Genomic DNA, 66,033 nt, shown 5'->3' on the forward strand with positions numbered 1-66,033 from the left:
TCAGAGCATCATCAAAATGGGCTCAGACTTGACTTTCATAACCTAAAGAGAAAAGAACTCATGTGGAGGAAGGGCAGATTGTGGAGTTATAAAGTGCCAACTCTGACCCCTTTCTGGGAACATTCCAGGCCCCATTCTGGCCTTGTCTCTGGTATTGGTAGAAAGAGAACACATTCCAGGTCCCAGCCAAAGACTGTAATTGGAAGGCACAATTTCCAAAAATTCTACTATATGCAAAAAAGAAGGCCACAGCATCACCAAATGAGGAGACATTAACATCTGCTAAACTCTTAAACTTAAGACTCTTTCTTGGCAAGGAACAAATTTGTTAATTGCTATGATTTGGATGTGCTTTGAGGGTGACCCCAAAGAGTTCAGGTGTTAGAAGTATGGTCCCTAAAGTGGCAATGTTGAAAGTATATTGGACCTTTAATAGGTGAAGCCTAGCAATTGGGTCAGTGGGACACCGCCTGTCTCACCATTTGATCTCTTCTTATACATGCTACTGCCATGATGCCACCTGCCATGATGTGACACAGCTGGGGGATCTTTATAAGAGCCAAGAAGATGACAGGACAATGCTCTTGAACCTCCAAAACTGTGAACTACATAAATCTCTTTATGATGATTGCCCTTCTTGTTTTACACATGATGTGTGGGCCATACATTGACAATATGATCATTGGGGTATGTTGGGGTATGATGGGTAGGGATTAAATACATACGCCAAAGTATATTACAGTGTCTGGGATGCGCTGCCAAACTTTTCATAATAGATGCCTTCCCGTGGTGGCATTTTATTTTCAGTTATATTAACAGTCCCTACAATGCAGGTGTCTTATTTCTCTTGGCATGTGAAGGTAAGGGCCCCGAATATGGTATTCTGTTGCATAAGACATTCACCAAGTATTTGTTGGCTCGTGACTGATATAAAATAGCAAAGGGGAAAAAAAAAAACAAAGATAACCTATTATATGTCCATTTTCAAGACTGCAAGTAGTACAAGATGCTGTCATAGAGAGGCTTAGTAGAAAAGCTTTACCATAAAGTTTACATATATGGCTAATCTGGGAGCTATAAACAGGAAGAAAAATTATGAAATGTAAAAAATGTTCTTAACAGTTATTTGCTTAGAAAAGTGGAGAAATTGAGATTTGGAAGGTATTGGTAGTGTCTGCTAAAATGTCTGTTATTAAATATATTATCAAGGGAACAGACCCTTTTGTTGAATATTGTAAGAAAATAGCTTTAAACATAATATCAAGAGTAGGGAAAGACAGAAGAAAAGTTATTTGTTAAAATATCTTTGTTAAAACTGTAGTTGCCATTTCCCTTTTATTTCTATAGCTACTGAAATACAATGACGGCAACAAAAACAAATAGTCTCTAACTATTTCAAGCTACATTTTTTTTAATTCAAGGATACAATATTATCTTATTCAGTATTTTTTACAACAGCTATATGAAATAATTTACTGTATTGCCTCAAATGATATGTTTTAGTAAAAACCTAGAAAATAATTTAACTCTTCTACAAGAACATTTCCAGTTAGTCAATTATGATAAATCATAACCTGGCTGAGCAGAGGACAACAGCCTCCTGCCACACCTGATTTAAGGAAATATTGATGTGACGCTGCAAGCCATGGGAAACAAGTTGGGACTGTGTGTGTGTGTGTGTGTGTGTGTGTGTGTGTCTCCAAGAACCCACAAGAAGCACAAACAAGAGCTGCAGTGCAACATTACAACCTTTGTCTTTAGGCCAGACTATGAAGAATGCAGCTAGAGGTGACTGGCTCTCAATATCCTCCTGCCTCAGCCTCCTGAGTCATTGGGATTACAGGCATGCACCACTGTGCCAGGCCCATAGTATTTTATAAATTCTGAATTTTTCTTGTCCAGTCACCTCAATCTTCTCCCATCCCACACATGTCTATTATATCTGCTCTGCCAGCTGCCATCCCTCTCCATAGTCCAGACTTGCATCATTACTCCCTTAACTAAGGCAGCTGTCTCCTATCTGGAAATCCTAGTGACTGCTACAAGAGTAAACTTTTCAACAATTGATATGCTTAAATTACCTCATTCTATTACAGACTCCTTAAAGCCTGTAGCTCCAGATCAGTAACACTGCCTTTCTCACTCCTGCATCCTCAGTGCCCAGCACAGAATACTAGCACACAATAGATTCTCAATAAATGTTGTAGAATAAATATAGAGCAAAGCATGGCATGCACACCCCTTCACAATCTGGCCCCACCTACTCTTTGTAGCCTCATTTCCTGCTGTCCCTTCAAATGATTCAGAAGTTCTGAATTACTGTGAGTTCCAAACACATGACACACTTTTACATTTCTGATCTTTGATGAGGATACTCTCTGTTTAAAATACTCTTCACCTGAGCAGGGGGTGTAGCTCAGTGGTAGAGTGCCTGCGTAGCATGTGTGAGGCCCTGGGTTCAAACCTCAGCACCACATAAAGGTAAATAAATAAGATAGATATTGTATCCATCTACAACAACAACAACAATTAAAAAAAAAATACTCCTCACCCATGATGAAAGGGATAGGGATATGGCCCAGTGGTAGTTCTTGTCTAAGCATGCACAAGGTCCAGGCTCGGTTCCTAGCACTGCAAAAAATAATAATAATAAATTAAAATATTCCTCATCCATTTTTATTCTGTCACCTCCCAAATCATCTTGTGAAGTTCAGACTCATACACATTTCAAGAATGAATGTGGCTGGGCACGGTGGCGCATGCTCAGAAGGCTGAGGCAGGAGGATCATGAGTTCAAAGCCAGCCTCAGCAAAAAGTAATGCCTACGCAACTCAGTGAGACTCTGTCTCTAAATAAAGTACAAAATAGGGCTGGTGTTATGACTCAGTGGTTAAGTGCCCCCAAATTCAATCCTTGTACCCAAAAAAAGAATGAATGATGAATGAACAAATGAACTAACAATTCTCCTGAAGTACTTCCTCTGTTCCTACAACTCACTGGCATGAATTCCCCTTCCCACAATTCTAGTCTCTTTCTTTCTGTTTGAGATTTATATTACATCACATGCTAATAATAATTATAACTGATAGTAAATTAAAAAAACTAAGTTTTCTTGTTTGCTTTAAAAATTATAGTTGGTGGACAGATTCTAGGGTATTAACCTGTGTCTACTCTTTTAATACTCTTGTTCTGATTTCTTCCACTTTCTGATAGAAAATACAGAAATGAGATAATATATCATGTGTTCAGGAAACAAGAAAAATTCAGAATTTATAAAATACTATGGGCCAGGCACAGTGGTGCATGCCTGTAATCCCAATGACTCAGGAGGCTGAGGCAGGAGGATATTGAGAGTTGATTTTAAAAGCAAAAAAATAAATAAACACACACACACACACACACACACACACACACACGTATATGTATGTGTGTATATATTGTTTTTTCCAGGAAAATACAGAGATCTAAGTGAAAATCAAAATACCAAATTAATATATTTGAGAAGTCTTAAAAGAGGTAAGGAATTCTTATATATTAAAAAAACAAAGTCAGAAAATTAGTGAACTTAGGTTGAGCTTGTATACATTCTTTAAAAAAGAATTTAAAAATTTAAGTTGAAAGAAAAATTAATAAGAACATAAATTAATAAGTTAGAAATTTATTTTCAAAAGGGTACCAATTAAACCAGAAGAATAGATCTTTGCAAAAACTAATAAGATAGAATATCCTTTGATAAAATTGATCAAGAAATAAATAGAAATGTCTAATGATATTAGCACTGAAATAACAGACATAACTACAGTTGAAGAGGAGAATTGATAAAAATTTTATGCCAATAAACTTGAAAATTAGAAGAAATAGAATTTGTAGAAATTATAGGAAACAGAATTGTAAAATTTTGTAGGGAAAAATCTTATCAAGAATTATTAAAATTGAATTATTAAAATGAAGTCAAAGACATCATTTTTTAAAATAAGAACAAAACTGTAATCTCTTCACAAAGTAAATATCAAGCCCAAAAGATTTTACAGGTGAATCCTACCAAATTTTCAATCAGATATTCCAATCTTATGAATACTCCACCAGAGATCAGAAGAAAAGGAACACTCCCCTATTTACCCAATGATATTACTGCAGTATTGAAATCCAAACTGTACAAGGATAGTACAAAAAAAGAAAAATTATAAACCCACATACCCATGAACAGGAAATGCAAAAATACAAACAAAATGTAAGCAAGCCAAATCAAATACTTCATGAGCAAGCTGGATTTATCCCAGAATGCATACTCTATGAAATGTTTAATTTATCATATCAACAGATTTTAAAAGAACTATATAATAATTATAATTTATGTGGAACCGATTTAATAGTATTTTACCCTAACATATTATTTTTTAAATCTCTGAAAATTAGGACTTGAGTAGCCTTTTCTCACCTTATACAGGGCATCTACCACAAACCTACAGAAAACATTATTTTCTATGGTAAAGCATTATAGAAGATTTCCTCTGGGACTTAGGATGTAATTCAGTGATAGAGCACTTTCCTAGTATGATCAAGGCCCTGGATTCAATCCCCAGAAACACAAAACAAACCAAGCCCCAAAAAATGATTCCTCTAAATGTCGGAAACAAGACAAGGACACTTACAAGTATCCATCCATTCAACATTATACGAAAGGCCTAACAAGTGCAGTAAAATAAGAAAATTAAAAGGTATTAAGTTTCGAAAGGAAGAAACAAAAAGAAAACATTATTATAGTTATTTTATTTGCCATGTATAATCATTTTATACATGGCAAATAAAAAATTTTAAATAAAATTATGCACAAACACATATATGTACTATATATGTACATAAACACACATACCTACATATTCATAAAAACTTCCTATAAATGAATAGGAAAAAGAAGGAAACATAGAGTCAATATAGACAGAAAGATAAAGGACGTTGATTTCACTAGTGAACAAAAAAAAAAAGTAAAAACAAATGAGATTTGAGATTGCTTTTTTTTTTTTTTTTTTTGCCACAGCACTGGTAAGAAATAAAAAGATTGATATTATTGATACAATTCTTTGGGATAAATAATTTTGGAATGTGCATCAAAACTAAATATACAAGTACCCTTTTATCCAGGTGTTTTATTACTCAGAATCTATCCCACATGTGTACAAAGAAATATATGTAAATATGCTCATTGCAACTGTGTAAGGATGAGAATGACTCTAATGTCCATCTATAGGAATGCATTCACATTATGAAATGCTATGCAGTTATTGAAAAACTTGATAGATTTTTATCTACTTATACTGAACTAGCTATAAGACATTATCAGAGATTGTAATACTCACCTTATATTATATATACTCCTATTTCTAATATCCCTTACAGTTAAGTGAGGCCATGTGATTAGTTCTGGCCAATGGACTTGAAGTGAAAGTGACGTGTCATGTTTGGGCTGGGAGAGCAAAAAGCTCATGTTCTTCTCTCTTCTTGCATTTCTATGAAAACAACAAAGGATGGTGCAGTTGTAAGATGTGAAACCTCCAAATGCATTCATTTTTGGAGAAGCTGATTATTCCCACTGATCCTTTTAACAAGTCCCTGCATAAGAGATTCTACCAACATGAAATAAATATGAAAAATACACTTTTGTATATGTAAGCCACTGGAATTATGGCATCAATTTGTTACTCTGGTACAACCTAGCCAATCCTAATTAATATGTATCATCATAATAGGAAAACAGCCATGCACAGTGGTAGAAACGTATAATCCCAGCGGCTCAGAAGGCTGAAATAGGAGGATTGCAATGTAGTGACATCACCTCCCTCCACTACAATAATTGTTCTTAGACTCTCGGCAAAAATTCTGCAAAAGAATTTTCAGGCAGGGGATATGCCTGCAGAAGCAGACTAACCCAAGGTCTTCACAGAGATGTTTACATTTCAAAGTTAGGCCCTTGAAAGCCAGCTGGTGGAAAGGGGAGGAAAAATCTCTCTTTCCCAGGCACTGATTTTTACAGAGAGCTTCCTTGGAGGTTATTTTTGTAAAACCTGGCCTGAGTTGGGAACTGAAAAGAGTAAAAGAAAACCTACTGTTATATGGACTTCTGCAGATTGTGAACCTCTGAGCCCCTCCCACTATACACTTGGTATAAAGAACTTGGTGTTCAGGGGGACTGATTGATTGTAATGAAAGCTTTTCCCTTCTGAACCTGGCTACAGCCAATAAATCTGCTTTCTGCTACTTCCTTGGTGCCTAGGCTCATCTGTCTTACAAAAGTAAGTTCAAAGCCAGCCTCAGCAAAAAGTAAGGTGCTAAGCAACTCAGTGAGATCCAGTGTCTAAATAAAATACAAAATAGGGCTGGGGATCTGGCTCAGTAGTAGTCAAGTGCCCCTGAGTTCAATCCCCAGTACCCTCTCCCCCCAAAAAAAGAAATAGGAAAACAAAGGCAAATCAAAACTTCAGAGTATTCTCCTATAAAAGTTTTTTAAATTATGTGTGTGTGCTTATATATAGAATGTAAAATTATCAAGAGTAAATTTTTATCTTGAGAAGGAGACGTAAGAATCTCAGGAAGAGGAGAGGAAGATGAGGGATCCTAATGAGTTTTTCAAAGGCATATATTCATGTATCACTTGTGCAATTAAATGTTTTAAGGAAAAAATCAGATTGTTTCTTAAACATAATCTAGGATTTATTACAAATCTTCTAGCATTTCACATGTATCAACCCCACTGACACCTCCTTTCTACTTCTCCTCCCTTCCTCAAAATAGAGTGGAAGGGCTCCTGATTAAGAGGAAAGCTCTTTAGTATAAACAACTTTAGAAAGGGAAACAACACATTAGTATTGTTACCTTACAGCAAGTTTATGGTTTGTATCACTCTTCTGACAATGCCTGAGATCAACAAATTAATTAGACTGAGAGAATCCAATTTTGTTGTGTTAAGAATTCACTATCAGAACACTACCAGAAACGAGTCATCTAGTCTAACCTCCAACTTTCATGATTAAAAAAAAGTCTAATAAGACCTCTACTGAAGGATATCTGACACAGTTAGAATAAACTGGGGAAAGAAGAATGTGATTCTCTCCAAATGCATTCATTTTTGGAGAAGCTGATTATTCCCACTGATCCTTTTAACAATTTATTCTAAAATACTTTTTCATGGGGCTGGGGATGTGGCTCAAGCGGTAGCGCGCTCGCCTGGCATGCGTGCGACCCGGGTTCCATCCTCAGCACCACATACCAACAAAGATGTTGTGTCCGCCGAGAACTAAAAAATAAATATTAAAAATTCTCTCTCTCTCTCTCTCCTCTCACTCTCTCTTAAAAAAAATAAAAATAAAATAAAATACTTTTTCACTAGGTTTTTCTACTATATTTTGCTACACTTTTATAGATTAAAAAGTCTATGACATTATCGACTACTTCAAAGAAAGCTTTGTACAAAGTAAATGGAGATGACTTTTTATCTCTAAAAGGTATATGACTAAGTAAGTTCAATATTTTGCCTTAAAATTAATATAGTACATGAGATTTGCAATTTACTTATGTATTACATGTGAATCATTTACAACCACTTTTGCCTCTTTTAAGTTCCTTCTTTAATATTTAGAATATAAGGGCTGGGGATGTGGCTCAAGCAGTAGCGCTCTCACCTGGCATGCGTGCGGCCTGGGTTTGATCCTCAGCACCACATACAAACAAAGATGTTGTGTCTGTCGAAAACTAAAAAATAAATAAATAAATATTTAAAAATTCTCTCTCTCTCTCTCTCTCTCTCTCTCTCTCTCTCTCTCTCAAAAAAATTATTTAGAATATAAGTCACATTTGACTTCAGATCTTCTTCTGTATGTGGACTTCCATGGAGCTAAGATAATAATCTTTTACTATTTTTAAAAACCACACTGTTGTTGTAATCACTGACATATATTTTTAGAGAATAATTTGAACCATAATAAGAAAGAAAAAAAAAACAACTCTGGTTCTATTAAGCTCAGATTTGGGTATCTTCAAATGAAAGGAAATGTGAATGCCTGAAGACACTTCCAAAATAGTAAAAAATAAACCAATCTTCTATTTAAAAGATGTAGCAAACACAATGAATACTGTGTTCAATACTAGTAATAAACATGCACCAAATATGTTCTAGTCAGCAGACACTGTACATACACTATCATACTTAATCTTCATATAATGATGAGAAAGATGCTGTAATTTTCCTTCATTTTACATGTGAGAAAATTAAAGTCTATAGAAGTTAAGGATAAGGATAGGAAAAGAAAAGAACAGTGGAAGGGATCTGACCTAACTTTCCAAGGAACACATATGAATGTCCCACCGTGAATCTCACCTTCATATACATCTACAAGGTACTATTTTTCTTTTAGAGAGTGAGAGAGAGAGAGAATTTTTTAATATTTATTTTTTAGTTATTGGCAGACACAACATCTTTGTTTGTATGTGGTGCTGAGGATCGAACCCGGGCCGCACGCATGCCAGGCGAGTGTGCTACCACTTGAGCCACATCCCCAGCCCAATACTATTTCTTTTAAAACAAAACTATAGATAGAAAAAAGATCAGTAAAGTAGAGGTAAGAAAACAGGAGAGAGAAGAAAGGAAGGAAAGAGAAGTACTGAGGACTGAATTAAGCAAATTATATGCTATGCTTGTATAATTATGTCATAATGAACACTAATATTATTTTATAACTAAAATGAAGTAATAAAAATTTTTAATAAATAAAAAAAGAATTTAAGTATGGAGAGTCAGTGTAAGTAGTTTTCTAGGGCTACCACAACAAAGTACCACAAACTGGATGGCTCAAACAACAGAAATTTATTTTCTCATAATTCTGAAATCTAAATTCCCCAAATCAAGGTGTCAATAGGGTTGGTTCTTTATGAGGACTGTGAGGGAAGGATCAGGCTTCTCTCCTTGGCTTATAGATGAAGTCTTCTCTGTGCCTTCATAACATCTTTCCTCCTCTGCGTGTATGTGTAAAGTTCCTCTTACAACAGCACCAGTCAAATTGGGTTAGGGATCACATCAATGACCCTATAAAGGAATTATCTTCATAACAACCCTATACAAATAGTAACATTCTAATATACTGGGGAATAGGACTTCAACATATGAGTGGAAGGATGGGGAGACACAATACAGCCCATAAAAGTTAGTTCAAAATGAAGACTTGAACCAAAGTCTGCAACTTCAGAGCCTAAACTCATAACCACTCTACTCTACTGCTTTATGGTAGTTGGTTGCTCATATTTTTTCCTGAATGCTATGTACTTCATTTGATTTCTCGACTAGACCAAAAATTCCTTGAGGGTAAGGACTGTATCTTATTCACTCAAAAGGCCATTTATTGAGCATCAGTCAACAACCATTCTGACACTATTCTAAAATGTTCTAGGCACTACAGTAACTGCATGAACATGAAAAAGTTGGTATTCTCAAAGAGTTTACTTTCAAAAAGTGTCCAGAGGACAAAAAAATAAAATAAATAAAATAAAAAAGTGTCAGAGGACAGACAATGAAAAATAAATAAATCTTGTAAAGACAATAAAATAATGTGATGAGGTTGGTAGCTTCTTCAGACAGTGTGCTAACACACAAGAGCTAACTTTCAAATTAAATTTCCATTAACCAGGAATCTTATACAGTATCAGGCTTCATTAATAATTTGAAGGATACAGGCAATGAGGAAGCTCATAAGAAAAAGTCTGAAACATTCAGTGAAGTTCCTCAGGTTCTTCCATGTCAGACATGCACTCTCTAGCCTAGAAAAATAACCAAGGTTTCTAAATGGAATTCACAGATCACCTCACACCTCAGGAGAAATGTTTGTATGACAACTTAAGAAGAGGTTCATTAAAAAAGGAATACTCATCAAAAACTTTAATGCAGAAAGAACACACTCTGTTAAAAAAATAATATTGGGGTACTTGAAGAACATAGGCTTTTCACAAATGGAATTCTAAAAGGTATCTATGGAAAACAAAACCCTTCATTTTTCAGATGAATAAGCTAAAGTCTGAGACATAAAATATTTCCATTGAAATCCACAGGCTCTCCAGAGAAGGAAAGGCAGGACCTATCACAAGGAGTCAGTTTTCTGAGCTGAAAATTTATACTACCTTAAATAATGAGGCAAGAGAAATAAATATTGAGAAATGCCAAGATCATTATTTATACATTCCAGATAAAAAGTCCTATTCAGGTCTTGGGGGAAAGGACACACTCTATAGTCACCAGGTCTTCTGTATCACCAAGTGGGCTCAGTGAGCTGGATAAGATTTGCAGTGCATTCTCAGATGCTGACATGGATACAGTGACACCTACTTGCCACTAAGGTAACATAATTTTTACTATGTAAAATTCCAAAGTTCTTCATAGGCAAAGGTACAGTGTTTGGTAGTTATCTTATCCACTTCTACACTAATTATACAAAATCTTTATTTTCTTTGTTCCTTTTGAATATCAAATAATGAATTTTTAGAATAGATTTCTGACTAAAACTGAGGCACTTGAACACAAATTTTCTCCATGATTAAGAATTTTTCTAAATTAAATTTTTCTTTAAAGTACTTCCAAAATAAAATTACAAATCAGTAAAATTGAACAATGCGAAGATCAGTAAGAGTTTTAAGGGCCCTTTTCTGCTATTTTATCAAATTACTGGCACATTGAATTTCCTAGACAAAAATACTCCAAAAAATAAAAGAAAATCCTGCAGGATTAAAGAACGGCTGACTCATCCTTAACAATTTCCATTGTCACAAGGAGACAACTAAGAAACATCTAGAAAATAAATCCAAGTTAATATGCTAACAAAGAATGAAGAAACTGCTTAAGAAAAAGAAGAAGAAGAAGAAGAAGTTTCACTGACCAAAGTAACTACATACTAAAGGAAAATTAAAGGTATGTCTTTAAACTTTCATACCCTTGTTGTGGAGGAAAAGGGGAACTCTCTCTACTGGTTCACTTTTGTTAATGAAAAATTTCACAATATTTGCTACCAAAATATAATTTGCTCTGCATCTCAAGTTTTTATTTCTGATGAAAAACACCTTAAAGCTGTGGAGAAACAGCTAAAATGAAAAATAAGAGTGGGATTAGAAATACTGGGAAAACAAGCAGAAGAAGGATTATTATGACATGTATTTAAAAGAAAAAAAAAAGTTATTTGGGGCCAGATCATGAACATCCAAAGCCAAAAATAATTTTACTCTGTTAAGTAGAGAGGAGAGTTCGATTTGGACAGATGAATAAAAGATAAATCTTCAGGAATGTCCATAAAAGATGCAGGAAACTGTTAATATGCTCCTAGGATCGTTCCCAAGATATCAATCAAGGACCTGGCAGCAAACAGGTAAAAATCAAGCTAGATATTTCAAGAAAGACAAACCAAGGAAATATTTACAAAGATGCAAGCCCAATATAAGGAAACCCATAAAGAACAGTAGCAAAGACAGTGATGCTACAATGACAGAGAACCAAAATCACCCTAGGTTACCTGATAGGAACTGCAGCCTATTGATGCCACAAAAGCTTTTTGATGGCCTTCTGATGGCAATCTGCAGAGGACTGAGGGCATATGTGTACTGACCTAGCTCTCTGTGTACCTTCTGATCTGTCATTGCTTCCAGCTGGTCAAACTCAACTGGAAGCCAAGCACAGCAAGCAGAGTGAAAAGAGGATCTGGAGAAGCAGATGGAAGAGATACAGTATAGGACACTGGTAAGGTCACTATTATGGCTTGGATACTAAATATTCCCCAAAGACTCATGTTGAAGACGTGGTCCCCAATGCAGCAATGTTCAAAGGTAGGCTTTGAGGAAGTGATTGGATCATGAGGGCTTTAACCTGATCAATTAATTAATCCACTGAGGAATTCATAGCTGAATAAATTATTGAAAGGTGGCATAAAATGTAGGAGGATCATTATATATTCCAAATAACTGTTGGAATTACTACAGGAAGTTGAAGGGAATGGGTCCTTGGTAGTATGCTCTTGGGACTTATCTATCTTGTTCCCAGCCTCTGTCTTTCTCTTTGCTTCCTGAGTGTCTTAAGGTGAATAGCATTTTTCTAGCATGCCTTTTTTTTCCCCCTTTAGCAATACTGGAATTGAACCTAGGGCCTCATATAGGCTAGTCAAGCTTTCTATTGGTCTACCACTGAGCTGTATCCCCAGCCCTCTAACAAGATCTTCTTTCTTAATGTTCTGCCTCACCTCAGACCCAAAGAAGCCTCCAACTATGGACTAAAATGTCTAAACCATGAAGCCAAAGTAAATCTTTCCTCCTTTAAGTTGTTTATGTCAGGTATTTTGGTGACAATGACAAAATGCTAACCAATTTAGTCATGGCAGTGGGGCTGGAAAGGGTACAATATAGAGACAAACAGGATTTTTGAACAGATTGAATTTGGAAACAGGAGATGTCAAGGCTGACTTCACCATTTCAAGCCCAAATTAGTTGACCAGAATGATGATAATATCAACCGGAACTGCTTTTACTAACAATCATTCTCATTGTATTCCTCAGGCATCAAAGGCCTTCTATCAACATTTGCTGGGGGTGGAAATGATGAATGGATAGATGATAGAAGAAGTTAATTTGAGGGTAAATTATATGTTATATAGTTTTATACCTACTGAGATTAGAGTATGGTGAAACAGTCGAGCAAGTGTTAGAAATTTCAGCCTAAACCTTTGAAAAAGAAAGCAATAAAAATATACTTTTAAGAACTATGTGCACACACACACACACACACACACACACCAAAAAAAACTGTATGCACAAAAGTGGCAGCTGAGACCATATGAATGGATGAAATGGCATAGAGAGTAAGTATACAGAGAAAAGAAGTAAGATCTGATGACCACACTTGGGGTCTCTCTGAATTTATAGGAGTAAATGAAGAAGAGAAATAAAGAGAAAAGACAATGTGTACCACCATTTGCCATACTATTAAAATATATTTACACATATTTATACATTTCTAGTAGGCTTTCTTTTTCTTGACACTGTATAGTCTTGCCTAAAATAAGTATGACAAGAAATGCAAGCTAAAGACCACCACCCACCCACTTGTCTCAGTAAGAGATTTTTGAGACTTCCACATCTCAGTCTTACTACTTTTACTCCACTCAAATCTAACAGAATGAAAATTAATATTATTTTAATTAGAAAGCCTATAATATTTAGTTTTTCAATAGTAATATATTGAATACTGTTTTATGCCCAGTGCTATATGGAAGTGAAAGTTAAGTCTCCAGCCTTCAAGGAAATTAAAATCTATTTGGGCTCTAAAAAACTAGTGAACAAAAAACTATTAAAATTCAATTAAGAGGTGAACTGTATGATCCAGACCAAACAGCATTGCATCCATTGAGAAAGAAACAATCCCTGCTCTTTTTCCCTAATTCAGAAAACTGAAAGTGGAGCTAATCCTAACAGCTGTACTTTCTATTAAAAGTTCAATCACACTATATAGTAAATTTCTCTATACCTATATTTCTTTTCCCATGTTTCAAAAGGTCTCAATTACTTTTATATCTAGTGCCTGGCACATGATAGCCATTCAATTAAATGTTCACTGGGTGAAATAATAAATCAGAGGCAAAGCAAAGCCCAAAGTAGCAATATCTTTACTGTCTCCTAGGCAAATTCCCAAAGTTTTAAGGTTGAAATTAGTTAACGTAATAACTGCTACGGTTCTCCAACATAATCCCCTCTTAAAAGGAAAATGAACCTTGCAAACCACACAATCTGTAGTGTCTCCAAAACTTGAAATTACATACTAATCACCTAGATTGATGAAGGTTCTGATAAATTACAGTTAGGAGGAGGCTTGAGATTCCACATTCAAACAAGCGCCCAGGTAATGCTATTTTTCCAGTCACAGGACCGCACTTTTTTTGTTTTGTTTTGTTAGTATTAAAAGCTTGGATGGCATTGCAGAAGATATGTATGTAGTCTTAAAGCCAGAGTGAAGATCCTGCTCCCACATGTCCTAGTTGTATTACATAAGTCGACTCACTCTGTAAGCCTTCCTTTTTCATCAGTGGAAATAACAAAGAGTTAGTAACAATATATAGTTAATGTTTATTGAGTTCTCACCATGTACCAAGAACTAACATTTCATTCTTATGAATAGGGCTTAGGTTAAACAAACTGTCCAAGGAAAACTAGTAAATGGTAAACTGAGATGGATTAACCCAAGAAACCTAATTTTTAAACACTATATAACACTGCATTGTTCACTGGCCATGATGAAGATTAAATAATAATTAATATTTAGCTAACTTTTATTGAGTATTTATATTCCAGACCCTAGTCTAAGCCTCCCTTGGGGTGTATTTACCTATTTATCTTCATAATAGCCCTAGGATGTGATTACCATTAGTAGCCTCATCCTTTTTTGTTGTTGTTTTAATTAGTTATATATGACAGTAGAATACATTTGACACATCATACATAAATGAAGTATAACTTCTCATTCTTCTGGTTGTACATGATGTAGAATTACACCAGCCATGTAATCATATATGCACAAAGGGTAATAATGTCCAGATCATTCTACTATCCTCCCTACCTCTGTACCCATCTCCTCCCTCTGTCTAAGCCAAAGTATCTCTATTCTTTCCTAGCTCTCCTCCCTTATTGTGAATTAGCATCTCCATATCAGAGAAAACATTCAGCCTTTGGATCTTTGGGATTGGCTTATTTCCCTTAACATGATGTTCTCCAGCTCCATCCATTTACCTGCAAATGCCATAATTTTGTTCTTCTTTAAGGCTGAGTAATATTCTATTGTGTACCTAGGTTGAGTCCATAGTTTAGCTATTATGAGGTAAGCTGCTATAAAAATTTATGTGGCTAATATTCCTATATTAAAGGTTTTTTTTAAAGGCCTAACCAAGTTAAATAGCCTAGCCCAAGGTCAAACATTCTCACAGCCAGGAACTGGAACCAAGCAGTGTAACTGCAGAGCTGGGTGCTCTTTTGCCAGGAAAGCAACAGACCCTCCCGGAGCTCTGAGTCAACTCTGGGGTCTTGTGAGGATGGCCTTAGGCCTGAGCCTAACCAACTCCATTTTAAAACTCCAGTTTGAAACCTGCAGTCTCACCAGGCACACCCACAGAGCCCTCCAGTATGGCCTCAAACAAGTTATTTTCCTTCACCCTGATAAACAGAGTGAAGCCCCTGGCAGGCTGTCCTCACCTGAGCGGGAAAGGCAATAAGATCAGGGTGGAGACCACCAGACCAGATGTTTCTGACCCCGCAGTAAATGATGTCACTGAGAAATCCAGTGGTAGCTGATAAGGATTAAAAGGGGGGGTCAAAAGCTCCAAATTTTAGTATAAATAATAGAGCCAATGAACAGGGATTCAGCCAGCTGAAACAAGGATGCACTGGAGCTGGAGAGCCTGATGAGGACCTGACATCCCATCACTTGTCATCGTTTCCTGAGCCTCTGCATGATCCTCACCACTCTCAAACTCTACCATCTCATCTGGACCTTGGTGAGAACCGCAACTTCTCCCTAAGACCCTCTCCTCAATCAGTAGTCCACTCCTCACCAGGAAAAGCCTGCCTTGGTTCCAGACCTGATCACCGTGGTCTGAGTGAGTGTGCATCTGCTGGACTTAAAGCCTAAGGCTTAAGAATTAAACTTAGCATGCAGAGGGAGTGTCTGTCATTAGCCTGTCATGATTAAGTGTGTTTTGCAGCGCTGAGAATTAATTAATCTAGACTTGTTTGCTGTGGATTATGTCTATTGCAGTGCCTAGCATTAAGGATTGTGTTTTCTTGATTAAGAACCTATAGAGTGAAATTGTATTGAGTAATTTGAGTGAATAAAGCATTGAAAGGGGCAGAAGCAGGTGGACATTCTTTATTTCTCCCCTCCACTGCATACAATTGCAATTTTGCCCCCTCGTCTACCGCTGGGGTCCTGGGGTCCGTGCACACCTGCACCACCAGTTCAGGGCGGTGTAACTGCCAGCCCCACTCCCTGGCAAAACAACCTTTATGTATATCTGTGGGATGTGTCTCTGCTCACATCCAGGACCCCCAAAGTGGGTTATAACTATGGTGCAATGATTTGTCCCGCCCAAGAAGGGGTGATTAACTACACATCTTTGATTGAAATGGTAGATTTACACGGAAACTTTAACACCCAGCGGACCAGTAACACACCTGACGCAGCCCCAGAAATTTGACCGGCCCGCGTCCGTCCCCGGGGACCGCCTCCTGCCTCTGCATCCTGGGAGCCGCAGCCCCAACCAGTTCCGGGAACTTGTAGTCCAGGATCGAGCCTGTAGTCACTCTTCTAATCCTATCAGCTCTCCAACACCGCCCTCTGCCGGCCTTTCCTTGGGTCGCCGGGATCACAAGCCCCTAACCCGGAAGCGAACCTTCGTCTTCCGGGTTGAGCGACCGGGCTTCCGCACGTGGTTGAGTTGCCGGGACCCTGGGCCCTGCTCTTGAGAGGTGACTTCAACAATTAACCTCAAAGCTAGGAGACCGATCCGGAGCCATGGAGGGCCAGAGCGTGGAGGCACTGCTGGCAAAGGCGGAGCAGGAAGAGGCAGAGAAGTTGCAACGCATCACAGTGCACAAGGAGCTGGAGCTGGAATTTGACCTGGGTAACCTGCTGGCTTCCGACCGCAACCCCCCGACTGTGCTGCGGCAGGCGGGACCCACGCCGGAGGCCGAGCTGCGGGCCTTGGCACGGGACAATACGCAGCTGCTCATCAACCAGCTGTGGCAGCTGCCCACGGAGCGCGTGGAAGAGGCGCTGGTGGCCCGGCTGCCGGAGCCCACCACGCGCCTGCCGCGTGAGAAGCCAATCCCACGGCCGCGGCCGCTTACACGCTGGCAGCAGTTCGCGCGCCTTAAGGGCATCCGTCCCAAGAAGAAAACCAATCTAGTGTGGGACGAGGTGAGCGGCCAGTGGCGGCGGCGCTGGGGCTACAAGCGCGCCCGGGATGACACCAAGGAATGGCTGATCGAGGTTCCCGGTAGCGCCGACCCCCTAGAAGACCAGTTCGCCAAACGGATTCAGGCCAAGAAGGAACGCGTAGCCAAGAACGAGCTGAACAGGCTGCGTAATCTGGCCCGAGCGCACAAGATGCAGCTGCCCAGCGCGGCCGGTTTGCACCCTACCGGACACCAGAGTAAGGAGGAGCTGGGCCGCGCTATGCAAGTGGCCAAGATCTCCACCGCCTCAGTGGGGCGCTTCCAGGAGCGCCTCCCCAAGGAGAAGGCTCCTCAGGGTTCAGGCAAGAAGAGGAAGTTTCAGCCCCTTTTTGGGGACTTCGCAGCCGAGAAAAAGAACCAGTTGGAGCTACTTCGAGTCATGAACAGCAAAAAGCCTCAGCTGGATGTGACGAGAGCCACCAACAAGCAGATGAGAGAAGAGGACCAGGAGGAGGCCGCCAAGAGGAGAAAAATGAGCCAGAAGGGCAAGAGAAAAGGGAACCGGCAGGGTCCAGGAGGCAAGAGGAAAGGCGGCCCGCCCAGCCAGAAGGGGAAGAGAAAAGGAAATTTGGGAGGCAAGATGCATTCCGGGCCACCTGGCTTGGGTGGCAAGAGAAAAGGCGGACAGCACCAAGGAGGAAAGAGGAGGAAGTAACACTTCATTCACCCTTGGACCTGTTCTGTAAAGAACGAACTGTATGCTAAATGTTAAGTTTTTGGTACTGTCGCAGGGCGGGACCACTGTCTTCATTGAGTTTGAGGTTGAAAGGACAAAATTGTCCTCTCCTCAAGAAAGTATGTAAGTGTTGTTCGACTGTACAGATCAAAGTCTTTCCTACAAACGAGACCTTAGCTAGTGATGAAGGGTATATTTGAGGACACAAGGGTTAGAAAAATAATTTGGGCATTTTACTTTGGGGTTAAGGGGTGAAGGAGAGTTGGTGACATTTCAGAGACTTATGGTAGATTAATTTATATATTTTAGCATTTGTTATTTTTGTAACAAGGTTTTGTTATGCTCATCAGATCTGGGAGGGGAGAGGAAAGATGACATTTTCCTAAGTTGATTTAAAGAAACTGTTGTGGGGCTGGGGCTGTAGCTCAGTGGTAGAGCACTCACCTAGCATACATGAGGCACTGGGTTCAATCCTCAGCACCTAAATAAATAAACTGTTGTGAGGTTATTTAATAAATGTGTCTGTATCTAGCATTGCTTTTTACTTTTTGATTATTGGTGGAAGTTGTACTTGAAAACAGTGATCTGGATGTCCAGTACAGATTATTGTTTACTTTCTATTTAAATACAAAAGCAGTTATATTATACTAGTTTCAGCAAGCTACTTTTATCAGAAAAACTCAAAACTTATTTTGGTATAACATATAGTATTAAAAGTACAATAACTGATGGATGTCTCTTTGTAAGGAATGCTTGACATTTGTCAACCAGAACATATTGACATCTATAAATGATAAACTTGGGGTACTCTGCAAATAATGGTGATTAACCTTGTTAATCCAGAAAATACCTGCCTTCCTCAACACTGATAACCCCATTTTTTTTTTTTTAAGCTTGAAGTCAAGTAGAGTCTGGGAAAGAGAAAGTGACCCACAAAATCCATATTTGGAACATTACTATCTTTTGATTCACTTGTGAAATTGGCCTGTGCTGGTTTGATCTTAGTAAAATCTCTGAAAATGACAGTAGATCCAGCATGAGGGGCATTTTTGCTGCTAGAGCTAAAAGCTACACTGCTCTTTTTAGTTTTAACTTTAAAATTATGGGATTTTGTTGCTTATTTGGGAATTTGTTTTTAAAGCTTTCTTGATTTAGCAGTAGGGTGTGGCACTGGCCCCTGTAATTTAAGGGGGGGAAAAGACCCCTCGGGCTTATTTGCAAGGTTCAAACTTGAAGTCCAGATAATTTTAAAGAATTCAGAGTGGAAAAAGACCCAGTCCTCTCCCTTTCTCCAAGTCTCCAACATGTGAGAAAGCCTTTGGAGAGGAGAGGTTTAAAGTGGGACTCCAGCCCCTGGCGAGAAGTTGTGGTGGACAGTTTCAAAGGTGAATGGTGAGACCTAGGGCTGGAGCTTTCACAGCCAGATTCTGACAACCCGCAGGAAAATGGTCCCAGGCCACTGCAGACTGAATCTTGGCCAGGTGACCTGGCACGGCCGGTGGGCCGAGTGGGCGGGAGGAGGGCCACGACTCGATTGGCAGGCAGCTGGGGCGGAGCGGCGCCGGGGAACCAAGAAGACATTCTAGCAGCCATGGCCGCCGCCGCCCGGGCCCGGGTCGCGCACTTGCTGAGGCAACTGCAGCGCGCAGCGTGAGTGCAGGCCGCCGAGCGGGTGGGCAGGGGCCGGAGGATACCGCAGCGCCCATGCAGTTCCCGGCATAAGATCTGCCTGGGCTCTCGCAGTGTTTTTCCAGTTGCTTTCAAGAATGTAGGGAAGCAGGTACCGCGGTGCTCCGGGGCACAACTGCATTGCCACAGAATAGCACATGCAATCTTGCACCATGCAATGTGGCAGGCTTTACTCACTTTATCTACCATTAAGAAAACTGAGGCTCAGGGAAGATAAGGCCTCGTCCCACATTGTGGCAGGCAGTGCATAGTGGCAGGGGTCACAGTGACCACGGTAAATTCATATACCCAATTGATAACTTATTAATTGGGTGTATGTTACATCTATGTATATTTAGGTTCTAGGAATAGACAATGGGGCAGTTTAAAGTCTAGTGGGGCCCATAAGGGTACAGATAATGGGAGAGGGGACAGACTGAGAACTGGCCTACCACAGATCGCACAGAAAGGGTGTACAAGGGAAGAAACCACATGGAGTTACACTTCCTAGCATATACAGGGAGTCTGGGTGATAAATGTTATGACAAGTCTGACTCCCAGTCCAGAAATGCCAGGTATATAGTAGTTGCTTGACAAATAGTGTTGAACATACAGGTGCACCTCTGGGCCTGGGAGAACATGGGAAGTTTGAACTAACAAGTAGAGATAAATGGAGGGGAAAGGAGACGGACTAGAGGGGAATTTCAGGCAGATGGAAGGGCAACACCAGAGACCAAGAGATGCAGTTCCAGGATCCAGAAGTAAAGTCTGGTCATACCCTTGTAGGAAGAAGTGAGAATGAAGAAAACAGATGGTGAAATACCACACACAAAAAAAAATAGCTGACACTGGGCCCTTACCATTGGGGCAAGGCACTGTCCACAAACTTTGCATGTACTATTAATAGCAGTAACTAACCCTTAAAACAACACTATGGCATACTATTATTATATATAATAATAGTATATATTATTAGCCTCTACTGTGGACAAAGAAAGAAAGGCATGAAGACTAATAATTTGTCCAGTGTCACAGAGCTAATTTGAATCCAGATGTTGTGGTTTCATAGGGCCTTGTTCTCAGGCCTATGCAAAAGAATACAAATTGTGTTCTGTAGATAACAGCTACTAAAACAATATTTCTAACCCTGAAACATTAATACCTTGAGATGCCCCATGGTAAAAGAATTCCATGACCAAGTAAGATTGGGAAACCACTGACTGCTGTTTGCCCTCTTGGAAACTCAGAATATACAATAGTATATAAAGGGCTCTGAGAAGTCCTGTAAGAAGCAGGGGAGGTAGTGTTCAGCTGTGTTAAAATTCTTTGTTCTAAATCTATATCATCATGCAACTCTTTTTTATCACATACCGATCATACCCCTTGGAACCAGTGTCATGCAGAATATGTTTTTGGAGTGGTTGCATGAGAAAGGAGTGTGGCATGAGTAGAATCATGTCAGCATATTCTGGTGGCAGTGTGCAGTGGAAAGGGAAGACAAGGTGTGTACTGAGATTTGACAAGAACTCTAATAGGGAAGAAGGCTCAGTACTGCAGCTCACATAGAAAAGGAGTTTACCTGAAACTGGGGCCTTACAGAAAGATGAGAACTGATGAGAAAGAACAAAAGTTATCCAGAAAGAGGAAAGCATGTTCCTGGCAGGGAAATAAGAAGGGCAATGTTCTGGAAGGGGAACAGAGAAAGAGAGAAAGAGATGTGGCTCATTCAAGGAAAAGAATGAAGTTAATTTTCCAGAAGCTAAAACCCAGAGATAGAGAAAGATGAGGTTCTAAGCTGAAGAGGTCAAGGGGGCCATTCAAGTAGACCAGGTCTGAACTTCACCTGCCATGGAAGTAGCTTTAAACAAGAGAGTGACGTTAAAAATGTGTCCCTGACTGACCACATCGTGGGAAACAAAGGTGACAAAGATGCAGTTATGAGAAGCCAGTTAGGAAGTTAGTAGAAATATGGATGAGACATGACAACCCAACCAGAATGGTGAGGACCCTGAGAAAAGTGGGTGGATTCAGGTGGAGATATTAATATGGGTGAGACCTTGATGTGTGACAGGTAGTCTATATAGATAGAGTAAGGGAGAAGGAAGGGTCAGAAAGGCTGAAGGCAGCCTAGGATCCAACCCAGCATTGAAGAAATGGGTAGAGTGGAGAAGGAGCCAGAGAAAGAACAATGAGAAGAAACCTAGGTGAGAAGGGGGTCCTGGAAGCCAAGGAAAGAGTTTCACCTATCCAAGGGGAGCTGGGGGTGGCTCACAGCATTCAGTGATGCTAGTGCAAATGCTAGGAGGTCTGAGGATCTAGTCTGAAAGCCAGGACTTGTTCCTGCAGCAGCCTGATTGCTGGAACCAAGGAATGTGCTAGAGCTAAGAAAATGGAGCCAGCAAATGTAAGCCAGTCGGGGAGAGCCAGAGGGTGAGCAAGCCTGAGAGTTTCAGGCATGAAGAGGATGAGAAGGACCCAGTGAGGCCGGGAGCACAGGGAAATACAATACATAACAGATGGAGGTTCTCAGAAGGAAAGAGGGGACAGGACAGGAACCTCAAGTAAGGAGTAGAAACAGTAAATTGAGATATTGTCAGAGCTTGAAAGAAAAGGGGATAGGAGAGAGGAAGCGCGTGGTCCCAGGAGCTGTCGCGTTGGAAAGCTCTGGGTGTGGATATTTTTCTTCCCTTTCCTTTGCTGTTCTTGTCTTTGAAGGGTTTAACGCATGACATGTTCTGAAAAGTAAAACCCAACTGTCAGAGCGGTCCTCGGCCTGGCCTGCTCTTCTATCCCCCGCTAGGTGGCAGCCTTGACTTAAGATGTCTAACTCGCGTCCAGTGTCTATTTTGACTTCACAATTCTCAGGAAGTTTTGAGAGCCCGAGGACCACTGAAATCCAACCTTTCCTTCCTCCATCGTTTTTCCTCTCGGATGTTTTAATTCCAAATTTGAATTTTGGCGGGGTGGGAGGAGGAGGAGGAGGTCATGCACTCAAGTATCTACTGGGAGCTCACTATAACACTGTCCCATGGGCTATAAAAATAAACAAAACTCAGCAGGAGAAAGAAGCCAGAGAAGGAACCGTGCAGGACAGGGAAGGGAGGGAAAGTTTCCAAAAAGGAGGACATGGAAAATCTGCAGAGAAGCCGACTAAGGAGTGAGAAGAGATGATGGGTTTAGGGGAGCACAACACACCCAAGACCCGGACAAATGCATAGAAACTAAAGCTGCAACTGGCAAAGAGTGGGGACACCCAGAGGTGACAAGACGCCTGTGGGTCCTGGGAAAGCGAAGAGTTGGCATGGGTCCAGGGCCTGTTTGAAGAAAAACTTTAAACAGCTTGAAGACAGAGGAAAGTTCCATCGTGGCGGGTGGGTGGTGGGGGGAGCAAGAAGAGGAACACATGAACCCTAGATGGATTTGATCAAAGCTCCAAACTTATATGAGCTGAGAGCTTGAAGGGAAACCGAGAACCCCACCTTAGATCTCGCATACTCCTGGAATGCTTATCTCAGCTGCTTGTAGGCTGCTAAAAAAAAAAAAAAAAAAAATCTTTTATATATATATATCTTTATTTTATTTTTATGTGGTGCTGAGGATCTTACAACTCTAGATTGACTGTGCATCCTGATCACTGGATTGTTTGTTTCCTATTGTAAAATGCCTGCCAATAATTACCAACCTGATTATCTCTTAGGATTATAATGCAATGTGAGAATTACTTTAAGTATTCTTATTTGTTGGTTTTCAAGTTACTGTTTTTCTTTTCCCTAGATGCAAGTGTCCAGCACATTCTCATACTTACTCCCAAGGTAATACATTTTACACTAGCCACAACTTTGGTTTCTGCAGTTGGCATTTATAGTACATCTGGGCTATATATAAAGACAGAAAATCAAGGAGTGTGTGAGAGAGAAGGCTGATAAAAACAACCATTTCTCTATGTAATATATATCTCCAGCTATGGAGAGGAGCTGATTGTATGCTACTAATGATGATATTGGCCTGAATAGATGTTTGATGATGTTTAAATAGATAAAATATTTGTCAGTGCTAAAAATTCACTGATAGGATTTTAAGAATGACTACATTTGGGCTGGGGATTAGGCACAGTGGTGGAGTTGCTTGCCTAGCATACACTAGACCCTGGATTGGATCCCTAACACTGAAAATTTTGAAAATTTCGAGTCATCAAACAGAATAAATCAAGATGAAGCCTTGGTAAGGTTGTAAGACATCGCTAAAAGAAGAAGGCTAAAAAATAAGGTGGTTCCTAGAAGGAAAAATCTTATTTATATCCATTTTTAAATGACATTCTACTTCTTAAAAATTAAAAATAATGACAAAAGTTTTCAGTTCCCACCAATGTCTTAATCCTTACCAAACTCCATTGTCCACAGAGCAGCAGGAAGCTGACCAAAGTTTCAGCGTGTCCTCAGAGTGTCACATGAATCACTGACACAAAAACTGATTTTGCCTCTTGGAAGAAAAGGTCAAATCTAAACAACTGAGGGTGGGATGGGGAGGTTAGAACAGACCATGGCCTTTTTTCCTGCCTGAGGCGTGGCTCACCTTTCAGCCACCAGGCCTTCTAGTACCATGAGGCCCCTGTGAGGCAGAGGCATACTATGCCTCTATGAGGCCTTTGGGAGTTTAAGCAGACTTTGGCTTCAAGCTGTTTGCTCTAATCCTTGGTTTTAACAAAGAATTAATCATTTGCTATTTTAGTAATAAAATCAATAACTTGGAGAAAAATAATCTCAACAGTTATCTAGGACCCAAATTACTGTTTTACCTGAACTTTAGTAACAGGAATAATAATAATAATAATAATTTCTTTAAAGTGTATAGGGAACAAAGAAATTTAAATTTTGATAAGAGTGTCTTTGCCCTAAAGGAGCCAATATTAAGATTATTATCTGGTTCTGGGGTCTTTAAAAAAAAAAGTGAAAATTATTCTGTAGACTTTTATTTATTGACCAGGACATATAAACAAATAAAGATAAAACTCATTGATGAGGCTTGATGGGACTCTCCTGTTGTTCTAGTATCACAGAAAAATTTGTATTTGCTTTAATGAAAACTTGATGCTAGCAAATAAATATCAATTTATAATTTTTTAATTAAATTTTATCAAGGAAACTAGAAATTTTTAATATAAATAAGCTAGAGACAAATATTATTGTGATGTTATATTTGTGAAAACAATTGTAATTCAAACAAATTATTACAATGGCTGTAATAGACTTACTAATAGTTGTTCTCAGAGAATTTTTTTTATATATGCTGTTTTCAAATATTTTTTAAATTTCAGTGGAGGAAATTTTAACTCTCTTTATTTTCACACAATCAGCATCAAGTTAACATTAAATTCTATCTTAATATATAGATATTAATTTAATTTGATATGCAAACATGAAACCTGATATATTGTAGGCAAGACTTCAAGGAAGATGCTAATGTTCACTGCTAGGTTATTCTGTCAAAAAAATATTTATGCTTTATTTTTGAGGCCTACTCTGATACCTATTTCTACATTTTCAGCTCCTGGATTTTCATCTTCTGAGAAAACAACAGATTATGCCTTTGAGGTAGATTTTATCAACCCATTCTTTCTTTTATGAATGACCTGGAAAAAAATACAACTATAGTGTTTTGTTAACATATTAGCATTTCATTTGAAATCTCTTATTAATTGATGTTCCATAATCACTATTTGATCAATCCTTATTTAGCAAAGCACCTTGTGAGGATAACAGAATATAATTCTTCTGAGACATAAGTAATGTCTGAAATTCTGTCTTCTATATAGCCATTAAAATAGAATAAGGGTTGGGAATTAGCTCAGTGGTAGAGCACTTGCCTAGGGCATCAGGCCCTGGGTTTGATCCCCAGACCACATAAATAAAAATAAATAAATACTTCCCATGCTACACATTCTCTGAATTATATATACTATCTGTTAAATCTTTTGTAGTTATAATAATCCCCAAAGAAGTCAAAGTAATTTGTTGAAGCAAGAATAAAGGAATGATTATTCTGATTATTATGTACAATGTATCACATTGTACATAATTACTTATAAGTATTTGTTTAGTCCTTCCCTCCTTCTAATGCAGAAGTCATAAATTGAAATATCACCAGATGCTCACAGAGCACAAACCCTATACAAAGGGTATGGTTTCCACTCAACCCAACAAGTTTTCTGCCCCCTGAGGATATAGCTCCAGTGTTACCAGATTATTCAAGAGAGATAGAAACTGAGGTAGTCAAATTGGATCTTTTTAATACTGATTTTAACAATTATTAGCCAATTTTTTAAAAGAAATAGAAGAAAAAATTTAAATACAATATGGATCAAATAAAACATCTTTGGGCCAAAAATGACCCATTATTCATCATTATGAAAGCTCTTTTCTCACCTGTAAACTTTGAGACCATGTTTCTCTTTCTCATAGTTGTGTTATGTGAACCTAGCACAGTGCCTGGAACATAGCACACAGTAGTGCTGGTTGAGTGGGAAGATAGTTGGATACATACAAATATACGTGTGCATAGAAGAGTGGATGGAAGGATGGATAGATGGATGAAGGAGCAAAAAATATACACTGGAGGTAATATTTAAATGGGAAAGTAAGAAATTAGAGTGTTAATTTAGATATGGAGGTTGGGGAAGGCAGACATTTGAAGCTGAAGGAACAATTGCGAGTTTATGATGATCTTGGGAAAACTCAAATAAATAATTACAATGTAACTGGAGTCAAGGTTCCCTTAAAGAAGTGTGAGCCCATATGACCTAGGAGAACATACTAAGAAATATATACTTCATTCGCTAGGTAAGGAGGAACATTTCAGGTTTTCAGAAATGGAGTGGCCAACTCTCTGTTATAATCTACAGCCAAAATCTTCTTTTCTTTGTTTTAGATGGCTGTTTCCAATATTAGATATGGAGCAGGAGTTACAAAAGAAGTAGGCATGGCAAGTATTCTGGATACCTAATAATCTTTTACGATAAATGTTACATATCTTGTAAAACAAGGGCTAATGGACAAACATGTCCTTTATGTTTAAAGATGTACAATGTTAAGTTTGCCCAAAGAGACTATTACAGTTACAGTGCAATCAAACCTAACATATTTTTTTTTAACTGTAGGATCTGCAGAACATGGGAGCTAAAAATGTTTGCCTGATGACAGATAAAAACCTCTCCCGGCTCCCTCCAGTACAAGTAGTTATGGATTCCTTAGTGAAGAATGGCATCAGCTTTCACGTTTATGAGGATGTGAGGGTGGAACCAACAGATACAAGGTAAATTTGTTGAGTTGTTTTTATTTATTTACTTTAAGCATAAGCCATCACTGTTGGTGAAAACTTACCCAAGGCCTTATTTAATGGCATGAGAATGATTTTCAAAAAAAATATAACAGTGATTTCTGTTTCCACTTCTCCAAGCTTCAAGGATGCAATTGAGTTTGCCAGAAAGGGATCTTTTGATGCCTATGTCGCTGTGGGTGGTGGCTCCACCATAGACACCTGCAAAGCTGCCAATCTATATGCCTCCAGCCCTCACTCAGAGTTCCTTGATTATGTCAACGCCCCTATTGGGAAAGGAAAGCCCGTGTCTGAGCCTCTTAAGCCTCTGATTGCAGGTAAAAATGTTGGCTGGTTTGCTTCATTTTTACAATTGGCAAAAGGACTTAGGAAAGATGCCAGCTAGTAATTTTAGGGTTTATATTTCTAAAAGTTTCTGATCTGTTCCTTTCAAATCAATGCTTCATTTGGACAAAAAATTAAAAAAAAAAAACAGATGGCAGTTCATTCATTTTGAAAATTCTGATCTTCATTATTGCACAGATAGAGACAATTTGGGTCAGTGGGAGGAAGTTTGCAGATTTAGGCTATGAAGTCACTATGCGGAGGAGGGGGAAGGTCTTCATTGACATTTGATTAGATCCCTCTGTTGGCAGGCTTGTCCTCTAAACCCATCTGTTTTGTCCCATTTTGCCAGCCACCGTGGAGTTTAAGGAGAACATTTGCTGTTATTTTTTCAGTGACTCAATCCTTTCTTCCACATAATGGCTCTTCAGCTGACCTCAGGCTTTGTCTCTTCCCAGGGACATGTGGCCAGCATGGCCACATCATTCTGGATGACATCTGCTCCATGGCTTCTCAGGGCACAAACACACAAATCTGAAGCAAAAAAAAAAAAAAAAGTGTGTGTTCCACAGAAGACCTTGATATTTTCCAGTCTTTTCTTCCCTCCCATCTTTCTGGCTGTTGGCATATTACTATTTAAAGTTTTATAGCTAAATGCACTAACTGGTAACTGAGAAATGTCCTCAGTTCAAGTTTTGTCCTCTGTTCTCTCCCTCTCCTGACCCTATTGTGAACAGTCCCTGTGATGGGACACGAGGGAGTCAGTGGCAGATGAACTGCATTGATAGGAATGAGGAACCAGCAGGGAGCAGCATAATTGGGGTCTGGCAAATGGAACCCTCTAGTGAAACTGTGTCAGCATCACACAGAGGGGTGATTAGTAAAGTTTAGAAACTTGACAGAACTACAAAACCATGAAGCCCAGCAAAGGCAGAGCGTTCCTGTGCTTGCTGCCAACAGGGAATAAAGATGTCTTTCAGAGACAGCAAATATGAGTGTTCTTACAGAGGTACAGTGCAGCCTGCATTTGAATACCCAGCTGCAACTGCTTGAGCTCTGGTGCTGGAGGAACCCAAGGTTCCCAGGGCAGATTGCTGTTAATACAGACAGGCATCACAGACAAATGATTAGCACACATGCATATTAGTGCAGACAAAGACATCATGCATGCACAGATACACAGAAAAATACATGCATGTCACTGCAGGCAGATGCCATATATATTAAATATTCCTGTTTATACATAGACAGGATACATATCAAACATTCATGTATGCTAACCATACATGCATTTTTTATTTTTATTTTTTAGTTGTAGTTGAACATAATACTTTTATCTTATGTTTTATGTGATGCTGACCATCAAACCCAGGGTCTTGCACATGCTAGGCAAGTACTCCACTGCAGAGCAACAATTCCAGCCCCCCATACATGCATTTTAATGCATGAAATGCATAATATCCATCATGTCTGAATATTCACACAGACACAGAGGTCACACAAGCATATTAGATACATGTTAGTTATTTTAGGGTTATGTTTCTAAAACATGCATGTTAATACAGACACAGACACTTGCTTTAAACACACATTCATTCAGCAGGCACAGACATGATACATGTTAAACATGTATGTGCAGTAATACAGACATCAACATACTTGTTAAACATATACAGTACAGATACACACCTCATACATGCCTGTCAATGCAAGCACAGACATCATGCATATTAGGCTGACATACATGTTATATAAATACAGATATCAAGCAAGCAGCAGTGTCAGCAAAGCTTCCTTCTCTAACTTGCTTCTTTATTTCTAAGGCTGAATTAAATATTTCCACTGATCTTTATTTAGGTGCTTTATTAAAAATAATATTATTTTGTTCAAGTTCCAACTACCTCAGGAACCGGGAGTGAAACTACTGGGGTTGCCATTTTTGACTATGAATGCTTGAAAGTAAAAACTGGTAAGAATTTTGACCATAATTCTTTTAATGAATTCTCTCTTTCAGCCCCAGTCCCTTTCCTTTCACCCCACTATTTAGAAACCAAGGAGTTGTGGAGTTAAGGAAAGAATATATACACATACACATTTTCTTTTTTTCTCCAAGTACATATAAAAAATAAATTTGTTTTTTGAGAATTACCCACAAAAGCATATTGAGATGCCCTGGGTCTTACTTGACCTTTTTTCAGCTCATGTTAGTGACTATGTTTCAATAATAAGTGGGTGTTCCCTTTCTATTATCTTTTTTTTTACATTTTAAATCAATTTTATTGCAATGCAATTTTTATATAATACAGTCCACATATTTATGTTTCTGGCTTGGTGAGTTTTGACAAATATACATGCCATGTTACCCACCACAACCCTGATCAAGATATTAAACATTGTCATTACTCCAGAAAGTTGCCTCAAGTCCGTTGTGGCTTGTCCCTCCTACCCTGTTTCCAAGTCATCTCTGCTCTGTTTGTATCTTAGTGATTTTTATCCCATCTTCTTAATTTGTCCTTGACTCTGGGCTAATGTGCAAGGAATGCCTCTCTCCTTGAATCTGGTTCAGTATCCTGCTTCCAGGCCTTTGCAGCAAAATAAGTTGACATTCAACTGCAAACTTTGGGTAACTTACCCTTTGACATTGTTAAAGATAACAATAATTGCCAACACTTAGTTCTGAAATTTACATTATATGATCCCATTTGATCTCTGCAAGAGCTCTGGGAGGGATGGAGGTCTATGTTATTTTAGTCTCATTGTATAGAGAACTAAGAAAGGTTAAGTGACTTGCCCAAAGACACAGAGTTGTAAAGCAAACATCATTGGTCTGCTAGTAAACCAGTTCTCTGCAATTTAACAGTAAACAAATAAAACATGATTTTAGTGTTAACCAATTTTAGTGATGTAAATATTTCCACCCTGGCCAGTGATGTCACTCTTCCAGGAACTGGAATGAGGTGTGTATACTTGGCTCCTGGAACACAGTAGGAGTAGTGCTACCCCATTATTGAAAAAAAAAAAAAAACAAGTTTCTGATTCCAAATATTTCTACTGCTCCTTGCTATCTCCCTACATGAGAATGAACCTTTTCTCATACTGTTTTTAGAGAATGTATCATCCTAAAGTTATTTAGTGTTTTTTTTTTTAAATGGTGCCCAAGCCTTTCACCTTAATTAAAAATCCTATTTTAGGCATTGCTTCACGAGCCATCAAACCCACACTGGGACTCGTTGACCCTCTGCACACCCTCCACATGCCTAGCCAGGTGGTCGCCAACAGTGGCTTCGATGTGCTCTGGTAGGTACTGGTGCCACCTGGAGGGACTTTTTTTTTCCACCATACTTTTATTGATGCATTACAGTTGTACACAACGGTGGGTTTTATTGTTCCATATGCATACATGCACACAGTATGACCATATAATTTGGCTATTATCATTTCCTTTCCCTCTCCTCCTCTAGGGGACTTTTTTAGTCCCAGGTCTGTGGACGGTATTTTATTGCCTAAATGCCCATTTGCAGATGCCTCTTGCATTAGCTGTCATTATCCCCTTTCCTAGATGACAGTATTGACGGTAAAGGTGATCTCTACATGTGCTGGTGTGAGCTACAAATCTGCTGTTCAGGATGGACCACCCCAGCCAGAGCCAGAACCACAGAAACAGGAAGCAGTGTGAGGTGCCATGCAGTGTCTCAGGACCACACTACCTGCCTTTAGGGCCACACACATTAGGGAAAGTCCAGGGCTGCACCACAGAAGAGGGCAGGGATAGGAGCTAGCATCTCTGGAGGTCAGCCCAAATGTATTCACTGTCAGCAGTTGACACACATCATTGCTTCCTTGCAGCACTGTAGAATGTGAGACTTTCAAGGAAACAAAAAGAAAACTAGATTTTTGGATGGTTAGTGACTTGTCCAGAGTCTCACAGTGTGATCCCTTGGCTTCAGCTGCGATGTGCCAAAGGCTTTCAATCAGGGTTGCTTTTTGTTTGTTTGTTTGTTTCCTTTGTATTGAACCCAGGTGCACTGTACCACTGAGCTACATCCCCAGGCCTTTTCTATATTTTATTTAGAAACAGGGTCTTGCTGACTTGCTTAGGATCTCACTGAGTTGCTGAGGCTGGCTTTGAACTTGGGATCTTCCTGCCTCTCAAATTGCTGGGATTACAGGCATGAGCCCAATCATGGTTTCTACCAAAGACCTCACTCCAAACTCCAGGCCATTAGTTCCAGTGGCCTCACAAGGCCCCACAGGTGCTTCCCATTCAATGTGACCCAAACCACCCTAATTCATCCATCTGCATGTGCACATTTTGTCACTTGTCCACATCTCTGAAATTAAGACATATCTTAAAATCTATGACCTGGTGCTATGTTTTTTACCCTTAGCAGCACATTAAAAAAAAAATGGCCCATCTCTTAATGCATGGCATCCTGAATTCATATAATGTGGTATTCTCTTAACCAACCCATACTTCATAGTTTCTCCAGAGTCCTCTAGCTCAGCAAGTAGCAGGACTTCAATATGAACTCCTCCCTTCTTTCATGACTGTGCTCTATCAGCAGAGCCTGTCTCTTGTCCTACTTGGATCTCTTAGATCTGCTCTTGTCTTCTCAAGCTTCATGGTTCCTACTTGGTTCTGGTCTGCCCCAACTCTTGCCTGGGTTATTGCAGCAGTCTCCTCATTGATTTTCCTAATTCCATCCCATTTGTCCTCCATTTTGGCCTGAACAAACTTCCGTATTGCAATATGAGCATCACGCACAAAGGAACACGCATGCATTTACCTCTCCACCTTACAAGTCTTTGAGGAGCATTCTATCCCTACGATCTGAAAACCAAATTCCCTGGCCCTGGCATGTCCCCAGTGCTCAGCTGTCTGCTTGGAGAGCTTGTTTTTTAATTACACATGAGCATCTGTTTGGAGCCCTTGCTGGCCCCTTCCTCTTCTCTCAACTACAACTGGCCACTCATCCTTTGCTGCTCCCCTGGGTGGCTGGTTCATTGCTTCTGAGGTACCATCTCTTCACTTGCCTGTATCCACACTGTATTGTGAGTTTGGTGAGGACAGGGCTATCTTATTCTCTTCTCTAGGTATTCCCAGGGCACAGTGTTGATTACATGACAGGTATTGAATCATTTGCTGTTAAATGACAAGTTAGGATCCATGCTAGGTCTATCCATGTCCCTAGTCTGCTTTTCCCACTATATTATGCTACCTACCAAAGACTATAAAAAAATTGTATCCAATTCCATTCTAGTCAATATTGTCAGAACTTTGATGAGTTGTCGCCTATTTACTTAGGAATAAGGGAAATAAGATTGTTTTCCTTGACTATAAAATGCATAATAAATACATCAAGGCCCAAAGCAGTCAGATTTAAAGGAATAACTCACAGGCCCAAAGAATTCACTATGAACCAAGGCAGAAAGCAGGATAGAAGGAAGGAGAATGAGGGTAATTGCTTGTGTTAGTCAATCATCTGTTACTATAACAAAGTCCTTGAGATAGACAATTTAAAAAGAGAAAAGGTTTATTTTGGCTCACCAATTCCAAGATTTTAGTCCATAATCACTTGGTTGCTTTGGGTCTGTGCCAGCACAGTACATGATGGTGGGAGTACACAACAGAGAAGGTTTGTTCTCCAAATGGCAGCCAGGAAGCAAAGAGAGGAAGTAGATGAGATCCCAATCTCCTTCAAGAGCATGCCCCTAATGGCCTAACTCCCTTCCAATAAGCCCCATCTCTTAAAGATTCTACCACCTTTCAATAAGGCCAAGAGCTGGAGACCAAGCCTTCAACACATAGGCCACTGAGGAACATTAGAGATCCAAACCATAATGCTGCTCATCTGAACAAGAAAACATTTGGCCCAAGGAATCTTCCCTTAAGACCTTGGGGATACAGCTATGCATTAAACCTTGAGGATAATACCCCTTGAGAGGACTTGTGGGGCCTCTGATCATGAATCAACCATCACAAGGTTTGTCTAAAGAGAAAGAAGGCCTAGGAGACTCAGATGCCTGTTCCCTTCAGAAGTGCCATTTCTCATTGTGAATCAGTAATGTGACTTCCAGGTTTCACACAAAGTTTCTGGGAGCTAGGCTTGGTTAGGGAATCTGCTCCTGAGAAACAGGGATTCAGATTCTTGGATTCAGAATCTAGATGCAAGTGAGGCATGCTGTGAGGCCCCTGTTAGAGTCTGGGCCCTGGTGGACTCACCACCAACCCAACTCACCAATGGAATTGGATACAATTTTTTGTAGTCTCTTGGTAGGCAGCAGAATATAGTGGGAAAAGCAGACCAGGGACATGGATAGACCTCACATGGATCCTAACTTGTCATTTAACATATTGCATTTCTCACACATCCCCTACTTAGAATCACATGACATCCATCTAGTCACTGAATTTTTTTTTTTTTATTTCTAGCACTTCATTCAAAAGTGTTCTCTGCTTCTCACATTAAAAAAAGAGCAAACCCTCGTAACACTGAAACTATCAATCATGGAAAACATAGTTCATGTTACATGGTGTCCCAGCGTCATTGATCTAGATGGCTTTTTCCAGTGTCCTCTTCTGCAATAAGGAGCTAGACTTCAGGGCAAGCCAGCAGGAAAAGTAGTTCTGAAGTCTAGTTGTTAAAATAGCCAATCCTCAGTTTGAAACACATAAGAAAAAATAATCAGATTTTTCAGACCAGGAATTAATAATAATAGTTAATAATAAGTTTCAGAATATTTCAGGCCTATTCTAAGGGCTTTATAAAGGTCAACTCATTTAGTTTTCGCAGCTGCCCTGTGAAGCGGTACTATTATTTATCCATGCCATAGGATGGGTAGTGCCTCACACCTATAGCAGGAAGATCTGGTGCCAGGACTTACAGCTGCACCGCTGACCCAAAGCCTGCTACACTGTACTCTTTATCTCTCTCTCTCTCTCTCTCTCTCTCTCTCTCTCTCTCTCTCTGGTGGTGATGGTACTGGGGATTGAACCCAGTTAAGCTACATTCCTTGCCCTTCTTATTTTTTATTTCAACACTGGGTCTTGCTAAATTGCCCAGACTAGCCTTGAACTTGCAGTCCTCTTTCCTCAGCCTCCCAAGTTGCTAGCTGTAGGTGTGTGCCACCATACCCAGGTTTTATACTGTAATTTTTTTTTTTGGTACTAGAGATTGAACTCAAGAATACTTTTACCACTGAGCTAATCCCTAGCCCTTGTTATTTACTTATTTCTATTTTGAGACATGTCTTACTAAACTGCTGAGGCAATCCTCCTGCCTCGTCCTCCCAAGTTCCTGGGATTAAAGGTGAGCACCACCACCACACCTGGCGGCATTGCACTCCTAATAGAAGTCTGTATAACTATGACCCTCCTTTGGTAATATGATACCTGACCTATGCTAGGTATAAGATGGCGACTGTCTTCTATGAAGAAGTCATTTTTTAGATTCAGTGTTTTTTAATGACTCAATTATTCAATAATTTAGCACTATAAAGATATATTTATATTGGAAAAGAGTCATGTAATTTTTTAAAATTAAATTTATAATTTTTAGGGGCTGGGGATGTGGCTCAAGCAGTAGCGCGCTCGCCTGGCATGCGTGCGGCCCGGGTTCGATCCTCAGCACCACATACAAACAAAGATGTTGTGTCCGCCAATAACTAAATTTATAATTTTTAGATATTTTATTAGTGCATTATATTTGTACATATTAGTTTCATTGTTACATATTTATATATGCAATAACATAATTTAGTCAATTTAATTCTGAGTTTATTTGTAATCAAAACACAAAGATTGCACATATTAATGGAGTACTATATCATGTTTTGTTACATGTACATAATCAGGTTAAACATATCTAGCTCCTCAAGCATTTATCAATTTTTTATGGCAAAAAAAATGTTCAAAATCCTTTCTTCTAGCTTTTTAAGATGTATAATATACAATTACTATCTATAGTCACCCTACTGTGCAAAAGCACACAAGAACTTCTTACTCCCTCTTTCTCCTCAATGCGATTTAGTACCCACTGATCAATCAACCTTATATATACTGGTCAAAAACACCCTAGGGCTGCCAATGTAAATCTGACTATATTAATTTCTGTGCTTTGCAAAGACTGTCATGGACAGGAGGCTAACTGAAATGTTGTGATCTCAGTGCTAATGAACATATCCACAGTGGAGAGATTGTTGGTTTGTGATTGAATGTGGGAAAGGAGGAAGAAAGATAATGTGTTCATTCTGTGTATTTTAAATATTTCTCTTTAGCCACGCACTGGAGTCATACACTGCCCTTCCCTACCACATGCGGAGCCCCTGCCCTTCCAATCCCATCACGCGGCCAGCGTATCAGGGCAGCAACCCAATCAGTGACATTTGGGCAGTCCACGCACTGAGAATCGTTGCTAAGTACCTGAAAAGGTATGTCACCCTGAAGGAATAGAGATGGAGCATAAAAACTACACTCCACCTTCACATGAAACATGGGGTACCAAATATTGAAATTATCCAGAGTTTATCTGTTCACCATTTCAGCCTCTAGATGTGGAAAAACACCAGACACTAGTGACCTCTGAAGAAATCCAGGTGATGGCAGGTAAAAACTGGATGCTTCAGTCTGAAAAGGCAAAGTTTGCCAGGGGACAAATGGAAATCCCTAATTTATGAAGATGCAATTAGAATAAATGGAGGTTTATTCTTCAAAGCCTCAAAACTGAAATTAGGGTGAAGGAAAATGTCCTTGAAATTTGGCTCTCCAGGCAGAAATGAGAGCCTGCAGGTAGATGTTGGCTGAGCCCAATCCAGGGCAGAAGCTACCCATTGAGTAAACTCTCATGAACTAAATTTAAGAAATATATATGTAGAGATTGCTGATCCAGGAGATATAAAAGGCTGAAAATATAAAAGGATTCCAAAAAATTTTTGCAAGATTTAAGAATACAAATATAGTCCAGTGCAGTGGCATATACTTGTAGGCCCAATTATTGTGGAAACTGAGGCAGAAGGATCACCTGAGCTCAGGAGTTCAAGGCCAGCCTAAGCAAGACAGAGACACCCCATCTCTAAATAATAATAATAATAATAATAATAATAATTCAAAAAAATTAAAGAATACAAATACGTACATACAAGCATTTATTGTCATAATCTATGAGAGAACAAATAGCAAAAGGCTCCTGAGAGAGCAAAGATCTACAATTATTCCTCTGAGCCCTTGGGACATTGGTTTCAGAACTTTCTGGAACACCAAAATCTTCAGATGGTCAACTTCCTTTTATAAAATGGCTTAGTATTTGCATAGAACTGACACACAACTCCACATCTTTCTCTATTACTCAAAATACCTGATATAATGCAAATGCTATGTAAATAGTTATCATACTGTATTGCCTAAGGAGTAACAAAAAAAAAATCCATGTGAGTTCAGTTCAGATGCTGTTGGTTTTTTTCTCAATATTTTCAATACATGTTTGGTTGAATCTATGAATGTGGAACCCACAGAAGACTAACTATACTTAAAAAATGAAAAATGGTAACAGACATTAAGATATGCAAAGTCACACTCATTTTTGTACTTACACATAATGGTGGATAAGGCATCAGGCAACTAAGGCCTAGATATGGATGTGGTACCCCCTCTGGCCTTGATCTTAGAGGCTCCACTTAGAAAAAATGGCGACTTTTTTTTTTTTTTTTTTTTTGGTAATAGGAGTTAAACCCAGGGTCACTTAATCACTAAGCCACATCCTCAGCCCTTTTTATTTTTTATTTTGAGACAGGGTCTTGCTAAGCTGCCGAGGTTAGCTTTGAACTTGCAGTCCTCCTGCCTCATCTTCCGCAGTCACTGGGATTACAGGCTTTGGAATACATTTTACAGTAGAGCCCCCCACCCCAGATGCAGGGAGGAACATGGAGCTGTTTCAGGCTTATGAGAGAAACACAGAGAAGCACAGCAGCATTGGACTAGGTAGATAACCATAGAGCCAGTTTGTTTGACAGGGACTGAAGGGTCAAGGGTCAGCAGAGTCACTGATGGACAGAGGAAAGGCTGAAAGCCCCATCATCAGCTACTTCACCTTGTTGTTTGGGAAATAAGGAAGTTACACTGGGTTTGGGGAAGGAGGTACAAGTACCCAACTATTCCAAATAAAAGGAGAAAAGAAAGACTGGCACTTTTTTTTGGTCATAACAGGAACCTTCACTTAAGGCAAAATTGAGAAACACCAAGTAGAAGTGGTTCACTTGCCAGTCTTCCAGCTTCCTCCCTTGGGCAGGGTTTCCAAGCAATGTGTGCAGGAAGGCTGAGCTGAATCCCAAAGGGCCTTTGAGAATTTGCTTTTCCACAATGGCACCAGGGACACCCAGAGCAAGCAAAGGCTTGGCCTACAATAACATCCCACATCCACAATAACAATATGAGGGTTAATGTGCAGTTTCCAAGGTACCAAAAGAGGTCCCCAGTGGGTCCAACTTGAGTCAGTGTCACAAGAAGAAAGATGACTGGGTGGGCTGGGGTTGGACTGCAGGCAGCCCAGGGCGACATGCTCAAGGTGCATTCTGAGAATATGTTTAAATCCATTCAGGGCTGCTGTCAAGGTCATTGACAAATGAAGAAGAAGAATGAGTCTTAGGGCACTTTCCTAGAGCAACTCTCACAGTCCAAGTATCAGGGCTTGGCTTCCCCTGGCACTTTTATATCGCATTAGCAGCTGACAGCATATTTATTATGCTTTTGGTAAAACCATTGATGAGAAAATGTTTCCCTTTGGTTTTCCTTTAAAAGATGTCGTTTGAATAACTTTCCTAATTTTTCTTCCTACCAAGTAGCATTTATAGCCCCCCACCTCCATCTTTTCCTAAGGCAGCTCTTTATTCAGTAGGAAATGCCAATGTTGATGTGTTGTTGTTCAATATTTATATAATTCACAGGGCTGTCAGAAATCCTGATGATCTTGAAGCAAGGTCTAATATGCACTTGGCAAGCTCTTTTGCTGGCATTGGCTTTGGAAATGCCGGTGTTCATCTGTGGTGAGTGAATATGAGATTGTATTTCTTTACTCAAGCCATTTCTTTTAAAAACAAATATTTATAATTGAGGACTACTGGTAAAATTTAAATATGCTGAAGAATGAAGAAATTTAATTTAAAGTTCCTAAGCAGTCTTTTCATTTGAAAGCAATTTTATTGGATCACAGGTTTTTTTTAAACAATAGTTTTTAAAGATATAACACATACACCATATAATTCATCCATTTAGAGTGTACAATTCAATGATTTTTAGTATGTAAACAAAGTTCTGCAACCATCAATTTTAGAACATCTTGTCCCCAAAAGAAATCCCAGACCCCTCATCTTTCACTCAACAATCCCCCTACCTCCCTAGTATTAAGAGGACACTGATCTACTTTTTTTATATACAGGGTTATCTATTCTCTATTCAATATGATTCTACTTTCTATATCTATAGATTTCTCTATTCTATATGATCTCATTTATATGGCCTTTTGTATCCAGCTTGTTTTAATTAGCATAATGTTCCAAAGTTCAGCCATGTATCAGTATTTCATTCTTTTTATTGCCAAATTACATTCTATTGGGCAGATATACCACATTTTATTTATCCATTCACCAGCTGATGGACTTTAGGTTGTTATTATTTGGGGCTATGATAAATAATGTTGCTGTGAGCATTCCTGTGCCAGTTTTTGTGTATACATATTTTCATTTCTCTTATTTTATACATGGGAGTGCAATTATGGGGTTGTATGGTAATTCTGTGTTTAGATTTATGAGAAACTTCCGGACTGCACTGTTTTACATCCCCATCAAAAGTGGATCAGAGTTCTGATTTCTCCATAGCCTTGCCATGTGTCATAGATTTTTTAAATCTCAAATGTAGGATGCTTCCCCTAATCGCTCGTAAAAAAAAAAAAAAAAAAAAAAAAAAAAAAAAAAAAAAGAGAGAGAGAGAAAGAGATCAGAATCTTTGTCAATAGCCCAGAATTGATCTGTTTTATGGGAACTTTATTGATATGTTGCTTTAAAATTGAAAAACAGTGAGCACTGAGAACAAAAAAAATGGACCTTTGCTAGGGTAAGTGTAAGGAAATAGTCATCATCAAACTCTGCTGCTAATGAGAACATAACCTTGGTGTAATCATAACTTGGTGCAAACCTTTTCAAAAGTCAAGTGAACAAAATGTACCCAGAGCCAGAAAAATATTTATACCTCTTAACCAACTAAGTCACTTCTAGGAATCTAGCCTAAAGAAATATCCATGATATGAGCCACAAATTTCTTTGTAAAAATGTTCACCTAAGTGTTATTTTTTTCAATTTCACATCTGCTGTATAATAAATTTCATAACAATTGCTTATGGATACAGAAAGGATACTAGGTGTTATTTACAATTGAAATTTTTTAGTGCAACCTAATTCCAATAATTAATGGTTAACTAAAGTATAGTTCTTTAAGAATAAAATTATGGAGGAGGGGAGGAAGGGGATAAGAAGGGCAGCAGAATACAACAGACACTAGTATGACAGTATGTATAAACGTGACTGTATAACCAATGTGATCCTGCAATCAAGAGACTATTAAGTAACAAAAGCAATGCATAAAACTATATGCACAATAAAATTATAAATTAAACATATGCATAAAATGACTAGAAGGAAATAGGACTACAGATAGTTTTCGTTTTCTACAAAGAGCATACATAGGCAACTGTTAAAATAAAAGCAACATTTTGAATATTGATAAAAAGTTACCTTTGAGACCTACGTGAAATCTATTATATCACAAAAACACACCAGGCAATCATTTTCTGAGCCTACGACAGGTAAAACACATTTCAAAGAACCCAACAACTCAGATAATCAATAACTTCTGGTTTATTTCATGAAGGATGGGCTAGGAGCACTCTTTTCCCTTTCATAAATACTCGTATAGTTCACCAAAATATTTCTTGCCATGAAATGTAAATAAGCGAAAAGTCACCCAGTAATCCATTTTTTAAAAAATATTTATTTTTTAGTTGTAGTTGGACACAATATCTTTATTTTATTCACTTATTTTTATGTGGTGCTGAGGATGGAACCAGGGTCTCACACGTGTGAGGCGAGCATTCTACTGCTGAGCCACAACCCAGCCCCCAATAATCCATTAAAAAAAACAAAAAACTACAGATCATTTTACTCATGAAAACATTTCATTTTTACCAAATTAATTGTAAATATACTAACTTGTCACAATATTTATCTTCTGAATCATTTAGTATACTATTAACATCTTCCTATTTGTTCACTAAGAATCCAAGAGGATATAAAGATTTTCAGTAAAAACAAAAACTATGATGGTTTTTCTTGATGATAAACTAAGTCTAAACAAATCCTTAAGGTACAGTTTAAGCAAGAGAAATCAGTTGAACTAACAACCTCTCAGACTAGCCTAACACATTATGATTCAATGCCCTTGGAAAGGAATGGCATTGAAAGGATCTATCAGTTACTAGAAGGATGAATCCCTGATGGTCCAGTTTGTGTGTTGTTGAATGGCCTACAATTCTATGATCATAGAATTTGAATTTGATTGTCAAATTTGAAAATTTCATAGGTTTTATTAATGAACACACTGAACTTGGAGTGAATCACAGTGATCCTTACATCCAATAAAAAAAGAATATATATCTCTGTGTGAGGGGCCCCCCCACCCCCGCGCATAAGAGTGTCTTTGTGTAGTTGACATGAATTCTGATATTTGTATGTCAACATAAGCATTTTTTTTTCTTTTCTAGCCATGGAATGTCCTACCCAATTTCAGGTTTAGTGAAGACATATAAAGCAAAGGATTACAATGTGGATCACCCACTGGTGGTAAAAATAATTAATAATAAATTATTTAATTAAATCTTATATTCCTCACAATTTCCTGGAGGTTGAATCCAGAGCATCATGCATGCAACCCCCTGAGATCTCTATCACTGAGCTACAACCCCAACCCATATTTGTCCATTCTTGACTGCATGGAATATAGGGTAAAGTAATACCCAGAGAATGCAAGAGGAAGAAGGGTTTCACTCTGTCTCTCCACAGCCCCATGGCCTTTCTGTGGTGCTCACATCCCCGGCAGTGTTCACGTTCACAGCCCAGATGTTTCCAGAGCGGCACCTGGAGACAGCAGAAATATTGGGTATGAACCATTACTCATAAATCTGTGACCCACACAGGTGGAGCATTTCCTAGGATTGCTTCTGAAGGTAACCATAAAGAATAATGCCAAAATATGTTGCTTTGGAGTAGCTTAAGAAAAAATCAGTGATTTGCTCAAAGCCCTATCTTAGCACTAAAATACCATAATTTTTTGTTTCTAAGAGTCTGATAAGAATGAAACAGAACCAAATATTGATTATTTTAAATTTGTAGTAATATTATTTTCTTTGCTTTCATGCTCAAGGAAAGTTTAACTCTGTACCTACTGTTAATTTATAATTGGTTTTTGCCAAGTGGAATTGATAGTAAAATGAATCTAAATCTGGAAGCAAGAGTAAATTCCCAATCACAGTGAATCTGAATAAAAAACTTTATTAAAAAGTTCCCAAATGAACTGTTCGCCATACTGTAGAATAAATCATATCTATTATTCACAGTCCCTTCTTAATCTTACCAGAAATAAAAATTATATTCCGATAGCTGTAGTAGAAAGGAAAATGTTGGTGTTTTTCTGACATGAGAACTCTTTTAAACAGACTCGAGTATTTGATTAATTTGCAAACCACCTTATTCCCCTGCTCAGGTTTAGGGTGGGGAAGGAAAGGCTAAAAAGAAAACTTCATTATGCTGCTGGAGCTCCAGCCGTTGGAGAGAGACTGTTTCCAAGGAGGTGGGAATGACCGCAGACATCCTCTGCAAGCTCGGCTTCCCCTTCACTCCCCTCACACACTTACCCATTTGTGCTCAGAGTTCCAGGGGCTGTGCTGAGCATATTAATGTCTGCCTCCTAGGACCCAGAGCCAGCCCCAGGCTTGATTTCCAGCATATGCTGTGAGAACATGCCACCAACTTTATGAAGATCTTGTGTCCCCTTTCCCTTTTAGAAGGGAGATGTCCTTCAGCCTCAGGCTGGGACACAGTTGCCTTTATAAATATGCAAACAGTACAAATGGCTGAAATAAGGGAGTGGAGGAGCAAATCGCAGATTGCATTCATGGAAAATGGGAAAAATATTAGAGAACTTAAAGTGCACATTCCACACAACCACCAACGTTACTGAGAAAGTCCTTCCTTTGTTAGACAAGATGCAGGCTAGAAGAACCCATGGGGTTTTTTCCTCCCTACACAGGAAATTTTCATATTAGTCCCATATTTGGCCATTAAATATTTTGATTTTCTATGTAATCTCAGATTTTCTTAGGTTTAGGACAATGGATTCTCTTTCTTACCCCCCACCCTTGCCCCCCACCTCTTTCTCTCTCCTCTCTCTTTTTCCTAAAAACACTTCATAGGAAAACCCAGAGATTTTGATGGTGTGTTTTATGGCAGCCATCCTAGAACATAAAAACATCACAAATGGGGTGGGGCTGGGGTTGTGGCTCAGTAGTAGAGCGTATGCCTTGCACGTGTGAGGCACTGGGTTCCATCCTCAGCACCATGTAAAAATAAAATAAAATAAAGGTATTGTGTCCATCTACAACTTAAATTTAAAAAAAAAATTACAAACCCTGCATTGTATGTCACCTCTCCCTAATCCATGTTTTAGCTGCTGCTGGGTAATACAGATTGGTCATGTCAGGCAAAGTTACCTTTCATCAAGCTGCTCTCCTGGTTCAATTTACCCCTTTCCCTAGATTAATAAAACTGTTCTCACTTCATAGAAAGGAAAGCTTAAACTGATTTAATAATATGCTCCAACATGTAGGTGAACAGAACGTTCTAGTCCCCTTCAGAGGCACTTTGGATAAACTTCATGCAGTGCTGCCTTCTGTTCACAGAGTGATCTGCTTCTTGGCAGTGAAGGTGTCCATTCAAAAGATGGGGAACAAGGCAGGTGCTTCCTCTGGGAATTTTTACCCTCCAGGTGGACAGAACCCCATGGCTCTTCCAGACTTACATCTCTAGGATTATATGTATTAATTATTAATTATGTAAAAACTCCGTCCTTACAAATCTCCAAACCTTGGCAACCTTCTTACCTCTTCACTGTTATCATTAATACCTATACATGAAGCAGGGTTTTCTGAGAGGCTTCATGTTCTTGCTTCTGCCCAGCTGATACTGTAATATTTATTAAAAGGAAACTTCCCTGCCCTTTGGCAACAAAGACAAAAATAAGAAGAAAGTTTCTAGCTATAAAAAGGAAATATTTCCCTCCCTGGTCACTGTTACACATTTTTGTTATACTATTTTCTTCCTTTTTGGCAGTTAACGTGGGAGTTTTGGTACTTTTATATCCTTGTCTCACAAGGCTTTTACAAAGGGTCCCTTCCTCCTCCTTCTCCTCCTCCCTCTTTCCCCCCTCTTTTCCCCCCCTTTCTACTCCCCCCACCCCGTGGTGTGTGTGTGTGTGTGTGTGTGTGTGTGTGTGTGTGTGTTACTAGAGATTTAACCCAGGGCCCTGCACATGCTAGGCAAGTGCTCAACCATTGAGCCACATCCCCAGTTCCAGGTCTTGCCTTTTTTTAAGATGTTGCAGGAGAAAAGACATGAAACATGCACACCTCTAGATGTCAGCAAATTCCAAGCCTTGAAAATCATATAAGCTGTGTTTCGCCTACAAATGCTCCTTCCTCCTCCCAAGTACCAGACTTCTTTTCTGGTTTCCTTTCTGTAGCTTTCTTTATTGCTTCTGTACCTCTTTCCCACCACCCAAAGGCTGAACATGTGGGAATTGGCAGTTCCTTAGAAATGTGAGAGTCAATTTAAGAGCCCTGGCAGACTTTTTTTTTCTTGCAGAGGCCCTGGGCTTCTCAGCCTTGCCTTGCCAACATGTTTTCTGTGGGGTTGATCATTGACCATTGGGCCACCTTGAGGGAGGCACAGTGGTGCCCTCATCCTTGGCATTTGGAAATGGACAAGAGTGCACATGTTGTATCTGACTGATCTTGTGCCTTCCTCTCCGCCTACACCCTCTCTCCCCAGTGTGCATTTTGTGTCTTCTAGGAGCGGACATTCGCACTGCCAAGATCCAAGATGCGGGGCCTGTATTGGCAGACGCACTCCGGAAATTCTTATTTGATTTAAATGTTGATGATGGCCTCGCTGCCATTGGTTACTCCAAGGCCGACATCCCTGCATTAGTGAAAGGAACGTTGCCCCAGGTAAGAGGCACAGCATGGACCCCACTCCTGCTAAGAAGCACAGAGCTTCCAGAAAAATATGTTCCATTTGGGGTGGGTTAGGGGGAGATAGAGACACAGGGTTCTGCAGCTGGTCTCAGGTTTCCTCCACAGCAGTTCTCCCTTGGGAAGGGGCCCAGGCTCCTTTGCCTTTATGTTATTCCATAGAACTGTGGCTTAGGTGAGGATTTTATGGTAAAACTGAAAGGATTCTTTATGGAAATCTGAGGGGAAAAACAACCCCAAATCAACCTTGAGCTATGGCAAAATTTCCCTATTCCTGTTCTTTTAAGATTCCCCTGTAAAATTGCACAAAGCTATTTCAAAAGGACTGCTGATGTTATTTTCCATTAGAAAGAGTGACAAATTCCTACTATTTTGTGACAAATGGGCACACCCTTTAAGTTGAAACTATTACAAAATTGCTTTGGAATGAATTTGGAAGATTGTATATTTTATACAAATGTTACTTTTTCTGGGTCTTATTTCATTTACTTAAAACTTTGCTAAAGAATATCAAATGAGCTGCCGTTCTATATTTGGCAGAATCATATAGATGTTTTAACTTCCCTCTCCCAAGAATCTCTTGAAGAGAGTTGATCCTTTGTTGGAACTCTCAAGCTGATATATCAGATGCCAAGACTCTGTTCATTGCAATTCATCACCAAGTAGAGAGCTCAGAGCCATGAGAGCTTGGTTGGTAGGTCACACTGTGTTCACTATGCCTGGAGTGATATGGCAAGGCAGGGATCACTTTAATATTGTGGGGCTCTTCTGTCCAAAGTTAAGGCATTTGTGGGCCTCTCCCTGACCTTGAAACAAAGCTAAATCTGGAATATCATGCATGGCATCCTGCATATTGTAAGTAGCAGTGCTCTTTTCCCTCTTACTCCAAGTAGTAAAGGCTTTAAACTAACTGCTTCATCCCCGTGTATCAGTATGTAGAATGTTGACAGTCTCACCACTCACGTAAGATATTTGTATAGATCTGGCTCACCGGCTCATAATTCCACCAGGAGCCATGTTAGGCAATCAACAAAGTCATTTAATGCAACAGGAAGTAATGGGGACTTTGGTAAACTGGAAAGCATGTGATCCATCTAAATGGGTGAACAGCTATTCTGTAACTCTTATCATCAAGCAGAAATTCAGGTCCTCCTATTGGTAGAACTTCCAATTTCAAGAAACATAAATGCAATCCAGATGTTCCTATTGAGTTTTCCCTGGTTTCTCTATGTACAAATGAATCATAGACCATGAGCCACCAGTTTCCTAGATTTAGATTAAAGTCCATGAATCCAATTGTATCTAAAAATATAAATGATGGGTTGGGGTTGTGGCTTAGTGGCAGAGTGCTTGCCTCACATGTGTGGGGCACTGGGTTCGATTCTCAGCACCAAATATAAATTTTAAAAGATGAATAAAGATCCATCAACAACTAAAAAATAGTTTGAAATAATGAAAAAATAAAAATAAAATATAATTGAATGCAAAAAATGTGGAGTCTCAAAATGTAGCGCAGCTCCTGAGCCAACCTACAAATCCTTAGTTCTAACTCATAAAATAGCCAAAAAATAAGACCTTGTGAGGCCGTCACAGTTACTTTATCCAATCCTACTAGAATGTAAGTTTCATAAGGGCAGGACTTTAGCTCCTAGCACAACCTAAAACACATGCTAAATAAACACATGCCAACAGCCCCCTCCTCTTACAGCCTCTGTCCAGGTGAGCTAAGTGGCTAGATGGTGGTAACTTTTTGAGATGTTTCCTCAGACTGACTGACTAGGACTCAGCCAAAGTCAGGGGAATCATGAAAGCCTGTCCAGGGACACCATAGACTGAATGGTCATCCTGATTTTAATGTAATTTCCAGCTCTATAGCACAGTCCCAGTAACACTATCCATTCTGCAAGGGCCCTCTATAAAGTTATGCTTGTTGAACCCAGGACAGTATTCAAAAATGTGTGTTTGTCTGCTTCCAAGAATGATATCTATGATTTCCAGATGAAACTGTATGGTATTCTTAGCCACTTAATAGCTGGTGACAGTGCATCTCCCAGCCATCAGCACACATTGGCAAGTGTTCACTGTTCTAATTCTACTGTGCTCAGACCTTCACTTTCAAAAGCTCTTCCAGACTAACATTAGTCTGGAAACATTGGAGACCATCCACTAAAATAGTAAGTTAATTAGGTATTATTCTGGATGCCTTCAGGTACATGTCATAGAGAGAAATCATAGAAGCAAAACCTTAATTAGACAAAATGAATTTCTTAGTTTCACAAAAGATGGGAGGTAAATGCAATCTTTTGAATGTAAGCCATGTCACAAAGTAGGAAGCCAGATTTCCCTTGATCTGTTTTCATAAAGCAGCCCCAAGGTGTATACTGCCTTCCCCCCTTTGATCATGTTTGCATGATTAGGAGAAACAGTTGAAGTTAATTAACTAGCACTGGTTCCATTTTGGAGTCAATGTGATAGATATATGCACATATTCATAGACTCCTAGGACTTTAAAGGGGATCTTAGAAATGAGCTTGTCTATTCTGCAGATGAAGAATGACTGTGGGGTTTTGTTTTATTTTGCATTTTGGCAGCAGTGAACATTTTACAGGGAGGCTATTGCAACTTCAGAATTTTACACGCCTAGAAAACCGATCTTCACTTTTTAGTGTCTACGGGATTTAAGGCAGCGAGAAGGATACACTAGTGCCTTAAAGGACATTGCCAGAAAGTTTATTTCACATAGTCGATGTTTGATAAAGATTCTTTTATGTTCAGCAACCAGGGACCAGTTTTCTCTGGAAGGAACAACCAGGCCAGTATTCTTGACCAAACACCACAGCCCATACTGGTGGCAGCAAATAGCGGCCCTGTGTACAGAGGCTTCCAACTGCCGTAGCTAGGCTGCAAGGGGAGCAGGCAAAAATAAATTAATCTTCCAAGATGAATTTCTGAAACCCCTGGAACGAAACATTTACATTTCAAATCAAAACATTTCATTACTGAGGAGAGCTGCCTACCCGAATGAGCACTTCCCCTCCCTGGTAGACAGGGCAGCTGAAATGTTGTTATTTTATGAATGTGCTAAAAGTAGAAGTCTGAATTGACTTCAGTGCCCATGTTAATCAGTTGTTCTTGGTCTTACATGTCTATAAATAACCGCACGTTGCCTAACACGTCTTCATTCTGAGCTTAGCTTTCATATGGCAGAGCTGATTTGTCTAGCGAGACATCACAAACTTTGTCTTTGCCCGCATTTAACCACTCTCTGGAGGCTGGAGATATGAAAGAGCAACTCTGCTCAGGCATGGCCTCGGGTCCTTCTGAGAGTCCTGAACTGTGTGACTAAAGATAAACCGGGATTGTGTAAAGGGACTTTGAGCTCATCAGATAAGACTCATTATAACAGAGTAACGTGGAGATAATCATCACATGTGGCCATAGAAAATGCTGAACTTCTGCTGTCAACCCTGCTGTAAACAGAGATAGATGATAGATAGATAGAACCATGAACAAGCCTTTGCCGTGCTGTGGATTTTCAAACTTCCTTAGGGTCTCTGGAGGATCTGCTGGGATGTAAAATTTTGCTTTTGCCTCACTCATATTCATCAATATTATCCCCTACCTTTTTCCAAATATCCATCCATTCATCCATCCTTTTTTTTTCAATTATTTGTAATTGTGGACACATGTACATAAAACATAAAATCTACCATTCTAATCAATTTTACCCATATAACTCAGTACTATTAATGCCGAATGCCAAGTGCCAATGTCTCGGCTTGGCACTGAATCACGAGCCACCACACAGCTTTGTAGGTTCAAACAGCAATTCTTTATTCCGGATCTCACATCAGCTTCCACACACGTTCAGGGGCAATTCCAATATGTCCGATCCCAAATCCTACTCCACGAGGCTTTTTTCAAATCCCATTTGAATCTCACGAGAACTCAACAGGAACAGGCAGCAGGAACACCCTAATCCCAGCAGCAATAATCTTCAACCTCAACTTCCCTAAAACTCCTATTGTCACGCCCTAAACCCAAGGACGGAGATACTTCCTGCAGGAATACACCCTAATCCTGGATCCACCCTGGTGATTGAGCAGGGTCACCTTTCTCAAACACACAAGCAAGGTCGCAGCAAATTTCCAAGGCAAGTCCATTTAACATGGGGTACACTGGCAAGGATTACGATGCGTCATACCTACTTGGTAATGGCCCTCAGCATCTAAGTATATTCAGTGTTATACAGCCAACCATTTCCAGAACTTTCTTTTATCATCCCAAATAGCTATACATCCCTTAAACAACAATTCCCCCTTCTCCCAGCCTTTGGTAACTTCTATTCTACCTTCTATCTCTGTATTTGCCTATTCTAGGTACCTCATTTAAGTAGAATCTCACAATATTTGTCCTTTTGTGAGTGACTTATTTCATTTATCATAATGTCTTCACTGTTCACGCATGTTATGGCATGTGTCAGAATTTCATTCCTGATCATGGCTGAATAATATTTCATTGTATGGGTACATCCAATTTTGTTTATCCATTCACATGTTGATGGACATGGGTTCTGTCCACCTTTTGGTCATTATGAATAATGTTATAAACATTGATGTATAGTTGTCTATTTGAGTCCCTGCTTTCTGAGTATAAACCTAGGAGTAGAATTAGACCATATGGTAATTCTACGTTTAACTTTTTGAGGAATTGATGAACTGTTTTCCATGGTGGCTGAATCATTTTATATTTTCATTAACAATACATGCAGTTCCAATTTCTCCACCTCTCCACCAACACTCCTTATTTTCCATTTTTTATAATAGTTCATCTCAATAGGTGTGAAGTGGTATCTGGTTGAGGCTTTGATTTGTGTTTCCCTGATGATTAATAATACTGAGCATGTTGTCATGCATTTACTGGCTACTTATTTTCTTTGGAGAAATATCTATTCAAGTTATTTGCTCATTTTTGAATTGAGTTGTTTAGGGTTTTGTTGTTGTCACTGTTGTTGTTGAATTGTAGAAATCATTTTAAAATTCTGGACATTTATCCCTGATCAGCTGTATGATCGCAAATATTTTCTCCTGTTTTGTGAGTTATCTTTATCCCTCTTGTTAGTATCTTGATGCACAAAAGTTTTAAATTTTTATCTAGTCCAGATTATCTGGTTTTTCCCTTATTGCCTGTGTTTTTCATCTCATATCTAAAATATCTTTCTCCCCTTTGTATTCTTCTAAGAGTTTTAAGGTTTGTGCTCTCTTATTGCTAGGGGTTTGGATCCATTGGAGTTGATATTAAAAAAAAATTAGTTGTATAGGGACACAATACCTTTATTTTATTTATTTATTTTTATGTGGTGCTACTCAGATCAAACTCAGTGCCTCACACACACTAGGCAAGCGTTCTACCACTGAGTCACAACCCCAGCCCTGAGTTGATTTTTTTAATGTGTCCTTCTTTCTTTTTCTTTTAAAAAAAAAATTTTTTAGGATAGTAGAGGATAGGAAAGGCAGCAGAATACAACAGACACTAGTATGGCAATATGTAAATCAGTGGATGAGTAACCGATGTGATTCTGCAATCTGTATACAGGGTAAAAATGGGAGTTCATAACCCACTTGAATCAAAGTGTGAAATATGATATGTCAAGAACTATGTAATGTTTTGAACAACCAACAATAAAAATTTTTTTAAAAAGATGCAGAAAAAAAATTTTTTTAGTTGTAGATGGACACACAATATCTTTATTTATTTTTATGTGGAGCTGAGAATGGAACCCAGTGCCCCACACATTCGAGGCAAGTACTTTACCACTGAACTGTAGCCCCAGCCCTCCTTCTTTCTTTTCATCTTTCTTTTTTTAAATATTTTATTTATTGTAGTTGGACACTATACCTTTATTCTATTTATTTATTTTTATGTGGTGCTGAGGATAGAACCCAGCGCCTTACCCATGCTAGGCGAGCGCTCTACCACTGAGCCCCAGCCCCAGCCCCTCATCTTTCTTTTAACTGAAAAATACTTTTTGAGATCTACCATATATCATGCATTGTTTGGGATACAGAAAAGAGGAAAATAAAGTCCCTTTCTTCCTTCCTGGATCTTATGTTCTAGTGAGGGGGGAGACAGGCAATGAACATCTATAAATAAGATATAAACAAAATAATTTCAGATAGTGATTAATGATGTAAAGGAAAACCTGGATGATGAAACAGAGAGTCACCCTGCAGGGATGATGTAGTGGGAACCCCAACAAGGTGATGAAGTCTTTTGTGAGAAGTCCTCTGCTTGAATGTGGCAGCTACATGAAGCTCTGCAGGCAGAGGGGAAAGCCATAACATTTAAAAGGAACAGTGGGACCAAGTGAAATGAGACAATGGGAGAGGAGAGAGCTGGGGTGAGAAACAAGACCAGGCCAGGGCAGCATCAGAGATTATAATTTTGCTCTAATCACAACAGGGAGATTATCCAAGAGTTTTAAGCACTGGGATGGTGTGATAAGATTTAAAGCAAGGGTGGGGGGGAGGGCATCATTAGGGCCGCTTTGGAGAAAATTACCTCTAGGGGGCGATAGTGGAGCAAAAGTGTAAAAGGTTGTCAGGCAGAACAGGCGCAGGATGGTGTCTGCAACAGGAGGTGAGAAGTGCTCTAGACTGGGCATTCATTTTGGACATAGGTCAAACAGACTTGCTGATGGGTTGAACTTGCAGAGCAAGAAAAATAGAACTCATGGATAGTTCCTAAGTTTTTATCTGAGCTACTGGGTGTCATTTCTGAGTTGAAAAATGGGAGGGGTAGGCCGACTCTGGTCTTGTACATGTAACCTTTTGAGATGACAATACCTCCCCTCCCCACTATCTTCATTAACTCAACAAGTAACTCTTGTACTTTCTGTATGTCAAGTGTTCTGGTCACCACGAGGTTGTAGAGCAGTGAACACAACTGAGCTCTCCCCATAATGAGCCTCCCTGTTTACCAGGTATGCTCCCATGAAAGTGGGAGCTCCTTACTCATTTAGACCACATAGTAGTCATCATACCTTCTAGTCCCCTATCCCAGGGGGATAAATACCACTGAAGGAGTAAAAATAGCCATAGGATGTGCAGGCTCTTTGCTGACTTGACTCATAATAATCATTGAAAAACTAGGCAAATCACTAAACTAGTTTGGGAAAGGAGAGGTAAAACTTAGTTTATAGGAATAAAGAAATCACTTGTTGCACACAGCCTGATGGCTCATGTCCTACAGAATTTCTTTCGAATATACCTTAAGTCCATGTTGCAAAATATATGGTCTTAGAAGTCAAGGACAAATAGTTTTGTTTTCTTTGGCAGCACTCTCTGTGCCTGGGACAGGACTCTCTGCCCTTGGAGAATTGGCAGAGGTTGTTGACAGACCCGGTTTGGTTGTTAGAGAAGGTGTTTTCTGTATGGCTGGTTTGATTTTATACATTTGTCCAGGGCAGAAGGCAAGGGGCAATAGCTTTTGAAAGCTCCTTGGGAAAGAGGCATGACTTGATAAGCCTCTGAGTTGGTAATTAGCTAATACACAGCATACAAGAAATGGTTTTAAAGATATGACTATTATCAAATCATTCTTTCTTAAGACTACGTTAATGTACATAACAAGTAACTTTTACAGTCTTTTGCAAGCCCTGAGTAACTCCTTTTATTTACTGTTTCAGGAAAGGGTCACCAAGCTTGCACCCCGTCCCCAGTCAGAAGAGGATCTGTCTGCTCTGTTTGAAGCATCAATGAAACTGTACTAGTTGCCATTTTAATTGAAAGAATTGCCATCATCCACTGTAGTTCTGAGAACAGAAGTTGACCTGGCTAGAGAATTGTCTTTTCATCTCCACACATAACTTACTTGCTACAGTTTGAATGTAATAGATATAAATTTATCCTAGGAGATTCCCTGATGTTCAAGCTATTTCCATCAAATAAGCTAGACAAATGCTCACTATGTCAGACCCGTGGGCCAGACTTCAGGTGTTAGTGTTCCTGTGCCAAACTCCACAGAATACTCTGCCTCTATTCCATGTGTCAAATGGGCAAAAACTCAGTATTTTTCAAATATGTAAATGTACTTATGCTGTGCCCAGTAATTGCATGCCTAGAAATTTATCCTATAGAAAGACTAGCACAAGGGGCAGGGGCTATAGCTCAGTGGTAGAGCACTTGCCTAGTATATGTGAGGCACTGGGTTCAATCCTTAGCACCACATAAAAATAAATTAAATAAAGGCATTCTGTCCATCTACAACTACAAAAAAATTTTTTAATACTAGCACAAGTCTGTAAAGAAATATGATGAGGTGTTTCTGGAAAGATTTTTAAAAATATATTAATTTATTTTTACATGGTGCTGAGGATTGAACCCAGTTCCTCACACATGTGAGGCAGGTGTTCTACCACTGAGCTACAGCCCCAGCCCCTGGAAAGATTTTTTTTTTTTTTTTTTGAGTAACAAAACCCGAAACAATCTATATATTCATTAAGCTACATGGTAGTCATCATATCTTCTAGTCCCCTACCCCAGAAGGATAACAGACCACTAAGGCACAGGAAGTACAGGCTGTCTTTGCTGACTTGACTCACAACATTTTTTTAAAAATCAAGCAAATCACTAAATTGGTTTAGAAAATGAGAGATAATTAATAGTATATAAATTAATAAATCATTAATTGTATGTATATGATCAACTAATAAATCATTAATAGTATACAGATGAATAAACCATAAAGTATTTAAGCAGTGGAGTATTATGGTATTATTATAAGAATGAAGTAAATCTGTTGGAAATATGTCTATTATATAACGAATGTTAGAAAAAACAAGTTGTAGAAAAATTAAGCTTTGGTATAATGTGATTTGTACTTTTTCAACTATATGTAAACATAAATCTACATGTAGAAAAGATGCACATGAAAATATTAAAAGTTATCATTGGAGAAATGGAATTTGGGGTATAGAGAAAATGTTTACTTTATATTTTATAAGCATCTATATTGTTTGGATTTGTTAAAGCAAGAGATTTTCTAATTTTTAAAAAAGGAGAAAGAGGGGATAGAGGTGTAACTCAATGGTAGTGCCCAAAGGTAAGCATAAGACTTTACCAACAAATTTCATCGACCCCTTGCAGAACAAATCTAGCTAAAGTTCTTTCTAGCTTTTCGAGAAAATCATTAAGTATGACGTGAGAAGTTGTATGTGAATGAGGCAGAAAATAGAAAACTCTTTGCTAATCTGAGATCCTTAGGAAACTTTAGTAAAGGTTGTTAATGAATGTCTCAAAATATATGTGGCATAGCAAAAATATATGTATGTATATGTATAGTGCATATTATATACATATACACATATATAACTTTATATATACATAGATATATACATGGTTTTTTCCCTTCCCCGCCAAAAGAAAAGGATCCAGATAAATTAAAGAACTCCTACAATACAGCTATCCCACTATATCCTTAAAAGTTTGGTTCCAGACTCCACACAGATACCAAACTCTGCAAATACTCAAGTCCCTTATATAAAATGACACAGTACTTGCATTTATCCTATGCACATCCTCCCATATACTTTACATAATCTCTAGATTACTCATAACACCTAACACAATGTAAATTTGCTATGTAAGTGCCTGATCTGCTGTATTGTTCAGGGAATAATGACAAGGGGATAATGTGTATCGATGTTCAGCACAATCATTATAGGCCTAACTTCATAGTACACAAACAAGACTCAGAAAAAATTCCAACAACTAGTGCAGGAGAGAGACTGAGGATCTATGAACCAGAAGGAGGCTACAGAAGGGTGTGTCTACATACCATTCACTAGTATCACTAGATTCACTGTATTCAGTGTATGGTTCAGTATGCAGCAAATTCAAGTTTTTCTCTTTATAATTTTCTGGAATATTTCCCCTCAATATTTTCAATCTGCAGTTGGTCGAATTATGGATGTGGAATCCCTAGAAAAAGAGAGCTGACTGTATATTCTGCAATGTGATATGACATCATTAGGAAAATATTAGACTAGGGGTCAGTGGCCTCGAGTTTTGCTCCAGTCTTATCTGAGTCTTACTTTATCCAACCAAAGCTTCTCCCAGCTTGAAAATGCTATGACTAGATCTTCTAGAGTACTTATTCCTAAAGGTGAGATTTTGAATTGAGGGAATTTAATGTAAAATAATTTGAGATGTAGAAATGAATTCTATGTCTCACTGAATGTTTGATTCGTTTCCTAACATTTGCCAGATGTCTAAATGTGACTCACCAAAAGGAGTGTTTGGTATTCATATTGACGATGACTCTGTAGAGGAAGAATTTAAAGGTCAAGCATGAAGAAACAGATTTAGGAGGCCTTAATGTTTTTTTCTCTTGATACCCATCATTTTGGTCCTTACAGTTTGAAAATATTTGTTCTTTTCTTTTTTTGTGGTACTGGAGATTGAACCCAGAGCTTTAGCACATGCTAGGCAGGCGCTTTACCACTGAGCTACATCCTCAGCCTATGATTTAAAAATATGAAAAGTGTGTTTTGTGACTTACCATTTATTTTTAGTGTGAGATAGGCTACTAGGCCTATTTATGTAAACCAAACATTTTCATGTTGCAGACAACAATTAAATGCATCTTCCTAGTTTCAAATCCCATTTTTCTATTGATTTCCTTTTTTAAAAAAAATACTTCTTTTTTAGTTGGAGTTGGACACAATACCTCTATTTTACTTATTTATTTTTATGTGATGCTGAGGATCAAACCCAACACCTCACACATGCTAGGCAAGTACTCTACCTCTGAGCCAAAACCTCAACCCTACTGATTTCCTTTTTTAAAAAATTCTTAACAAGCCACAACTCCACTTGTATGAATTAATTCAAGGCAAAAAAAAATTTTAAAAATTATATTCAAGAGTTTGTATGATACTACTTTCATAGAACTATCATACATGGCAGCATTTTCACTTAAAATGTGTACACATTCAGCCAGATGTGGTGACAATACCTATAATCCTAGCAACTCCGGAGGCTGAGCCAGGAGGAACACAAGTTTGAAGCCAGCCTCAGCAACTCAGCGAGGCCCTAAGTAACTTAGCAAGACCAAATATATACACACATACATCCCTGATTTATTTTGTGATATGAAACACTAATTTGTTCCAAGTAGGCCATGTTCCTATGATTTATTGTCAAGTGTCACAATAAATAGCTGTCACATTATTTTGCCCTCCTGTCTCTTCTCCCTGCATAGGAAGGGCTGTGTTGGACTTGGCATTGTTTGAGTAACTGTGGACACAGCTGTGGGGTATTTTCAAGTAGTCAATGAAGTAAGGCTGCTCTTGTAAAAGACAGACAAGTACAGTATCAAAATAGAGCGCACGCGCACAAAAAAATTGCTTTTCTGGCCTTTTAACCCTGAGAAAGATTAATGGTTGTTTGGATTAGAAACTGTACCCTAATGAGGCCCTATTGCCTCTGGGGAGTGAGTATGAGAAAGAGGACTGTTCACCCCCGGGGTCAACACTGCACAGGCTGCCAGTCTCTGATGACCAACAACCCCAAACCAGACAGCTGCTATGGCTCCACCATTAAGTGCCCGCTCCTCTTGGGAGCTATTGGGGGACTAAGGCCATCACCATCACAATGGCCTGGGGGAGGCAGTCTCCAGAGCCACGCCACAATGAATGGACAGAAATCAGTTCTTGAGGCCCTAGGTTGAATTGCTGGCAGCTGGAGATGGGAGGGTCTCCTTTCTCCTGCTATTATTCCACGGTTTTTCCAACTACCCCAATCACTCTCAACATAAATGCAACCCCACCACCACCCCATCCCATCCCCCGGCTACTGCAATAACTGTGTGAACTCCCTTGTGAAGCTACATTCAGGACAGTTAACTTGAAAGTAAAACATTTCATTCTTTCTGGCTTTACATATTTGCTTTTTTAATTTGGGTGCTCTAAATTGCTTTTCAATTTACAATGATTAAAATAATCATGAGAGAAAAGAAAGAAAAAAAACTACTCATCATCCCATTACCCAAACACAGCTGTTAACATTTGATAGATTTTCTTTCTGATTTTTTCCATTTGGATGGGATGGTCTTTAGCTTTTTTTCTCACAAGGCAGGACATTTTAAGCATGTTCCACGTTGCCACATAATCTTCATAATCATTATTTTAAAAGGTACATGAGAATTAATAGAATAGATCTTAATAATTTATTCTTATTATGCACAATCAAGATTGCTTCCAAATTTTTACTCCCACCATAGCATAGCAATGAATAAATGAATAATGTATAAGTGACATTTTCATATTTTAAACTGAAATTGTTTAATTCTCCCTGAATTGAATTTTTATATTCTTATGGGTCTTGATTCATATTTTCAAATTATTATGCAGTACTTCACCATTGTTTTAAGTGTTGCTTCTCCCGTCTTTCAATCTTATTTATCTTCTATATAAACACTAGAGCAGAGTGACAAGAAATGAGACAAAGTTCATTCACATGAACAGACCAGGCTGGACTACATGTGCTGACCCACAAAGGTCAACTATGGTTTTCCTTTTGTAGTGCAGTTAAACAGGATGCTAAAGTTCCTTACATAAAATGGCATAAGCATTTTCACATAACCTATGTGTATCCTCCCATATAGTTTAAATCGTCTTTAGATTACTCGTAATACTCAAGACAGTGTAAATACTACGTAAATAGTTGTTATACTATATTGTTTAGGAAATGGTGACAAGAAAAAAAAGTCCAGAAAAACACTGCAAATCACCAATAGCTGCACTCTGGAATCTAAAAAATGTGTTAAAGTCCTACACAATTTCTAACACTGAATTGTGAAGGAAGCATTTGAAAATTAATTATTCCGTGGACTTCTGACAATGTCTGATTTCAAAGAGTGTCACACTACCAGAGCTGTGTAAGGTTTCTTCACAAGCTGGTTGATTTGCAGATAGACAGCCTGGAATGAGCCATGGTATAAAACATTTCTTCCCTACCACCCCCGTTGCTGTTAGCCTGGCATTCAGTGAGCTGGGGGTGGCACTGGTGCTAAAGATGGCTGCAGCAGAGTTCTGGGGGTGCACAATCTAGGGGCTGCATCTGGTAACAGCCTTCTTGTTGCCAGAGTTCCAAGGAGAAACCGGGTACTACATGGTGAGACAGGCTACACACATGTGTTGGACACAATTTTTTTCCCTCCTGAAGATTTTTGATCTGCAGCTGGCTGAATTCACAGATACAGAATGCACCGATATGGAGGGACAACTCTGTAACTTAACAGTTCATATGGACAGATTAAAATTTTTATGTAAACTTTCGAGTTTATTTTGGTGTTATATCATTATCTCTTAAAGCAAATTATAAATCACTAAGTTTGCTTTTTTTTATATAAGTTCTTAAACCCTCTGTGAGTCCCTAAGCCTATAGGCCTGTATCATTACATTCATAGTATTCAACTTTGCAAGCCAAGAAAAAAGGGGACCAACAAATAAATGTTCTCCTTTTTAAAAAATGTGCTTTTTCATAAACCCTCTAGGCCTCCATTGTGAGAGAGGGAGGAAGACTAAGAAAACAGCCTTGCAAGGGTATAAGTCACTTCTCTCATCAGAAACCTCTGGAAGCTTTGCAGTTTTGCACATAGGCCTCATGATAGCTCTGACAACATTTTCTGGAAATCAGTAAGAGCTTTATACCATGCATTGAATATAAGAAAACAATGTTAGTAAGGCAAACCACTATTTTTTTTTTTATTTTAGTCATTCTGTTAGGTTTGTAAGTGAGCTCTTTTTTGTGTATTTAATTCATACTTCTGTAATAATGTATGATGTTGAACATCTTTTCATATGATTTGCCATTTGTATGTGCTTTTCAGTGAAATATCTGTTCATGTCTTTCACTGATTTTCTTTTTTTTTTTTTAAGAGAGAGTGAGAGAGGAGAGAGAGAGAGAGAGAGAGAGAGAGAGAGAGAGAGAGAGAGAGAATTTTTAATATTTATTTTTTAGTTCTCGGCGGACACAACATCTTTGTTGGTATGTGGTGCTGAGGATCGAACCCGGGCCGCACGCATGCCAGGCATGGCGCGCTACCGCTTGAGCCACATCCCCAGCCCCATCACTGATTTTCTAATTGGTTTGTTTTTTAACTGTTGAGTTTTAAAGATGATTCATAGATTCTCTAATAGGGGCTTCCACAGAGCAAAAGTTCTTAATTTGATGAGGCACTTTATTTCTTTTTTTTTTTTATGCATCATACCTTTAGTGTCAAGTCAAAGAATTTTCCTTAGCTGTAGATCTCTAAAATATTCTCTTTAAGTTTTTTCCTATTTTAGTTCCACATGTAATCCATTTTTAGTTCATTTTTGCAAAAGGTCATTGTATGGAAGTGCATCTATGGATAGTTCCAGCACCATTTGTTCATTTGTTGAAAAGACAACCTTTCCCCCCACTGAATTTTTTTTCCACTTTGTAAAAATCAGTTGGGCAGGGACTGGAGTGTGGCATTAGCCTAGCACAGGGTTCCATCCTCAACACCACATAAAAATAAATGAATAAAATAAAGTTATTGTGTCCATCTATAACTTAAAAAAAAAAAGACACTTTAAAAAAATCAGTTGGGCATGTTTGTGTAGATCTATTTCCAGATTTTATGTTCTTTTCTATCAATCCAAGTGTCTATCTCTCTGCCAAAACTATACTGTTTTGACCACTATAGCTATATAGTAAGGCTTAATATTAAGTCATTCTACTTACTCTTATTTTTTAAACTTGTTGTAACTGTTCTAGATCCTGCACCTTTCAATATAAATTTTAGAATAAGCTTACCTATGTGAGGAAAAAAAAGCTTTTCTGGGATTCAATAGAAATTGCATTAAACTTATTGATAATTTGGGAAGAACTGACATTTTTAATATGTTGAGTCTGCTGATTCACAACACAGTATATCTCTCCATTTAGGTCTACTTTAACTGATTTCATCAGCTTCTTTTAATTTTTAAGATAGAGTTCCTATATGTTTTATTATATTTATAGCTAAGTATTTCATTTTCTTAGGACCAATAGTGAATTGTATTGTAGTTTAAATTTTTGTTCCCGCACGTTCATGTTAGTGTTTTACATTTATGTTATTTAATTCTCAAAACAGCCTAATGAGGCAGATGTTACTATTACCCCCATTTTGTGAAATATAAAGCCAAGTCTTAGTTGATATAACTTGACCATGGTCACACTGCTAGCAAGTAGTAGCAACTGACTCCATCTTGCTCTTGTCAACAACCCACTTGCAGGTTCTGGGACTATGAAGATGAATAAGGCACAATCTGTCCTCTTAAAGAGCTCACAATCCATCAGAAGAAACAGTCTGCACAGTCCCAATTTGATTTCTGAAGAAGCAGCAGCCTCAGTTGATAAGCTGATGGTTAAATGGAGGGAAAGGAGACAGGAAGGGAAGAACCCATTATCCTGATTCCTGGGACAAATCTAATGTTTGTCTTACCTTATGTAGAAGTGAGTTCCTTCTTGTAGAAAGTACTTTCTATTTTCTAAAAGTAGCATGAGTTCCTTAAACCAATCATCCACCTGCCTGGGGACATCCTGATCAGTTGGCACACTTATGCTGGGCAATGATGCCTGACACCTACCAAATATAAAGGAAGTGTATTAGTCAACTTTTTTTGTCGCTGTGACAAAAATACCTGACAAGTACAGCTTAGAGAAGTAAAAATCTATTTTGGCTTGTGGTTTCAGAGGTTCAGTCCATGTTTGGCTGACTTCACTGTTCAGACCCAAGATGAGGCAGAACATTATGGTGAAAGAGAGTAGCAGAGGAGCACTGTTCTATGCATGGTGACCAGGAAACAGGGAAAAGATGGAGAAAGGAGCTTCAAGGGAGAGAAACTTTGTCACAGCACAACCCTGTCTCCTCCAGCCATACCACACCTGCCTATAGTTACCATCCACTTAGTCTGTTCAAACTAGGGTGACACAATTAGGTTACAGCTCTCACAAGTTAATCATTTCACCTCTGAATATTCCTGCATTAAAACAGGAGCTTTGGGGGGACTACCACATATGGAACACCAAGATAAAAAAAGATGTCAGAGCTAGTCATCCCTAAGAATGAGCAAATCTTCCCCCACATCTCCATGGAATTGTAAGGTTCAGCCACATCTACCAACCAGGGCAGGGTTTGCTGTTTGAGTATCTGCAACCTTTCCTGTTCTCCAGATTCCCACCATCTCATAAGACCTCCCAAAACTGAGCTTATTCTTTTGCAAAGAGTCTTCTCTTAGCCCTATCATATCCCCACCTTTCTTTTCCCTGGGGAAACCAAGGAACTTTAATTGGGGTTCCCTCTGCATTCCTGTAACACCCTCAGTGTGTCCCCACTTAACCTATGTGCAATCGTTTATTTTCTTGTTCATCTCCCCTTCTAATCTGTTGACATGGAGTAAAAGGTCTTGTCTCAATCACAGCACATTCTTAAAATCTAGCATAAAAAACGGGTCTATACAGTAATAAGTCATCAATGTGTGTTTGAAGAATTGAATGGAAAAGAAAGAATGAAGCAACCAGTCTAATTTTTCTCACTCAGATAACTTTTCATTGACTAAAGTCTCAAACTTTCTGAATGAGTAAATATAAAGTTCATGTTCCCCAGATCCTCAGCAATCACAAATGAATGGCAGAACCATCATCTCTTGCCTGTAATATCCTGATATCGCAACAACCTGACAAAAAGCAAGTAGTGTTTTAGAATTCACTTTTTAAAGTCCTGGTCCATGGCTCAAGAGAATGCTGGGGGCAGCCTGGGGGATCTTCTCCTCTTACAGATCAGTGTACAGAGAACTTGTGCACTAAGCCAAGAAGAAACAACTTTATAAAGAATAGACAACTATTTATCCACACCAAAGAAACTGGTCCTACTAGAAGTAACACCATTAACATCTTGGCAGTTTTTCCATTATGAATCTGACATTTCCTCCTTCTTCAAAGCCCAATTTGAGTGCTTGTAATCTTTTTCAAATAAAATAATAAAGCCATCAACACACAGTAAAAGCTAAGCAACATTTATAATCAGGCATCTCTAGAGTATATTTTATGTTAAAGAAAATATTGAATTACTAGGCCTTCCCTTTCAAATCCCTTAAAACCTTCAGCTTTCAAATGAGACTCAAATTCTTCTCTGGGATCTTAATTTTTATGTGGCTTCTTATTACTTTTTTATCCCTTCTAAAACTCTAAATCCCTTCAACATAGCTTCAGCTCCTTCCACAGCTGAACTGGCAGCAGGCTGATCTTTTTATTGGTGAGTAATGGATTTAGTTTGATTGCTGACATGGGAACAATGAGAGGATAAACAATTCCATTTGCGGCCATGAAATTCCCCATCTGTTGAGTGCATTCATGACTGAAGAGCACTGGGCAGAGACAGACGAATGAGCCCGTCATGCCTGATGTTAATGACATCCATCATACAAGCTGAACATGCAGCTTCATAAATCAAAGGCCAATAGCAACTCTGGTTGCTCACGTCATTAACAAGTCATCCCAAGTTATAGATTTAAATACCTGGGAGTTTACCATAACCTTGAGCCTGGAGACCTGCCTTGCAGTTCTGATCACCTCAAAAAAAAAAAAAAAAGGTAATGAAGCAAAAAAAAAAAATCATTCTAGGTTAAAGAAATAAAAATAACTTTTTCAGATATGCACTCGAATATTTGCAGATGAAACCATTTGATGTTTGGCACTGGTTTCAAATTAAAATCAGATGGGAGTGGATGGAGGGAAAGGTGGAAAAAAAAAATTGGCCATGAGTTGATCACATTGGTAAAGCTAAGTGGTGGGTGCGTAAGAGTTCATTGTATTAGATTTTCCACTCCTGCATATGTTTAACATTATTCACAAACAAAAGTACAAAATTAAAAATATTTTGTAACTGGAAAATGGAAGTTTCCATTATTTCATAAACATTTTTGTCCAGTTTTGTCTTTTCTCAAAAAAAAAAATGTTCCTATATAGTTCAAACATTTGTCAAGACCAAAAAGCCATCACCAGCTAACACTTCCGAGGCAGATCAAGCAGTACCCACTGCAGTTTTTCAGGGACCCATTCACCACCCCCAGCCCCAGTTCTAAGATCAGAATTTGAGTGTGCTCAGAAAGCCTAAAGTCACACCAAATCCTTCTTCTTTTTTATTTTTGGTATGTCACTCATTGTTGCCATCAATTCTACATTTCTTGGCTTTTTTTTTTTTTTAACATGGATGCTTTTGTTAGGTGTTTTAATTTATGGGTTCTTGTCAAAGAAGTGAAAAATGAAAGAACAACGGGCAAAGAGAACAACAGGGAAGTGACAATGGCTTGAGCAAGGAAGGGCCTGTTCAGTTAGTTTCTGTTAAGCAGATCCTCTGAACGCCAGCCGGAGCACCTTGTTCAAGTTCAACTGGATTCCCTAGAGGATGTTGTAGGTATGTCTTCATTAATCCTGATATTGTTAGAAAGCCTGAAGGAAAAGGAAAGAAATCTGTGTCTCTAGGCATCCCTCACCCACAAATTATAGACAAGTAGTCGCTATCATTTAGTCAAGATAAAAATCACCAAGTATTCTGCCCGACACCGTGCAGGACATGGAGATTTCCATACCGAACAGAGCACACAGCATTTTGCAGGGCAGACATTCAATTCTATAAGCAATTGCTACTCATTGTGAGGGTTCAATGAAATACAGTCCTCCAACTTGACTTTGGGAGTGATGCTGGCACTGAGAATGTCAAGTACAAAATCTAGGCGCCAATGGAGAAATTTGGCAGGCTGAAGAATCTCTACAATTTTACTCCACAATATGATAGCCATTAGAGACATACAAAGCTGTTGAGCTTTTGAACTATGACTAGTATAAATTGAAATGTGTTCTCAATGAAAAACACACATCAGGTTTTCAAAATAGCATAAAAATTTTTTCATGAGCCAAAAAAGTCTTTTCATTACAACTTTTTTAAAAAAATTCTACTATCTCATTAATGATTTTTCCATAAAGATTGAATCTTAAAATGATAATATTTGGGCTATATTCAATTAAATAAAATGTCTACTTCTTCACTTGAGCTTCCAGATTTTTGTTGATTGATTGTTTGTTTTTGCTGTGCTGGGGAGCAAAACCAGGGCTTTGCACATGCTAAACAAGTGCTCTACCAGTGAGCTATACTTCCTTCTCCTGGAATTCCAGTTTTTAAAATTTATAATTTCCTATTATGTACTTTACATATTGTGTGTGTGTGTTTGTTTGCTGGGGATTGAAACCAGGGCTTTGCTTATGCTATCAAGTACTCAAACACTGAGCTGCATCTCCAGCCCATTGTACAAACTTCTTAAAATTTTTTTACTTAATGTTTCAAGTTTTTAATTCTACACACTGTATATGTTTCCATTTTAATCCCTTCTTTCTTTAAATAAAATTATTCACTTATTTTTTAAAAAGAATATACATAGATTATCCATTTGCCAAATTTCCTGCCCTGAAAGCAACCATTTCACAAGTACTTTGTATTTCCAGATAATACTATATTTGGAATTATATTGAATTAAAAATATACTTATGCCTAGAACTTTTCCCAAGCTCTCCAATTTGACTTCTAAGAATTTATCCTACTGATACAATTGAACATATGTGGGAAGATACATATTAAGGGTACTTGTTGCAATGTGGTTAGCACTAGAAACAACTAGAATAATCTAAGTGTATCATGATTTATTCATACTATACATTAATTAGAATTCATTGCAATGGCTCAAGCCTATAGTTCCAGCTACTCAGGAAGATGAGGCAGAAAGATTGCTTGAGCCCATGAACTCAATATTTGCAACATGATCTCCTCACCCGCAAATCTCTTCATACCCAAAGAACATCACTTTGCATAAGATTGAAACTATCTCTCTTTCTGAGGAACTGAGAGAATAATGTTATACAAATGCTAAAATTACAAATGTGTTTCTGGTTTCACAGTATGAGCCACAGAAGATTAAACAGAAACTTCTCAGAGACACACAATCTGGTGTCCTGCAAGTCTACAAAGATTGATGTCTGAGGTGCTGGGTAGTTCAGAATTTGGGCATCCTGACTAAGCCAGGTTTGGGACTCTATTTTGTAGACCCACTGTGCAGGGTTGTGGGGCTCATGTCTAAAGTGACTGGCTATAAAAATTGTTCAACAGTAACATCATCTGCACAGTGTATGGCACATGATGGGGTTTGAGACATGCAAAGTGAATGGATGAACACTTTAAAGTGTACAAGCCAGAAGGCATAACATAGGCTTCCATTCAAGAGTTGCCGCCCCTCCATTTGGCAACTGAATCAGCACCCTCTGGTTGCTTTCAAAGCCACATATGCATGGGAACAACTCCAGATCTTCGGAATCAGAAAGACGGTCCAGTCATGTAAAAGTTTACCAAGATGCTTAGTAGGTCTGATGGGCAGCCAGGCAACCACAGAAACAAATCTTAGATGAGGACCCCATGAATAATCCTCTTCTTTACTCTGTTCACAGAAGGTTCTCGAACTTTAGTGAGGATCAGAATCCCCTGGAAAATCCTACCCACCCTGGAGTTTTTTATTTGGCAGGCAGGCCGGGGTCTGAGAATTTGAAAGTCTAATAAGTTCCCCAGAGATGCTGATACTGTTATCTGGTAACAATATGAGGACCACTGTGCCACATCCAGAGCTCTTGACCTTAGCATATTTTAACACCAGTGTGCTTTTAAATACCTATGTCTGTGGCCTAGATAATTGGATTGATTGATTGATTTGATTGATTAACTGAACTAATTGGATTTAAATAGTCTAGGGGAAGAACTGAGCTCCTTATAATTTTAATGCCTTTAGATCAGGACTTCTGTTCTCCTTAAGTAAACTATTTTCTAATTCCAAAGTATGCTTTGGTACCAGCAACACCCCAACCTAGACCGTTGGAACCAGAATCTGCATTTTAGTAAGCTCTTCAAGTGACTTACATACATGCTAGAGTTTGAGCACAGCCTAAGTTTCAACTTACATGTAATTTTCTCAGAAAGGACTTATTTTAGCTGGGCATGGTGATGCACACCTGTAATCCCAGGGGCTTGGAAAGCTGAGGCAGAAAGATCACAAGTTCAAACCCAGCTTCAGCAATTTAGCAAGGCCCTAAGTAATTTAGCAAGAATCTGTCTCAAGGGGAAAAAAAAAAAATTTAAAAGGGCTGAGGATGTGGCTCCCTGATTAAGCCCCCAGGAAAGAAAGGAAGGAAGGAAGAAAAGTTTTCTTCTAGTTTTTTTGGTGGAGTAGATCTCTGGAGCTCTCAGGTTGGAGAAACACAAACCACTCAGTGCTTCCCAGTAGCCACTCAAACAAGTAGGAAGCCTTTTGCAGAGTCTGTGGGAAAGAAAGTTGTGTATTGAAACTGATCTGCTTTTTGAACAAGTACAGGAGCCAAATGTAGCAATTGCCATAAGTGGGCACCCACATGCAACCAGCTTGGAACCCTCAGCAGTGAATCCTGGAAACTTAGCGGAAGATCCCAGACCAAATCAGATCAAACTCGACCTTAGGTTTAGCCTCATCCTGGACCTGGGTTGTCATGTGGTATAAAATCACTATTGTATGTGGATTATACAGTT

The 66,033-nt window shown here is 38.8% G+C and overlaps 2 protein-coding genes across 2 annotated transcripts; both read left to right on the top strand.

Moving 5' to 3' along the window:
* The first annotated feature begins 15,984 nt into the window (after positions 1–15,984).
* On the top strand, positions 15,985–18,238 carry Rrs1 (regulator of ribosome synthesis 1). Its single transcript, XM_026410014.2, has one exon. It carries the CDS (start codon positions 16,574–16,576, stop codon positions 17,669–17,671), a length of 1,098 nt encoding a protein of 365 aa, XP_026265799.1. The 5' UTR covers positions 15,985–16,573; the 3' UTR covers positions 17,672–18,238.
* A 1,021-nt stretch (positions 18,239–19,259) lies between these two features.
* On the top strand, positions 19,260–53,328 carry Adhfe1 (alcohol dehydrogenase iron containing 1). The gene is made up of 14 exons (XM_026410032.2): positions 19,260–19,342; positions 23,135–23,172; positions 24,905–24,951; positions 26,285–26,338; positions 26,514–26,668; positions 26,813–27,009; positions 28,908–28,985; positions 30,208–30,313; positions 35,294–35,446; positions 37,955–38,053; positions 40,822–40,900; positions 41,120–41,216; positions 44,183–44,340; positions 52,052–53,328. Exons 1-14 carry the CDS (start codon positions 19,284–19,286, stop codon positions 52,133–52,135), a joined length of 1,404 nt encoding a protein of 467 aa, XP_026265817.1. The 5' UTR covers positions 19,260–19,283; the 3' UTR covers positions 52,136–53,328.
* The last annotated feature ends 12,705 nt before the right edge of the window (positions 53,329–66,033 follow it).

This window comes from Urocitellus parryii, chromosome 7 (assembly GCF_045843805.1).
Source record: "Urocitellus parryii isolate mUroPar1 chromosome 7, mUroPar1.hap1, whole genome shotgun sequence".
NCBI classification, from domain to species: domain Eukaryota; kingdom Metazoa; phylum Chordata; class Mammalia; order Rodentia; family Sciuridae; genus Urocitellus; species Urocitellus parryii.

Excerpts from the sequence above, each read along its gene's own strand:
- Adhfe1 (XM_026410032.2), top strand. The coding sequence starts at position 19,284 with ATGGCCGCCGCCGCCCGGGCCCGGGTCGCGCACTTGCTGAGGCAACTG. Across the intron at positions 24,952-26,284 it reads CAACAGATTATGCCTTTGAG|ATGGCTGTTTCCAATATTAG; the intron begins GTAGATTTTATC and ends TCTTTGTTTTAG. Across the intron at positions 38,054-40,821 it reads AATGCCGGTGTTCATCTGTG|CCATGGAATGTCCTACCCAA; the intron begins GTGAGTGAATAT and ends TTTCTTTTCTAG.
- Rrs1 (XM_026410014.2), top strand. The coding sequence starts at position 16,574 with ATGGAGGGCCAGAGCGTGGAGGCACTGCTGGCAAAGGCGGAGCAGGAA.